The following is a 72,089-nucleotide window of genomic DNA, read 5'->3' on the forward strand; positions in this document are numbered from 1 at the left end:
CGGGCGGAGGAGGAGGAGTGCGCGAGGGCTCCTTCTATTCTTACTCACTTGGAAGGAGTAGAACAGCAGCCCTTATATACCACTCCAACTCTCTCCCAACTAGCAATGTGGGACTAAACTTTGTTCCCCAAGGCTGTCCCAAGCTGCCAACGTGATGGGGCTTGAGATTTCAGGAATTGTAGACTACATGGGCTGCCTTATTGGGCTGCAGTCCATCTACATTTAACAATCCCCCACCAGATCTCATATGCACATCAGATGACACATTAGTTTCATTCACTGTTTAATATACCCGCACTTCAGTGGAGACGGTAAAGTTGAACTTCCACCTAGGCAAGGTGCTACGCTTGACTACAACTGAACAATGGACTATGCCTTGAATTGTCAGTCTTTGTACAGCAAGTTTCGCTCAATGCCGGCATGGTACTAGGCTATCATAGCCTTCCCCTCGGGTGGAGCTTATAAGTCATACTCCTCGGCCCTTCATGAGCTTACTAGAGATTCACCCAAATCTCCCACACTATGTCCAGTAGTGTCACTCATATAGGTGTGTTCTTCAAAAGATCGCCCTGTAGGACGGCGTCTTCGCTCGTCAAGAGCCGCTCAGAACACATTAAGACATTGTCAACCTGCCTTACAGTAGCTATGAGAGAATTGCATCTGCAGCGGAGTGGGAGTATTAAATTTCTCTCAACTCAGTTGCTCCGGTTTGTTTTCCCAGGTCCTAGTTCACGGAATTTCCGATCACATAGGTTGGGTTACCCCCTCGGCAACTCAAGTGGGTCTCAAACCCATCTCCCTCGATGCAAGGTCTATCATGTTTCTTGATAGTCCTTTTGTGAAAGGATCTGCCAGATTTTTAGCACTTTGGACATAATCCAATGCTATCACTCCGGAGTTCTTCAGTTTTCTGACAGACTTCAGTCTCCTCTTGATATGTTTGGAACTTTTCATATTATCCTTAGAACTTTTCACTTTGATAATCACAGTTTGATTATCGCAGTTCATAAGGATGGCCGGTATTGGTTTTTCAACCATAGGCAAGTCCATCAAGAGCTCACGAAGCCATTCCGCTTCGACAGTTGCTGTATCTAATGTTGTGAGTTCTGCTTCCATTGTTGACCTCGTTAAGATGGTCTGCTTGCAAGACTTCCAGGAAACAGCGCCACCACCAAGAGTGAAAACATATCCACTTGTGGCCTTCATTTTAGCATCAGAAATCCAATTGGAATCACTATACCCTTCAAGTCCCTTTGGATACCCGGTATAATGTATTCCATAACTCATGGTTCCATTTAGATAGCGCATCACTCTCTCAAGAGCATGCCAATGATCATCTCCCGGGTTGGCCACAAACCGGCTAAGTTTGCACACAGCAAACGAGATATCAGGCCTCGTAGCGCAAGCTAAATACATGAGTGAACCAATGATTTGAGAGTATCTCAATTGGTCTCTAGTTGCCTTTTCATTCTTTCGAAGCAAGACACTAGGATCGTAAGGTGTGAGAGAAGATTTGCAATCAGCATAGCCAAATCTGTTCAACACCTTCTCGACATAATGAGATTGCACAAGTGTAATCCCATTATTCCCATCTCTCATTAGCTTGATGTTTAATATAACATCATCTTCCCCAAGATCTTTCATCTCAAAACACTGAGATAAGAAGGTTTTGACCTCCCCAATCACTTTGAGACTTGTCCCAAAAATTAGTATGTCATCCACTACAAGCATAGGACAACGCCCTCACCCCCACCATGGTGGTAGTACACACATTTGTCAGCTTCATTGACAACAAAGCCCACAGATGTCAAAGTTCTTTCAAAATTCTCATGCCATTGTTTGGGAGCTTGTTTAAGGCCATACAAAGATTTCTTTAATTTACACACCTTTCTTTCTTGACCTTGTAGTACAAAACCATCAGGCTGTTCCATGTAAATTTCCTCGTCCAACTCTCCATTTAGGAAAGCCGTCTTAACGTCCATTTGATGAACAAGAAGACCGTGTGAGGCAGCCAATGACAGTAGTACCCGAATGGTGGTCAATTTCGCCACAGGTGAGTAGGTATCGAAGAAATCTTCGCCTTCCTTTTGGGTATAGCCTTTGGCTACAGGCCGAGCTTTGTACTTCTCAATAGTACCATCAGCTCGAAGCTTCTTCTTAAATACCCATTTACATCCTACAGGTTTGCACCCATAAGGACGCTCAGTTAACTCCCATGTTCCATTAGCCAAGATGGAATCCATCTCGCTTTGAACCGCTTCCTTCCAGTAGTCTGCATCAGGAGATGCCAGAGCTTCTGAAATGGTAGTGGGAGTATCATCCACAAGATACACAATGAAATCATTACCAAAAGACTTTGCAGTCCTTTGTCTCTTACTCCTTGTGGGAGCTTCATTGTCATCTTCATCAGAATCTGAACTCTCATCATCAGATTCCTCATCAGACTCCATAGGAGTTTCATGTATTGGATAAGATTCCCAACTAGACATGCCATGCATATCTCTCATAGGAAATATATCCTCAAAGAATGTAACATCTCTTGATTCAAAGATGGTGCCAACATTCATGTCGTCCACTCCAGATTTCACCACAAGAAATCTATAAGCAATGCTATGGGCAGCATAGCCAAGAAAGACACAATCCACGGTTTTTGGTCCAAGCTTTCGCTTTTTGGTGATTAGCAAATTCACTTTAGCCAAACAACCCCAAGTTCGTAGGTAGGAGAGTGTTGGTCTTTTCTTTTCCCACTCCTCATAAGGGGTAATCTCTTTATTCTTGGTTGGAACACGGTTTAGGACATGACACCAAGTCAATATAGCCTCCCCCCACCATTCCTTGGATAAACCCGAAACATCTAACATGGCGTTAGCCAAATCTGTTAGAGTACGGTTTTTCCTTTCCGCAATCCCATTGGATTGTGGGGAATTGGGAGGCATCCTCTCATGGATTATACCATGTTCCGCACAGAATAAATTGAACTCATTAGAAAAGTACTCTCCACCACGATCGGACTGAACCCTTTTTATCTTTCTTTCAAGTTGATTCTCAACTTCAGCCTTATAGATTTTAAAGAAATCAAGAGCCTCATCTTTAGTTTTCAGTAAATACACATAACAGTACCTAGTGGAATCATCAATCAAAGTCATGAAATATTTCTTTCCACCTCTTGTCAACTCACCATTCATCTCACATAGATCTGAATGTATGAGCTCTAGTGGTGCCAAGTTTCTTTCCTTCGCAGGCTTGTGAGGCTGCTTTGCTTGCACACAAGCATGGCACTTAGAGCCTTTGACAAAGGTGAATTTCAGAATTAAACTCATATCAGCAAGCCGCGTCATACAACCGAAATTAACATGACAAAGTCGTGAATGCCAAACATTAGTTTCATTAGCACTAGTGCTTACATGGTTCACAACATTATCACAGAAGTCTTCTAGAGAGAAGCGAAACATTCCCTCACATTCATATCCCTTTCCAACAAAAGTTCCATACTTAGACAGTACAACTTTATTGGACTCAAACACCAACTTAAACCCATCTTTCATAAGACGGGAGCCACTAACGAGATTCTTCTTGATAGAAGGGACATGCAGCACGTTCCGCAGTTGCACGATCTTTCCCGAAGTAAACTTCAGATCTACCGTGCCAACACCACGAACAGTAGCATGTAACCCATTCCCCATCATTACTGAGGAACCTCGGGCCTGATAAGAGGTAAACATGGAGATGTCAGCACACACATGAACATTGGCACCCGTATCAACCCACCATTCCGTGGGCTGAAACACCGAAAGAACAGTAGGTAACATATTACCATACCCTGTAGTTCCTTCCTCTGTGTTGCCAATGACCATGCTGACAGAATTTGAGTTCTGTCCAGCCTGACATTTCTTTCCTTTGCGTTGTGGACAACGATTAGCCTAATGGCCTGTCTCGCTGATACGCGTTCAACACGCGTCCGTTGGGAACCCCAAGAGGAAGGTGTGATGCGTACAGCGGCAAGTTTCCCTCAGTATGAAACCAAGGTTATCGAACCAGTAGGAGCCAAGAAGCACGTTGAAGGTTGATGGCGGCGGGATGTAGTGCGGCGCAACACCAGGGATTCCGACGCCAACGTGGAACCTGCACAACACAACCAAAGTACTTTGCCCCAACGAAACAGTGAGGTTGTCAATCTCACCGGCTTGCTGTAACAAAGGATTAACCGTATTGTGTGGAAGATGATTGTTTGCAGAAAACAGTAGAACAATATTGCAGTAGATTGTATTTCAGTAAAGAGAATTGGACCGGGGTCCACAGTTCACTAGAGGTGTCTCTCCCATAAGATAAACAGCATGTTGGGTGAACAAATTACAGTTGGGCAATTGACAAATAAAAAGGGCATGACCATGCACATACATATCATGATGAGTATAGTGAGATTTAATTGGGCATTATGACAAAGTACATAGACCGCCATCCAACTGCATCTATGCCTAAAAAGTCCACCTTCAGGTTATCATCCGAACCCCCTCCAGTATTAAGTTGCAAAGCAACAGACAATTGCATTAAGTATGGTGCGTAATGTAATCAACAACTACATCCTTAGACATAGCATCAATGTTTTATCCCTAGTGGCAACAGCACAACACAACCTTAGAACTTTCTGTCACTGTCCCAGGTGTCAATGCAGGCATGAACCCACTATCGAGCATAAATACTCCCTCTTGGAGTTACAAGCATCTACTTGGCCAGAGCATCTACTAGTAACGGAGAGCATGCAAGATCATAAACAACACATAGATATAACTTTGATAATCAACATAACAAGTATTCTCTATTCATCGGATCCCAACAAACGCAACATATAGAATTACAGATAGATGATCTTGATCATGTTAGGTAGCTCACAAGATCCGACAATGATAGCACAATGGGGAGAAGACAACCATCTAGCTACTGCTATGGACCCATAGTCCAGGGGTAGACTACTCACACATCACACTGGAGGCGACCATGGCGGCGTAGAGTCCTCCGGGAGATGATTCCCCTCTCCGGCAGGGTGCCGGAGGTGATCTCCTGGATCCCCCGAGAAGGGATCGGCGGCGGCGGCGTCTCTGGAAGGTTTTCCGTATCGTGGCTCTCGGTACTGGGGTTTTCGCGACGGAGGCTATTTGTAGGCGGAAGGGCAGGTCAAGAGGCGGCACGGGGGCCCCACACCACAGGGCCGCGCGGCCAAGGGGGGGGGGGGCCGCGCCGCCCTATGGTTTGGGCTCCTCGTGGCCCCTCTTCGTCTCCTCTTCGGACTTCTGGAAGCTTCGTGGCAAAATAGGCCCCTGGGCGTTGATTTCGTCCAATTCCGAGAATATTTCGTTACTAGGATTTCTGAAACCAAAAACAGCAGAAAACAGCAACTGGCACTTCGGCATCTTGTTAATAGGTTAGTTCCAGAAAATGCACGAATATGACATAAAGTGTGCATAAAACATGTAGATAACATCAATAATGTGGCATGAAACATAAGAAATTATCGATACGTCGGAGACGTATCAGCATCCCCAAGCTTAGTTCTGCTCGTCCCGAGCAGGTAAAACGATAACACAGATAATTTCTGGAGTGACATGCCATCATAATCTTGATCATACTATTTGTAAAGCATATGTAGTGAATGCAGCGATCAAAACAATGTATATGACATGAGTAAACAAGTGAATCATATAGCAAAGACTTTTCATGAATAGCACTTCAAGACAAGCATCAATAAGTCTCGCATAAGAGTTAACTCATAAAGCAATAATTCATAGTAAAAGCATTGAAGCAACACAAAAGAAGATTAAGTTTCAGCGGTTGCTTTCAACTCATAACATGTATATCTCATGGATATTGTCAACATAGAGTAATATAATAAGTGCAATAAGCAAGTATGTAGGAATCAATGCACAGTTCACACAAGTGTTTGCTTCTTGAGGTGGAGAGAAATAGGTGAACTGACTCAACATTGAAAGTAAAAGAATGGTCCTCCATAGAGGAAAAGCATCGATTGCTATATTTGTGCTAGAGCTTTGATTTTGAAAACATGAAACAATTTTGTCAACGGTAGTAATAAAGCATATGTATCTTGTAAATTATATCTTATAAGTTGCAAGCCTCATGCATAGTATACTAATAGTGCCCGCACCTTGTCCTAATTAGCTTGGACTACCAGATCATCACAATGCACATGTTTTTACCAAGTGTCACAAAGGGGTACCTCTATGCCACCTGTACAAAGGTCTAAGGAGAAAGCTCGCATTGGATTTCTCGCTATTGATTATTCTTCAACTTAGACATCCATACCGGGACAACATAGACAACAGATAATGGACTCCTCTTTTATGCATAAGCATATAACAACAATTAATAATTTTCTCATTTGAGATTGAGGATATTTGTCCAAAACTGAAACTTCCACCATGGATCATGGCTTTAGTTAGCGGCCCAATGTTCTTCTCTAACAATATGCATGCTTAACCATAAGGTGGTAGATCTCTCTTATTTCAGACAAGACGGACATGCATAGCAACTCACATGAAATTCAACAAAGAGTAGTTGATGGCGTCCCCAGTGAACATGGTTATCGCACAACAAGCAACTTAATAAGAGATAAAGTGCATAATTACATATTCAATACCACAATAGTTTTTAAGCTATTTGTCCCATGAGCTATATATTGCAAAGGTGAATGATGGAATTTTAAAGGTAGCACTCAAGCAATTTACTTTGGAATGGCGGAAAATACCATGTAGTAGGTAGGTATGGTGGACACAAATGGCATAGTGGTTGGCTCAAGTATTTTGGATGCATGAGAAGTATTCCCTCTCGATACAAGGTTTAGGTTAGCAAGGCTATTTGAAACAAACACAAGGATGAACCGGTGCAGCAAGACTCACATAAAAGACATATTGAAAACATTATAAGACTCTACACCGTCTTCCTTGTTGTTCAAACTCAATACTAGAAATTATCTAGACCTTAGAGAAACCAAATGTGCAAACCAAATTTTAGCATGCTCTATGTATTTCTTCATTAATGGGTGCAAAGCATATGATGCAAGAGATTAAACATGAGCACAACAATTGCCAAGTATCACATTACCCAAGACATTAATAGCAATTACTACATGTATCATTTTCCAATTCCAACCATATAACAATTTAACGAAGAAGAAACTTCGCCATGAATACTATGAGTAGAAACCAAGGACATACTTGTCCTTATGCTACAGCGGAGCGTGTCTCTCTCCCATAAAGTGAATGCTAGGATCCATTTTATTCAAACAAAACAAAAAACAAAAACAAATCGACGCTCCAAGCAAAGCACATAAGATGTGATGGAATAAAAATATAGTTTCAGGGGAGGAACCTGATAATGTCGTCGATGAAGAAGGGGATGCCTTGGGCATCCCCAAGCTTAGACGCTTGAGTCTTCTTAATATATGCAGGGGTGAACCACCGGGGCATCCCCAAGCTTAGAGCTTTCACTCTCCTTGATCATGTTGCATCATACTCCTCTCATGATCCTTGAAAACTTCCTCCACACCAAACTCGAAACAACTCATTAGAGGGTTAGTGCACAATAAAAATTAACATATTCAGAGGTGACACAATCATTCTTAACACTTCTGGACATTGCATAAAGCTACTGGACATTAATGGATCAAAGAAATTCATCCAACATAGCAAAAGAGGCAATGCGAAATAAAAGGCAGAATCTGTCAAAACAGAACAGTTCGTATTGACGAATTTTAAAATGGCACCAGACTTTCTCAAATGAAAATGCCCAAATTGAATAAAAGTTGCGTACATATCTGAGGATCATGCACGTAAATTGGCTTAATTTTCTGAGCTACCTACAGGGAGGTAGACCCAGATTCGTGACAGCAAAGAAATCTGGAACTGCGCAGTAATCCAAATCTAGTACTTACTTTTCTATCAAAGACTTTACTTGGCACAACAAAACACAAAACTAAGATAAGGAGAGGTTGCTACAGTAGTAAACAACTTCCAAGACACAAAATAAAAACAAAGTACTGTAGGTAAAAACATGGGTTGTCTCCCATAAGCGCTTTTCTTTAACGCGTTTCAGCTAGGCGCAGAAAGTGTGTATCAAGTATTATCAAGAGACGAAGTGTCAACATCATAATTTGTTCTCATAATAGAATCAAAAGGTAACTTCATTCTCTTTCTAGGGAAGTGTTCCATACCTTTCTTGAGAGGAAATTGATATTTTATATTACCTTCCTTCATATCAATGATAGCACCAACAGTTCGAAGAAAAGGTCTTCCCAATATAATGGGACAAGATGCATTGCATTCAATATCCAAGACAACAAAATCAACGGGGACAAGGTTATTGTTAATGGTAATGCGAACATTATCAACTTTCCCCAAAGGTTTCTTTGTAGAATGATCAGCAAGATTAACATCCAAATAACAATTTTTCAGCGGTGGCAAGTCAAGCATATTATAAATTTTCTTAGGCATAACAGAAATACTTGCACCAAGATCACATAAAGCATTACAATCAAAATCTTTAACCTTCATCTTAATGATGGGCTCCCAACCATCCTCTAGCTTTTTAGGAATAGAGGCTTCGCGCTCTAGTTTCTCTTCTCTAGCTTTTATGAGAGCATTTGTAATATGTTGCGTGAAAGCCAAATTTATAGCACTAGCATTAGGACTTTTAGCAAGTTTTTGCAAGAACTTTATAACTTCAGAGATGTGGCAATCATCAAAATTCAAACCATTATAATCTAAAGCAATGGGATCATCATCCCCAATGTTGGAAAAAATTTCAGCAGTTTTATCACAGGCAGTTTCAGCGATTTTAGCGATTTCGAGCGGTTTCTCGCGCTTTGCATTAGAAGTGGAAACATTGCTAACACCAATTATTATATTATTAATAGTAGGAGGTGCAGCAACATGTGTAGCATTAGCATTATTAGTGGTGGTAATGGTCCAAACTTTAGCTACATTCTTCTCTTTAGCTAGTTTTTCATTTTCTTCTCTATCCCACCTAGCACGCTTGATTCAGCCATTAATCTTATATTCTCATTAATTCTAACTTGGATGGCATTTGCTGTAGTAGTAATTTTATTATTAAGATTCTCATGAGGCATAACTTTCGATTTCAAAAGATCAACATCAGCAGCAAGACTATCGACTTTAGAAGCAAGTATATCAATTTTCCCAAGCTTTTCTTCAACAGATTTGTTAAAAGCAGTTTGTGTACTAATAAATTCTTTAAGCATGGCTTCAAGTCCAGGGGTGAATTCCTATTATTGTTGTAAGGATTCCCATAAGAATTACCATAGCCGTTGCCATTATTATAAGGATATGGCCTATAGTTGTTACTAGAATTGTTCCGGTAAGCATTGTTGTTGAAATTATTATTTTTAATGAAGTTTACATCAACATGTTCTTCTTGTGCAACCAATGAAGCTAATGGAACATTATTAGGATCAATATTAGTCCTATCATTCACAAGCATAGACATAATAGCATCAATCTTATCACTCAAGGAAGAGGTTTCTTCGACAGAATTTACCTTCTTACCTTGTGGAGCTCTTTCCGTGTGCCATTCAGAGTAGTTGATCATCATATTATCAAGAAGCTTTGTTGCTTCACCAAGAGTGATGGACATAAAGGTACCTCCAGCAGCTGAATCCAATAAATTCCGTGAAGAAAAATTTAGTCCTGCATAGAAGGTTTGGATGATCATCCAAGTAGTCAGTCCATGGGTTGGGCAATTTTTTACCAAAGATTTCATTCTTTCCCAAGCTTGAGCAACATGTTCAGTATCTAATTGTTTAAAATTCATTATGCTACTCCTCAAAGATATAATTTTAGCAGGGGGATAATATCTACCAATAAAAGCATCCTTGCATTTAGTCCATGAATCAATACTATTCTTAGGCAGAGATAGCAACCAATCTTTAGCTCTTCCTCTTAATGAGAAAGGGAACAATTTTAATTTTATAATGTCACCATCTACATCTTTATACTTTTGCATTTCACATAATTCAACAAAATTATTGAGATGGGCAGCAGCATCATCAGAACTAACACCAGAAAATTGCTCTCGCATAACAAGATTCAGTAAGGCAGGTTTAATTTCAAAGAATTCTGCTGTAGTAGCAGGTGGAGCAATAGGTGTGCATAAGAAATCATTATTATTTGTGGTTGTGAAATCACACAACTTAGTATTTTCAGGGTTGGCCATTTTAGCAACAGTAAATAAAGCAAACTAGATAAAGTAAATGCAAGTAACTAATTTTTTTGTGTTTTTGATATAGCAAACAAGATAGCAAATAAAGTAAAACTAGCAACTAATTTTTTTGTATTTTGATTTAGTGCAGCAAACAAAGTAGTAAATAAAACTAAGCAAGACAAAAACAAAGTAAAGAGATTGAGAAGTGGAGACTCCCCTTGCAGCGTGTCTTGATCTCCCCGGCAACGGCGCCAGAAAAAGCTGCTTGATACGCGTTCAACACGCGTCCGTTGGGAACCCCAAGAGGAAGGTGTGATGCGTACAGCGGCAAGTTTCCCTCAGTATGAAACCAAGGTTATCGAACCAGTAGGAGCCAAGAAGCACGTTGAAGGTTGATGGCGGCGGGATGTAGTGCGGCGCAACACTAGGGATTCCGACGCCAACGTGGAACCTGCACAACACAACCAAAGTACTTTGCCCCAACGAAACAGTGAGGTTGTCAATCTCACCGGCTTGCTGTAACAAAGGATTAACCATATTGTGTGGAAGATGATTGTTTGCAGAAAACAGTAGAACAGTATTGCAGTAGATTGTATTTCAGTAAAGAGAATTGGACCGGGGTCCACAGTTCACTAGAGGTGTCTCTCCCATAAGATAAACAGCATGTTGGGTGAACAAATTACAGTTGGGCAATTGACAAATAAAGAGGGCATGACCATGCACATACATATCATGATGAGTATAGTGAGATTTAATTGGGCATTACGACAAAGTACATAGACCGCCATCCAATCGCATCTATGCCTAAAAAGTCCACCTTCAGGTTATCATCCGAACCCCCTCCAGTATTAAGTTGCAAAGCAATAGACAATTGCATTAAGTATGGTGCGTAATGTAATCAACAACTACATCCTTAGACATAGCATCAATGTTTTATCCCTAGTGGCAACAGCACAACACAACCTTAGAACTTTTCATCCTTGTCCCGAGTGTCAATGCGAGGCATGAACCCACTATCGAGCATAAATACTCCCTCATGGAGTTACAAGCATCTACTTGGCCAGAGCATCTACTAGTAACGGAGAGCATGCAAGATCATAAACAACACATAGATATAACTTTGATAATCAACATAACAAGTATTCTCTATTCATCGGATCCCAACAAACGCAACATATAGAATTACAGATAGATGATCTTGATCATGTTAGGCAGCTCACAAGATCCGACAATGATAGCACAATGGGGAGAAGACAACCATCTAGCTACTGATATGGACCCATAGTCCAGGGGTAGACTACTCACACATCACACCGGAGGCGACCATGGCGGCGTAGAGTCCTCCGGGAGATGATTCCCCTCTCCGGCAGGGTGCCGGAGGTGATCTCCTGGATCCCCCGAGATGGGATCGGCGGCGGCGGCGTCTCTGGAAGGTTTTCCGTATCGTGGCTCTCGGTACTGGGGTTTTCGCGACGGAGGCTATTTGTAGGCGGAAGGGCAGGTCAAGAGGCGGCACGGGGGCCCCACACCACAGGGCCGCGCGGCCAAGGGGGGGGGCCGCGCCGCCCTATGGTTTGGGCTCCTCGTGGCCCCTCTTCGTCTCCTCTTCGGACTTCTGGAAGCTTCGTGGCAAAATAGGCCCCTGGGCGTTGATTTCGTCCAATTCCGAGAATATTTCGTTACTAGGATTTCTGAAACCAAAAACAGCAGAAACTTGACAAGCGGCACTTCGGCATCTTGTTAATAGGTTAGTTCCAGAAAATGCACGAATATGACATAAAGTGTGCATAAAACATGTAGATAACATCAATAATGTGGCATGAAACATAAGAAATTATCGATACGTCGGAGACGTATCACTCGCCACACACCCAGCAAGGATCTTTCTTCTCCGTTTTCCCCTTCTTCTTGAAGTTGGTAGTCTGGGAGACTCCCTTGTTCTTTCCCTTGGACTTGTGGGCATTTTTCTGTACCATATTTGCAGCAGAACGTCCATCGGTTCCTCCAGTGTGTTTGTCTTTTGCCCTCGCCTTCTCCTCAACATCCAGAGAGCCCATGATATTCTCAATAGAGAACTCATGCCTCTGATGTTTCAAAGAAGTGGCAAAGTTCCTCCATGAAGGGGGAAGCTTAGCGACAATGCATCCCGCGACAAACTTGTCCGGTAGCACACACTTGAGGAGCTCAAGTTCCTTTGCCATGATCTGTATCTCATGAGCCTGTTCTACCACAGATCGGTTCTCAACCATTCTGTAGTCATTGAACTGTTCCATAGCATACAGTTCACCTCCGGCATCGGCAGCACCAAACTTAGCGTCCAGTGCATCCCACAGTTTCTTCCCATTTCGAATGTGCAGATAAGCATCAACCAACTTGTCTCCAAGCACAATTAGGACGGCACCCACAAAGATTACGGTGGCATCCCCGAACGCTTTATCCTCATCAGGAGTAAGCGGACCTCTGGGAGTACCTTCCGCAACTCGGTGCACGCTGATACGTCTCAAACGTATCTATAATTTCTTATGTTCCATGCTACTTTTATGATGATACTCACATGTTTTATACACTTTATATGTCATTATTATGCATTTTCCGGCACTAACCTATTAACGAGATGCCGAAGAGCCGATTCTTTGTTTTCTGCTGTTTTTGGTTTCAGAAATCCTAGTAAGGAAATATTCTCGGAATTGGACGAAATCAACGCCCAGGGGCCTATTTTCACACGAAGCTTCCAGAAGACCTAGGGGGAGATGAAGTGGGGCCACGGGGCGCCGCCACACTAGGGCGGCGCGGCCCTGGCGTGTGGGGCCCCCGTGACTCCCCCGACTCTGCCCTTCCGCCTACTTAAAGCCTCCGTCGCGAAACCCCCAGTACCGAGAGCCACGATACGGAAAACCTTACTGAGACGCCGCCGCCGCCAATCCCATCTCGGGGGATTCAGGAGATCGCCTCCGGCACCCTGCCGGAGAGGGGAATCATCTCCCGGAGGACTCTACACCGCCATGGTCGCCTCCGGATTGATGAGTGAGTAGTTCACCCCTGGACTATGGGTCCATAGCAGTAGCTAGATGGTTGTCTTCTCCTCATGTGCTTCATTGTCGGATCTTGTGAGCTGCCTAACATGATCAAGATCATCTATCTGTAATGCTATATGTTGTGTTTGTTGGGATCCGATGGATAGAGAATACTATGTTATGTTGATTATCAATCTATTACCTATGTGTTGTTTATGATCTTGCATGCTCTCCGTTGTTAGTAGAGGCTCTGGCCAAGTTTTTGCTAGTAACTCCAAGAGGGAGTATTTATGCTCGATAGTGGGTTCATGCCTCCATTAAATCTGGGACAGTGACAGAAAGTTCTAAGGTTGTGGATGTGCTGTTGCCACTAGGGATAAAACATTGATGCTATGTCCGAGGATATAGTTATTGATTACATTACGCACCATACTTAATGCAATTGTCTGTTGCTTGCAACTTAATACCGGAAGGGGTTCGGATGATAACCTGAAAGTGGACTTTTTAGGCATAGATGCATGCTGGATAGCGGTCTATGTACTTTGTCGTAATGCCCAATTGAATCTCACAATATTCATCATATCATGTATGTGCATTATCATGCCCTCTCTATTTGTCAATTGCCCAACTGTAATTTGTTCACCCAACATGCTATTTATCTTATGGGAGAGACACCTCTAGTGAACTGTGGACCCCGGTCCATTCTTTTAATCGAATACAATCTCTTTGCCAATACTTGTTCTACTGTTTTCTGCAAACAATCATCTTCCACACTATACATCTAATCCTTTGTTACAGCAAGCCGGTGAGATTGACAACCTCACTGTTTCGTTGGGGCAAAGTACTTTGGTTGTGTTGTGCAGGTTCCACGTTGGCGCCGGAATCCCTGGTGTTGCGCCGCACTACACTCCGTCACCATCAACCTTCAACGTGCTTCTTGGCTCCTACTGGTTCGATAAACCTTGGTTTCTTACTGAGAGAAAACTTGCTGCTGTACACATCATACGTTCCTCTTGGGGTTCCCAACGGACGAGTGCTTTACCGTCACAAGGAAGCTACTACGCCACATCAACTGTGCGCAAGCAGCTCTTTTTCTGGCGCCGTTGCCGGGGAGATTAAGACACGCTGCAAGGGGAGTCTCCACATCGCAATCTCTTTACTTTGTTTTTGTCTTGCTTTATTTTATTTACTATTTTGTTTGCTGCACTAAAACAAAACACAAAAAAATTAGTTGCTAGTTTACTTTATTTACTATCTTGTTTGCTATATCAAAAACACAAAAAAAAATTAGTTACTTGCATTTACTTTATCTAGTTTGCTTTATTTACTGTTGCTAAAATGAATACTGCTGAGAATACTAAGTTGTGTGACTTCACAACCACAAATAATAATGATTTCTTATGCACACCTATTGCTCCACCCGCTACTACGGTGAATTCTTTGAAATTAAACCTGCTTTCTTGAATCTTGTTATGCGAGAGCAATTTTACAGTGTTAGTTCTGATGATGCTGCTGCCCATCTCAATAATTTTGTTGAACTTTGTGAAATGCAAAAGTATAAGGATGTAGATGGTGACATAATAAAATTAAAATTGTTCCCTTTCTAATTAAGAGGAAGAGCTAAAGATTGGTTGCTATCTCTGCCTAAAAATAGTATTGATTCATGGACTAAATGCAAGGATGCTTTTATTGGTAGATATTATCCCCCTGCTAAAATTATATCTTTGAGGAGTAGCATAATGAATTTTAAACAATTAGATACTGAGCATGTTGCACAAGCATGGGAAAGAATGAAATCTTTGGTTAAAAATTGCCCAACCCATGGACTGACTACTTGGATGATCATCCAAACCTTTTATGCAGGACTGAATTTTTCTTCACGGAACCTATTGGATTCAGCTGCTGGAGGTACCTTTATGTCCATCACTCTTGGTGAAGCAACAAAGCTCCTTGATAATATGATGATAAATTACTCTGAATGGCACACGGAAAGAGCTCCACAAGGTAAGAAGGTAAATTCTGTCGAAGAAACCTCTTCCTTGAGTGATAAGATTGATGCTATTATGTCTATGCTTGTGAATGATAGGACAAATGTTGATCCTAATAATGTTCCATTAGCTTCATTGGTTGCACAAGAAGAACATGTTGATGTAAACTACATTAAAAATAATAATTTCAACAACAATGCTTACCGGAACAATTCTAGTAACAACTATAGGCCATATCCTTATAATAATGGCAACGGCTGTGGTAATTCTTATGGAAATTCTTACAACAATAATAGGAATACACCCCCTGGACTTGAAGCCATGCTTAAAGAATTTATTAGTACACAAACTGCTTTTAACAAATCTGTTGAAGAAAAGCTTGGGAAAATTGATATACTTGCTTCTAAAGTTGATAGTCTTGCTGCTGATGTTGATCTTTTGAAATTGAAAGTTATGCCTAATAGGGATAATGAAAATAAAATTGTTACTACATCAAATGCCATCCAAATTAGAATTAATGAGAATATAAGATTAATGGCTGAACTGCATGCTAGGTGGGAAAGAGAAGAAAATGAAAAACTAGCTAAAGAGAATAATGTAGCTAAAGTTTGGACTATTACTACCACTAGCAATGCTAATGCTACACATGTTGCTGCACCTCCTACTAATAATGGTAAAAGAATTGGTGTTAGCAATGTTTCCACTTCTAATGCAAAGCACGAAAAACTGCTTAAATCGCTAAAATCATTAAAATCGCCTGTGATAAAACTGCTGAAATTTTTTCCAACATTGGGAACAATGATCCCATTTCTTTAGATCATAATGGTTTAGATTTTGATGATTGCCACATCTCTGAAGTTATAAAGTTCTTACAAAAACTTGCTAAGAGTCCTAATGCTAGTGCTATAAATTTGGCTTTCACGAAACATATTACAAATGCTCTCATAAAAGCTAGAGAAGAGAAACTAAATCGCGAAGCTTCTATTCCTAGGAAGCTAGAAGATGGTTGGGAGCCCATCATTAAGATGAAGGTCAATGACTTCGGTTGTAATGCTTTATGTGATCTTGGTGCAAGTATTTCCGTTATGCCGAAGAGAATCTATAATATGCTTGACTTGCCACCATTGAAAAATTGTTATTTGGATGTTAATCTTGCTGATAACTCTACAAAGAAACCTTTGGGGAGAGTTGATAATGTTCGCATTACCGTTAACAATAACCTTGTCCCCGTTGATTTTGTTGTCTTGGATATTGAATGCAATGCATCTTGTCCCATTATATTGGGAAGACCTTTTCTTCGAACTGTTGGTGCTATCATCGATATGAAGGAAGGTAATATTAAATATCAATTTCCCCTCAAGAAAGGTATGGAAAACTTTCCTAGAAAGAGAATGAAGTTACCTTTTGATTCTATTATTAGAACAAATTATGATGTTGACACTTCGTCTCTTGATAATACTTGATACACACTTTCTGCGCCTAGCTGAAAGGCGTTAAAGAAAAGCGCTTATGGGAGATAACCCATGTTTTTACTACAGTACTTTTGTTTTATATTTGAGTCTTGGAAGTTGTTTACTACTGTAGCAACCTCTCCTTATCTTAGTTTTATTGCATTGTTGTGCCAAGTAAAGTCTCTAATAGAAGTAAGATACTAGATTTGGATTACTGCGCAGAAACTGTTTTCTTTGCTGTCACGAATCTGGGTAAAATTCTCTTTAGGTAACTCAGAAAATTATTCCAATTTACGTGAGTGATCCTCAGATATGTACGCAACTTTCATTAGTTTTAAGTTTTCTCATATGAGCAAGTCTGGTGCCTGTTAAAAATTCGTCTTTACGAACTGTTCTGTTTTGACAGATTCTGCCTTTTATTTTGCATTGCCTGTTTTGCTATGTTAGATGGATTTCTTTGTTCCATTGACTTTCAGTAGCTTTGTGCAATGTCCAGAAGTATAAAGAATGATTATGTCACCTCTGAATATGTGAATTTTGATTATGCACTAATCCTCTAATGAGTTTGTTTCGAGTTTGGTGTGGAGGAAGTTTTCAAGGATCAAGAGAGGAGGATGATATACACTATGATCAAGGAGAGTGAAAGCTCTAAGCTTGGGGATGCCCCGGTGGTTCACCCCTGCATATATCAAGAAGACTCAAGCGTCTAAGCTTGGGGATGCCCAAGGCATCCCCTTCTTCATCGACAACATTATCAGGTTCCTCCCCTGAAACTATATTTTTATTCCGTCACATCTTATGTACTTTGCTTGGAGCGTCGGTTTGTTTTTGTTTTTGTTTTGTTTGAATAAAGTTGGATCCTAGCATTCATTGTGTGGGAGAGAGACACGCTCCGCTGTTGCATATGGACAAATATGTCCTTAGGCTTTACTCATAGTATTCATGGCGAAAGTTTCTTCTTCGTTAAATTGTTATATGGTTGGAATCGGAAAATGATATATGTGGTAATTGGTATAATATCTTGAATAATGTGATACTTGGCAATTGTTGTGCTCATATTTAAGCTCTTGCATCATATACTTTGCACCTATTAATGAAGAAATACATAAAGCATGCTAAAATTTGGTTTGCATGTTTGGTTTCTCTAAGGTCTAGATAATTTCTAGTATTGAGTTTGAACAACAAGGAAGATGGTATAGAGTCTTATAATGTTTACAATATGTCTTTACGTGAGTTTTGCTGCACCGCTTCATCCTTGTGTTTGCTTCAAATAACCTTGCTAGCCTAAACCTTGTATCGAGAGGGAATACTTCTCATGCATCCAAAATCCTTGAGCCAACCACTATGCCATTTGTGTCCACCATACCTACCTACCACATGGTATTTCTCCGCCATTCCAAAGTAAATTGCTTGAGTGCTATCTTTAAAATTTCCATTCTTTACCTTTACAATATATAGCTCATGGGACAAATAGCTTAAAAACTATTGTGGTATTGAATATGTACTTATGCACTTTATCTCTTATTAAGTTGCTTGTTGTGCGATAACCATGTTCCTGGGGACGCCATCAACTATTTCTTTGTTGAATATCATGTGAGTTGCTATGCATGTTCGTCTTGTCTGAAGTAAGGGCGATTTACCACTTATTTAATGGTTAGAGCATGCATATTGTTAGAGAAGAACATTGGGCCGCTAACTAAAGCCATGAATCATGGTGGAAGTTTCAGTTTTGGACATATATCCTCAATCTCATATGAGAACATTAATTGTTGCTACATGCTTATGCATAAAAGAGGAGTCCATTATCTGTTGTCTATGTTGTCCCGGTATGGATGTCTAAGTTGAGAATAACCAAAAGCGAGAAATCCAATGCGAGCTTTCTCCTTAGACCTTTGTACAAGCGGCATAGAGGTACCCCTTTGTGACACTTGGTTAAAACACGTGTATTGCGATGATAATCCAGGTAATCCAAGCTAATTAGGACAAGGTGCGGGCACTATTAGTATACTATGCATGAGGCTTGCAACTTGTAGGATATAATTTACATGATACATATGCTTTATTACTACCGTTGACAAAATTGTTTCTTGTTTTCAAAACCAAAGCTCTAGCACAAATATAGCAATCAATGCTTCCCTCTGCGAAGGGCCATTCTTTTACTTTTATTGTTGAGTCAGTTCACCTATTTCTCTCCACCTCAAGAAGCAAACACTTGTGTGAACTGTGCATTGATTCCTACATACTTGCATATTGCACTTGTTATATTACTTTACATTGACAATATCCATGAGATATACATGTTACAAGTTGAAAGCAACCGCTGAAACTTTATCTTCCTTTGTGTTGCTTCAATACCTTTACTTTGAATTATTGCTTTATGAGTTAACTCTTATGCAAGACTTATTGATGCTTGTCTTTAAGTACTATTCATGAAAAGTCTTTGCTTTATGATTCAATTGTTTACTCATGTCATTTACCATTGTTTCAAATCGTTGCATTCATTACATGTGCTTACAATAGTATTGATCAAGATTATGTTGGTAGCATTGTCACTAAGAAATTATCTTTGTTATCGTTTACCTACTCGGGACGAGTAGGAACTAAGCTTGGGGATGCTTGATACGTCTCAAACGTATCTATAATTTCTTATGTTCCATGCTACTTTTATGATGATACTCACATGTTTTATACACTTTATATGTCATTATTATGCATTTTCCGGCACTAACCTATTAACGAGATGCCGAAGAGCCGATTCTTGTTTCTGCTGTTTTGGTTTCGAAATCCTAGTAAGGAAATATTCTCGGAATTGGACGAAATCAACGCCCAGGGGCCTATTTTCACACGAAGCTTCCAGAAGACCTAGGGGGAGACGAAGTGGGGCCACGGGGCGCCGCCACACTAGGGCGGCGCGGCCCTAGCGTGTGGGGCCCCCGTGACTCCCCCGACTCTGCCCTTCCGCCTACTTAAAGCCTCCGTCGCGAAACCCCTAGTACCGAGAGCCACGATACGGAAAACCTTACTGAGACGCCGCCGCCGCCAATCCCATCTCGGGGGATTCAGGAGATCGCCTCCGGCACCCTGCCGGAGAGGGGAATCATCTCCCGGAGGACTCTACACCGCCATGGTCGCCTCCGGATTGATGAGTGAGTAGTTCACCCCTGGACTATGGGTCCATAGCAGTAGCTAGATGGTTGTCTTCTCCTCATGTGCTTCATTGTCGGATCTTGTGAGCTGCCTAACATGATCAAGATCATCTATCTGTAATGCTATATGTTGTGTTTGTTGGGATCCGATGGATAGAGAATACTATGTTATGTTGATTATCAATCTATTACCTATGTGTTGTTTATGATCTTGCATGCTCTCCGTTGTTAGTAGAGGCTCTGGCCAAGTTTTTGCTAGTAACTCCAAGAGGGAGTATTTATGCTCGATAGTGGGTTCATGCCTCCATTAAATCTGGGACAGTGACAGAAAGTTCTAAGGTTGTGGATGTGTTGTTGCCACTAGGGATAAAACATTGATGCTATGTCCGAGGATATAGTTATTGATTACATTACGCACCATACTTAATGCAATTGTCTGTTGCTTGCAACTTAATACCGGAAGGGGTTCGGATGATAACCTGAAAGTGGACTTTTTAGGCATAGATGCATGCTGGATAGCGGTCTATGTACTTTGTCGTAATGCCCAATTGAATCTCACAATATTCATCATATCATGTATGTGCATTGTCATGCCCTCTCTATTTGTCAATTGCCCAACTGTAATTTGTTCACCCAACATGCTATTTATCTTATGGGAGAGACACCTCTAGTGAACTGTGGACCCTGGTCCATTCTTTTAATCGAATACAATCTACTGCAATACTTGTTCTACTGTTTTCTGCAAACAATCATCTTCCACACTATACATCTAATCCTTTGTTACAGCAATTCGGTGAGATTGACAACCTCACTGTTTCGTTGGGGCAAAGTACTTTGGTTGTGTTGTGCAGGTTCCACGTTGGCGCCGGAATCCCTGGTGTTCCGCCGCACTACACTCCGTCACCATCAACCTTCAACGTGCTTCTTGGCTCCTACTGGTTCGATAAACCTTGGTTTCTTACTGAGGGAAAACTTGCTGCTGTACACATCATACCTTCCTCTTGGGGTTCCCAACGGACGAGTGCTTTACCGTCACAAGGAAGCTACTACGCCACATCAACTGTGCGCAAGCACACGCCCATAGAAGTGAGCCATAAGAGGGTTTTATTCTGCCATCTCTTGAAATGAGAACCCGTAAAAGGGCTCGGTTTGAGCGCAGAAGCAAAACCAGACGGTGAAAATTGCCTATGCATATAAGGTTTTTGGATTGTTGGAATATTAGGCAATTTCCGTGAGACTTTAATTACCGAAAGCAACATTACATATGCATAAGCATACTTAACCATACACATTAGACTAAGCACATGCATCAGATCTGAACATGGAACAAGTAACAGTGCAAGGTAGGAGAGGGAAAGCACGTACATCGCGACCGGAAAGGTCGCACTAGCAGCAGCACCACCACCATGGGAGTTGTTGATGTCGCCCATGGTGTCGTCGGATCTATCGATGAAGCAGCCGAACCGACGAAAATGAAGACGAACAGCAGCGAGCAGTCGCGCCGAGACGCTCCCCAAAAACCTTATCGCCCGTCTCCCGGTGCAGGATCTCAACGGACGAAGTTTCGGAGGCCTGCTCTCCCGGACGGCTGTGCACGCAGTCGCCAGGATGTGGAAGACTAGAGAGTAGCACAGCAAAAGGAACTTCACGAGAGAGATCTAAGAGTACTATTTTCCAGATCTGATCGGCTCCTTGTATAGCCTGGGAGGAAGCCGACCCGACCGTGTTGACACGCGTAGGAAGCCAGGGACACGCGGCGAGCATGCACATGCAGGCCGACACGTACCCAACACAGTTGGTGCACCAAGCAAAAATTTAGGCTTCCTTGAGTGTGTCTCGAACTCGAACTCGAACTCGAGTCACGCGACGCGACGCGACGTGCCGAGGCGGGCGGAGGAGGAGGAGTGCGCGAGGGCTCCTTCTATTCTTACTCACTTGGAAGGAGTAGAACAACAGCCCTTATATACCACTCCAACTCTCTCCCAACTAGCAATGTGGGACTAAACTTTGTCCCCCAAGGCTGTCCCAAGCTACCAACGTGATGGGTTTTGAGATTTCAGAAATTGTAGAGTACATGGGCTGCCTTATTGGGCTGCAGCCCATCTACATTTAACAGGAAATTGGGTGGCTGTCGGGGTGGCCCGATGGAGCCTACCGCCGGCGTTAGGCGAGGAAGGAGGAGGCTCCGTGCCTGTGACATGTGCAATGGAAGGCCCCTGCAGCTTGCGGCAATGTTTTCGTTCTCCAGCCTGTACAAGAACACCATGAACGTGAGGAAGACCTCCAGACATCTACAGTTGTGATGCATCAGGTAAAACATAGTGTTCCTATTAATGTGCTCAGCGACCTATTCTCTGTATATGGAGTGGTGGAAACAATATTTCCAGCATGGTCGTAAAGTCTTAATCCAGAAAAAGCATGGTTACATGGCTGATATTGCTTTGAGACCTACACTTGGTGTTTACCTATACCGTACTTACTGACAACTCAGATCATACATAATTGCAAGCTCTCGCTGATTATTCATCTGTGTTGTTCTCTGATTAATCTCCGACCAAAAAAATATGATTGACAATCTCCGACCAAAAATCTCCGACCAAAAATTTTACCTGACAATCTTCAGATGTTTGTGAACCATGATTAGTTAAGCCAATTACTCCTACAATATTTTAACACGCTAAAATGTTAAGTCAGTGTCTAATAACATCTTCATACTTCATTGTTATGCCAATTACTCCTACAATATCTGTTATGGTCTTTGTTGTTTGAGATTTAGAAAGAACCATTCAATTCACTTGTAGTTCTGACCATAGTTCAATAAACTGAAGCTGAATTGCTTGAGATTGATGAACTGAAGCTTCACACACTGTCGCTTTGATTCAAAATGTTCTTGTATGAGTACACAGTACAACGATGTAACCAGTCTAAACATTTTATGAGAAATGTTCCCAAGGATAGTTTGTTCAGATTGAGAGTCAGTTATTCTTATTTTAAATATTTTTAGCTCCTCGTTAATTCTTATTTTAAAGCAGGAAGCATGATAGTCATTAATTCTTATTTTACAGTAGGAAACATGATAGTTATTGTTGCATAAGTTTGTATTATTCCATTGCCCAGGTTTACTGGTTTATCAAGTGTTGTATTGCCTTTCCAGGCAGATACTTCTCCACGAGGATCCAGAATTTGTGCCACTATCACTTGTGATGTCTGTCTATTCTCCTAAACAGAACGCGGTGATTGAGTCGCTCTTGAACGTGGAGAAGCATTTAACTGCTTGAGGTTATTTTCTCGTGATCTCCATTTAACTGCTTGAGGTTATTTGATCTCTCCTCTTGGTGGTATCAAAGTTAGTGTTGGAACTGTGTAGTATTACATACACGTTTGCATAGCCAAGGACTACACAACTCTGAGTGGAATGGAGTTTGCTTACACCTAATTTCCTACATACACAATGGTAAAAAATATGTGTGTAAAAAGCATTTGTATATTTGCAAGAAAATGCCACTATTATTGGACTTGTCTACACCTTGGTTTATTTCCTGCGTACCTAATTTGTGAAATATTTCCTGTGTACCTAATTTCTGAAATATTTGAATGTATGCACCTTTTCTTTCATCAGATTCTTGAAGGGCTTGGAACATAACATTGGCGGGACATTAGTGAGATGTACTTTTTTATGCTTGTCATGGCTTACGGAAAATAGGGACATTTGAGCAAGGCGGAAAGTGTACTGGTGTACATGAACAAGAAAGGTTACCAGCCAACCGTCCCGCCGGGCTCTGATGGCATCCTTCCAGCGCTCCGTGGCCGGTGTCGGTGGCGGCGGGATGCCTATGCCGTTCACGGCCATCTTCCAGCCGCTGCTGCTTGGCAGGCGCATGTCCGGCGGGACGGGATATCCCGCGTGGTACAACGCCCACGCCTCCTTCACTGTGAGGCTGCCGCGGTCGAAGCCGTTCGCCGCGGTGATCTTGCGGGAGGACGACGATATTGCTTGGAACGGTGAGGGGAAGATTTGGGGGCAGCGAGGAGAAGATTTGGGAGCGGCGAGAGATTGTGATGAACCGCGGGACCTCTTAATGTACAGCGGCGGCAGGCGAAGAGGCAACGGGTCGTTGGACGCAATAACGCAGGTGCGGACGGCCACGCGGCCATGCACGACGAGACGCGTCCCTGCGTCGCCTGGAAAAACTGGGACGCCATTAACGTCGCTTGACCAAAGGTAGGCGACGGGATTTTAGGCTTCCAAGCCGCTGATGCATCGGTCCCGTCACACCTCGCCTCGCTTTTCATTGTGTCTGGCGTGCCCGGAGCGTCCCCTATGGGGCAACGAGCTCGGGGCGTCGGACACCGTATCGGATCGCGCTGGACAAAAAAACGGGTTAGGAGGACGCGATTGTGAACGTTGTTTTATCCAGCGCCCTAAATCCCTTTAGGGGACGGTTTGGGAGACGCAATTAGGGATGCTCTTAGTGCTCGTGCCGAACGGAGTATTCTAAAAATCACACTGATCAATACCAGTGTCACTTGTGCGGCTCCTAGCCTGCTGGCTGCTAGTTTGGAACGAAAGGTGCATAGAGGACCAAAAGTAAGAAATGATCTGAGAGCCCTAGTGTTGTTCTGAGAGTAGAAATAGTAAGACATGACAGTTATTGGCAAAGCAATGAACTGCAAGCTTAACATGACAAGTTGATGTGCTTATGTAGTAATTTTACAAGGCACAATTAATAACTAGGAAATTCAACCATTTACCATGACAACCATATATAAATTCAACGGAGGTAGAGAGTCACATTATACTCAATTCTCCCTTGGACGGGTTCAAGGAGTTGAGACAATCAGCGCATACCGCCCTGATCACACCTGGGCAAAGTTCGGGTCGGGCCGGGCTTTAAAAAGCCCACGGGTAAATAATCAGGCCTAAGTCCGGCCCGGCCCGACCATCGGGCCTGTAATTTAAGCCCGAACCCGGCCCAAACGAGCAAAAAAACCGGCATGGCCCGAGAAGCCCGGCCCGACCAGGCTAAAATGCACGAAAATGAAGGCCCAAGCCCAGCCCAAAGTGCAAGCCCGGCCCGGGATTTTCGGACCGGGCCATCCGGGTCAGGCTGCCCATGGCCAGATGTAGCCCTGATCAAGCCTAGCCTTGGGCCACTCGGAACGCAGCACGACCACCACAAGGAGGTCCCTGCTTGGCTTACAGAATTGGTTTCTTGAGAACATCACGCAATGAGCAGCCCTTGAATGGACCATTCGTCATCTCACAATCGACAGTTTCCAAGATCGTGTACCCATCTTTTCCTATTTCAATGTACATGTCTTGTGCATTGCCAACCACCTTAGATGTACTCGCAGGTCCCTCAGTGAGCGCGTAGATAGAGCTGAAGGGAACTAAGCCACGAGCCTGGGTTGTGGCATTGGTATTTTGTGCGACGAGGACCGAGGGTGGATCATTATTTTGGGTGTTGTGGAGGTAGAAGCGGAGCTTCTTCACCTCCCTGTTTCCACCAACCGGGCAAGCATTGCATTGGCGAGAAATAAGGAGGATTGTGAGAAGCAAGAATGGAATTCCCATCTTTTGTTCTTGACTTCTATGTGGCTTTCTATTTGTGAATTAGATGTGATTAGTGAGATGTTTCAGTATGTGTATTTATAGATGGGAGGTGGATATATTTCGGTATTCTACACATGGAAGTAATTAACGGTATAGAGAGGGTAGAGGGGCGAAGTCCTTTTTTTTGTTACCAAATTCTAAGGCAGCAACATGACTAATTGAGTGCAAATAATATGTACCCCATCCGTCCTCAAATAAGTGGACATCTAGCTGTAAACTTTCTCCATAAAAGAGTATACTCCTATCTTCCCAATGCACTTTAATTGCTTCTCTCTCGTCGCATGGAAATCAAATCCAATAATATTAAACATATATTCTTCTTGTTTTCTACATGCACTTCGCTTATTGGAGGTGAAAAAATTAAAGAGGAGAGATGCATGTTCCCAATGTATTTTTCGCTCCACTTCATAAGCACACTTTGTAGGAACATACTATTTTTGATTCCTCACTGATCAGATTTCCCTTATACACATGAAATTTTGTGACACTGAACTTATTGTATTTTTGTCTTACTAAAATCAATTTTAGTTTTGTTGACCCCTTTTCATGTTTTTGAACATGTAAATTCTACTTTAAGGTTGTAGAATAGGGTACATTATCTTATTTGTATAACAACCATGAATGCCAGATATATAGTTATTTCATTTTGTTTTCAAATACAGTATGAACTATGCCTAAAATGTGACTTGAGTTGTAAAGTGAAAAAAGTGAACTTTGATGGCAAAGTGGGCACACTCACAATTTTTTTTTTCTTTTGCAAAGCGGGCGCAATAAACAGCTTGTACTGCAATGTACGAAACAAAATAAAACTGAATCTACAGGTCCCACTAGACTTGGTGCTATGATGCAAAGTTCACATTTCAGTAGTATTTATATTTGGGATGGAAGTTGTTTAGACGTAGCTCAGCGCAATTTGATAAGACATAGAGGGGCGTGTGTGCGCTGTACGAGTCGGTTCTTCCTTCGTGGTGGTGTAAAGTAAGATCCGTGAGAAGAATGATAGTAAGAACATGATCCGATATGACTGGTGTTTTGAGAAGAATTATCATGTGGAAAATCAAGGTAGGAGTGGTAGAAAGATAACATTAAACCGAAAGGCACTGACTGGGTCCTATTGCAAAACGGACAAGCCGCCTTAGGACATTTCTATTGCCGGTGAGTGGCACACTCCCCCAAAATCTCCACTACCCACCGCCAGGAAGATCCCCTCCACCACCACCACCCCGCCGTCCCCAAATGTCCCAACCAAGCCGGCACCACCAGCAGCACCACCACTCCCACCTCCCGCCGCTCGCCGTCGCCGTGGCCGTCGCGGCCGCGCTGGCCCTGCTCCCTCCGCCGTCCGCCGCCGACCCGTACGACGAGGTGTGCCTGACGAGCCTGCAGCAGTCCCTCTCCCTGCGCAACTGGACGAAATCCTCCTTCGCGGCGCCCTGCGACGGCTTCATCTCCAAGCTCCAGGGCGTGACCTGCAACAACGGGCGCGTCTACAAGCTCGCCCTGCCGGGCCTCTCCCTGGCGGGCGCCATCCCGCCGGAGCTCTCCAACTGCACCAACCTCCAGTCCCTCGACCTCTCCTCCAACGCGCTGTCGGGCGCCATCCCGCCGGAGCTCTCCAAGCTGCTCAACCTGGCCGTGCTCAACCTCTCCGCCAACGCGCTGTCGGGCGCCATCCCGCGGGAGCTGGCCGGCTGCGCCTACCTCAACGTCATAGATCTCCACGCCAACCAGCTCTCCGGCCCCATCCCGGACGAGCTGGGCCTCCTGGTGCGGCTATCCGCCTTCGACGTCTCCTACAACCGCCTCTCCGGCCCCGTCCCGGTCCTCCTCGCCAACCGCAGCGCCGGTGCTGGGGCGGCGGCCGCGGGCGGGACGGCGGCGAGGTTCAACGCCAGCTCGTTCGCCGGGAACAAGGACCTGTACGGGTTCCCGCTGCCGCCTCAGCGCGGCCACGGGCTATCCGTGCTCACCATCGTCGGCATCGGCCTCGGCAGCGGCCTGCTCAGCCTCGTGCTCAGCTTCTCCGCCGTCTGCATCTGGCTCCGCTCCACCGACCGCACCGCCACCGCGCCCGGCGAGGAGGGAAAGATCTCGCACACCATGCCCGCCTACTGAAATCGTCATGCTGAATTGCTGATGCCTGTGGGTGGCGCTGTCGCAGATGCAACTGACGACTCATCAACTGTTTATTTAATTTAACCGCAGACGATAGATTTTGGGGTGGTAATCTGGTAAGGTTAGATTCTCTGAGCCAAGATTGGACCCTGGCGCTGGAATGCATGCTGGATCGACCAGAGTCTAGCAGCGCAGCCATCTCGTGTGTGCTGCGATCTCAGTGTCAGAAGTTAATCTAATTGGAGTTAATTTTCCATTCTTATCTTTATTTTAGTACGACTCACTGGAGTGAGTGATGAGAGGGACAGAGTTAGGCTTGATGACGTCCACCCGTGTGTGTAGAAAATTTGTTTTCTCCTCCATGGCAGCGAATTCTGACGCAGGTCTTGTTAACGATAATGCCATTCTAATCATCAGACGGTGTGCTCCTAGTTTATTCCAGTCACTCAGTCAGTCTTTGTGTGTGCTCGTGAGCTGTTCTCCAACCCCTTTTGATAAGGATGATGCCCAACTTAAACGGATGCAAAGTGATTATTTGCGTTCGGGCATTTAAAATTTGGGTCTGTCCACGGCCTAGTAGCCTGATGCAAATTGGTAGGGTTGTTCGCAGAGGTGCATTATCTACATAAATTTGGGGTCGAAATGCTCGCGCGTCCCCCCGTTGCTCCTACATGACTTGCCCGCCAGTGGCATAGAAGACACATCCACTCCCGCCACCCCAAATATCGTATTTGGGCGGCGACAAAACTCTTACCTAAGATGGACGTCGTCGCCGCCATGGAAGCTGATGAAGCCACCGTAATTACCACCCCAGCCAACCGAGAGACTGCACATATGGTGGCCTCAAAGCGTGTCGCCTTCGCTGGCGACGATACAAAGCTCAAGGTGCCGGAGAAGGTGCTGGGTAAATAGGAGAAGCTCGTCGAGACCAAGATGCAACGGGAGCGGCACCCACCCTATTGCACGGTTGAGGGAAGCCCAGCAAGCTGCTGATGCCACCGCGAGGGTGGCCACCTCGATGGCCCTGGATATGCAGGCCAAAGTCAACACCCATGTGAGGCTAGCGTCTATCATCACGGAGAACATGCTCCTCATCAAGCAAGAGGGAATCGTCGGCCATGCTCCCTAGGCCTCGTCGATGAGCTCTTTAAGTTCCTATCAGCTGGCACGACCACCTATGCAACACGACCATCAATTTAAGTGAAGTCTTGCTCAGAGGACAACAGATCATGGTCGCCGATTTAAGCAGCATGGATGTGGACTAAAGATTTTGATTCAAGAAGAAGCGAGTCTTTCTACCTTTGCTAGTCATGGCCCTCTTGTGCCCTTTTTTCTGCTTCATTTGGTTTTCTACTAAGTAAACTTTGTTATGGATTAAATTAGGCGTAATTTGAGCCAGTAATGCCGCGGTTTAAATGTCCTCAGTGTTTTTGAATTGCCTTTTTGTGATGCATTTATTTAATTCAAACATAACTGGGCCAGGTATAAAAAAGCGCAGCGAATTTCGTATACGCAGCCTGATCCAATCGAATACAGATAGCCATTTTTAATGACCGAAATACTGAAATAGCCTCAGCTCAAAAAAAAAAAAAAGCTTCTTTGTTGCGATCAGAAGAAAGCGGTGGCTGAAGTTGTAAAGAATTGCGTGAGTGGCAGGCGCACTGACTGGCAGTGGCGCTTTGCTTTACTGTTCCGGCAGCAGCGTCATCATGTCGAGTGTTGAAGAAGCTTCAGCGACGGACGGCTTTCGGCTGACACACATGTCAAGACGCAGCCCACGTAAAATGAGTTAAATCCATCATTAGTAACTAAACTTGTCACGCAAAGTCAATTCAGTCATCGTACTCAGCGAATACTATTTTGTGGTCATCGAATACGTGCTGAAGTGCCACAGACGGTCACTGCTCAAAATGTAGCATGGTATTTGCTGACATGGCTGTACGTGGGTCCTAGTGTCAGGTAACCTAACGTTTAGTTGGAGAAACAAATGGAGGTTGTAGGGGGTTATGTGCAAAAGCATCGTTGGCTGCTCGATCAGGGCCGAGCGACCAAATCGTTGACTGAGATTTCCCCTCCCATCCAATCCCCTGCTCGACCCTAGTTCGGCTACCGTAGCGCCGGAGCTCCACCGCAGGTCGCGAGCTGCTAAACGGAGCGGCGCCGTTTCACCACCATGTCCAGAGCAAGCTACTCCGTTCATCACTCCGCCGGCGGCCCCGTCCGTTTCCGCGTATTCGCTGCCCAGATTGCGTGCAGTCAACATGATGGTCTGAGTCGTTCAGATGGCGGAAGTGTTGTGCTGTGTGTGAAGAAGTGAACTGAAGTTGATGGATTTAACTCTTTCTTCAAAGCGGTGTGTGGTGTTAGTGGTTGAATGAATGTAGTGGTTGAATGAATGTAGTGGTTGAATGAATGTAGTGGTTGAATGAATGTAAAGATTAAGCTTGTTTGGCTATTTGATCAAACCAGCGTCGTTTGTGAAATGGATGTGTGTATTTAATTTGAAAAAATTAAGCTTGTTTGGCTAGCTGAATAGATGTAAAACTGAGCTTATTTGGCATGACATGAACAAGTCACAGTCGGTTGAATCACATGACAAAACTCAGTCAGGCCAATCACATGAACAACTCACAGTCAGGTCAAACAGTAAACTGAACCATTGCCTGAAATCATTGCTTCACATGAACAACTCACTGTGGCTGTAAATACCAACAATACTAATGTAATGAGAAATATGTTTTTCAGAAAGAACAACGGGAAGCACTAAACACTAATTTTGCAAACGTTTCAGAACTGAAATAGGTAAATGAAAAGGAGCTAGGACATCTGCAACAAGTAGTATACATTGTTTCTTGATAGTTCATCAAAATCCAACTTGGGTACTGATAAAATCAGAATTTTGACAGAAAAATGATCATCAGCTGAAAATGAAAGTATAGCATTCAAGCTTTCAAATGGGCACGCCAAAATAGGCTTTCAAATACAGACAACTCAAACTAAATTCCACTGATAAATAAGAATCAATTATGTCAAACTAAAGTCCACTCTTTTCACACAAGATCCAGAACAAAGTTCTCCACGAAACCGTGCACTGCTTAGCATGTTAGATATAAAAACGAAAAAAATTGTGAGATATACCACATTATATAGTCTGCCATAAAGCTTAACACTACACATTTTTCGTGGGAGCTCTGAACTCATCGAACATATTGACCTTTTTGGCTTGCCGAGGGACCAATGCAACCTGATCATCTGGGACATGAGTAGCTCTCTGTGCATCTATTTGAGCAGCTCTTTGTGCTTGTCTCTGGGCCTCCTTTTGTTGAGCTGCAAGCTTCTTTGCTTCTATTTTTTTCTCCGTGGCTTCTTTCTTTTTTTTCTCAGCTAGTTCTTTCCTTACTTCTGCTATAAACTTCCTAGTCTCTTCTCTAGCCTTCTTGGTCAGTTCAGCATCTTGCCTTCTCTTCTCCCTTTTCTCTGCAGCCTCTCTAGCTTTGACCTGAGCATGTTCTGCCTTCCTTTTTTCCTGCTCAAGTTTCTTCTTGGCAGCCTCCTCTGCTTTCTTTACCTCTGCTGCATACTTTGCTTCAAGTATAGCTATTTTTCTGTCTTCATTTTCCTTGGTCTTTTGTTGTTGCATTTGTAGAAGCCTTTGAGCCAGTTCTCCTTGCCTAATTGTGGTACTAGTAGGCTGTGTAGGTGCTCTTTGGTTGAGCAAGTTTTGTGCGGCTGAGATGAAAGATGAATTAGGAGTAGGCCTCACTTCAATGTTCCGATGCACTGGCCTCTGCAATTGCAGTGTACAAATTAGCAGTTCTGACTCACAGCAAATGCAGTGAGTAATTCATTGAATTAGAACTGTACCATAGATTATGATTGACAGAAAAATGATCTTTTACTAACCTGGTCAATCAACTGGTTGACAAGTAGGTCTGGTTGGCTGTCAGTACTAATGTTAACAATAGGGATTTGGTCCTACAAGTGATATTACTGTTATTTACAGATTTGGTTCATAAATATAGACATGTACGGTAGTTCCACCATAGAGAAGTAAAAATGGACTGATCATCTAACCTGTGGTATGACAGGTTCTTCCGTAGAATTTTCTCCAGCACTGACATTCTCTTGAGGTTTATTAGGTGGTGGAAGACCCTCTTTAAACCATTTGCAACCTGCTCTGTTGTGATCTGGGAAACCACAGTAGCTGCAATGCATGATTACACCATGCCTTGACATTTTTTTACCTCCACCTCTCGCATCAACCTCTCCAGGAGCCTTCCTTCTACTCTTTGTTGGTCGGCCAACATGTTTTGTATACAGTGGTGGAGATATAGGAGGACCATGCATCTTCTGCCACTCTGTCCTGTCTAAGCATGGGAACACTATGTTTCCATAAGCCTTTTTGTGCATCTCCACTGAATAGCAGTTGTCAACTAGTGTTATGGGATCAATGTCATCATGCCTTAAGCATGATATGGCATGTGCACAAGGGATCCCTGTCTTCTGCCACCTCATGCAAGAACAGGTTTTTTGCTCCAAATCAACTACATAGTCCACTGGTTGAGATGAAACTAGTTCTCCCACGGCAAACAGACCATCTCCAGCTGCATCAGCATACACATTATTTGATAGCTCAATGTTCTTCTCCACCTTTTTTCGTATCTTCGGACAAATAGGACCAGGCCAACTTTCTGCATCTTTTAGTTTGGTGTAGTTTCTGGTCATTATCTGTGATTTAACCCTTTCAAACATTGAGAGCAAAGGTAGTTCTCTTGCTTCTAGGATGTATCTGCCCAACATAAATCATAGTTCATACTTAACATCATAATACTTTCATCATGCTAATTGTAGAAAATACAAAATGTACTAGATTTAAGGACTTACTTATTAAAAACCTCGCAGTTGTTGTTGAGGAGGATGTCACACTTTGGCAGGTCACTCTGAAAAGCTTTGACCCAAGTTTTGGGATCCAAATTGTCCAACCACGCATGAGCATCAACATTTAGTACTCTCATTTCCTCCATGTGTGTGTCAAATAGTGCAACTGTGTTGCTTCTAGCAATCTTCCATAGTTGATTCTTCAAGACATCTCCTTTGAACAATTGTTGGAAATTCTGCCACATATGCCTCACACAGAACCTGTGTTCCGAATCTGGAAATACATCTTTCACGGCATTAATGAGGCCCTGCAATATAAGAACAATAGGTTAATTACTGAGAAATGAAGAATTTTTCATCATTTACAATCGAGTATCATCATTTATACCTTCTGCTTGTCTGACATAATAGTCCAAGGGGCCGTGTTGATAATTCCTAGATCACCCTTCAGGGTCTCTAGAAACCATTTCCAAGAATTTGTGTCTTCTACTTCTACTGCAGCTATAGCAATTGGGAAGATACAATCATTTGGATCCATCCCAACAGCTGTAAGCAACTGCCCTCTATATCTTGTCTTGATGTGGCATCCATCAATGAAGATAACAGGCCTGCAACCTTCTAGAAAACCTCTTTTGGATCCCTCAAGACACATGTAGCATTGCTTAAATCTGGCATTTTCATCAAGAGAAATATAGAATGAACTGCCTGGATTACTCCTCCTAATCTCATTTGCATAGTCCCAAAGGATCTTGTACTGTTGTTCTTCGTCTCCATAAATAACTTTCATGGCCACTCGCCTAGCCCTCTGCAATTTGCTCCTTCCTGGTGTCATGTTCCAACCTTTCTGAACAACCCTTGAGAAGTTCTTTAGATTCATGTCTTGATCGGCCCTAAAGCTCTCTAAGTACTTCTCTGCTATGAAGTTAGCTGTGAAAGAATATACTTTCCACTTTCCACTACAAGTATGCTTCGGCTCATATCTCTTGATCATGTACCCCTTTGTCCTGATATCATATGAAGCCCAAAGATACCAACTACATTGCTTACCACACTTTGCATTTACCCTTTTTTTGTCATTTACTGGAAATTTAATATCCTTTCTGTGAATGCAGCTATAAGTCCTGACTGCTTTCCTAAGCAACTCAACTGAAGAGAAAACTTGGCCAACATAAAACTTGGGATTAGTTAGATCAGCCTCTGTGAAAAATTTGAATCTCAAATGCACTGTTTCATCATCAGATTCGGGTGCCCATAGGTCCTCTTCATCTGACTCATCATCTTCTATTTGATTCTTGGCTTGCTCTTTATCTTTTGAAACACAACTCTGAACTTGAACTTTGACAACAGAACTCTGAACTTTGCCCTTCGCAGAAGCAAACTTGCGCTTCAAGACCGAACTCTGAACTTGGTCATCATCAGACTCCTCATCTACATTGTCTGCATACAAATCATCATCACCTTTACTAACCTCATAATCTGAGTCAACACAGTCAAAGTCGGAGTCATTTTCAGCATCACTCTCTTTATCTTCTGTAGATACTTTGCTAACAGGTTCAGAGATTGTTCTCTTTCTACTACTCTGCCTTGTTCTACCAGGAACACACTTTGCATCTTGTACATCAATTTGGCTAGTTGGCGTCTCAGGTTGGGTGCTGGTGCATGATTTCGAAGGGCTGATTACAGGGGGCAATGGAGCAACTGGAAAATGCACAACATCATCACAATTCTTGAAGCTCATACTCTGATCATGATCCAAATAAATCTTGAAGTAGTGCTGTCCAATGCCAACTAGAGTATTCATAAAATTGGTGCCCACTTCATCTCTTATCTCCCTCAACCCATTGTTCTCTATAGTCAGCATTGGAATGCAATAGAAAACCTTCATTCTCCCTGCTAGCTCATACCCTATTTCTTCGACAATGTTCTCAAGCAATAAAGGAGACCACATCAGAGTGTCTATTTGATCATAGTAGATAATGTGGCCATCAACATAAGACCTGTTGCAACCATTGCCCACAAAAAATCCACCATGATTGATTTCGATTGTGAAATATGAACTACATCGACCTGCCAATTCAAAATTTCATAATATAAGTACTGAATCCATGAACAAATACAGTTGAGTCAATCCTTTTTACCTACTGTAACCTTGATTAAATGAAAGCCAATTGCAAACATCTGTACACTTCATCACTATCTGATCCATGTGAACAATTTCGCTTCATAAGATCCTTTCTTTAGCGAAAACCTACAGGTAAACCGCTTCCAAACCCCACCCAAATCCCTACTCAAACCATACGCCACAGATTCCTCTAACAGCTAGCAGGACCACATACATTACCCGAAATCAACCACATGAACCCTATACAGTGGCGGAGGACGAAAAAATATTAAGGTAGGGCGAAATCTTAACATAAAAGATTGATGCAAAAAATCGAGTTTTACTATGGCTTATTTGTGATATGATTGAAACCTTATTTATAAATAAGTATTGAGATGAAACCACTTAACTAATTAAAATTAATGTATCCATATATTTTGGAAATAGTTAACTAATTACAAAATAATCGATAGTCTACACTCTACATGCCCAGAACATGGTGCTCATCGTGCATATGTTTGTTCTCCAACTCATGCCCAACAGGCCCGATTACAGCCCACTTCCTCACTTCCCCTTTCTTCTCCAAACGCCCTGGAACTAAGGAACGAACTAACTAACTCACGAACAGAGGACCGTACAGATGAACTGATCGATCGGATACATACATATACTTGAGTTTTCGTCAAAAATCAAGGTACGGCGGCCGCATTACCTCGCCCTACTGGGTCCTCCGCCCCTGACCCTATATCTACAGAAAAGCCATGGATTGGAGGAGAGATTGATAGCTATCGGGCACAGGAGATTAAAATCGGGCGCGAGATCGATAGCTACTAGAAAAGCCATGGACAGAAAACCCGTGGGCTTACCATACACGGGCGCGGGAGCTCCTTCCGGACGCCGACGAGGAGACATCGCTGCCTCGGAGCACGACGACAGCACGCGCGCCTGACTCCCTCACCTTGCCGCCGACGAAATCCGCTGGCGATCCACGGCAGCAACGATCCCAATGGTGCTGCGGCGGTTACTGCATCCTCCCCTTCACCTAGGAACGATCGATAGGGTCAAGTTATACTGGTGAACACCTGAGCACTTAATGATGGAATGTCTAAGGGCCTAAACGCTAATAATCGATCGCTACTTATCGCCCATGCGCTAATGCGACACTGACGGCGGGTCTCACAAATCCTCAAGTGATCCCATACAAAGGCTTGCCTGAGCTAGTGACCGTCTGTAACACTCCTTCACGTATTCAATTACCGTATATAGGTATTCCGTAAGTACAGTGACTGAATTGACTTTGCATGACAAGTTCAGTTACCGCTGATGGATTTAACTCACGTAAAATCATCGTACGTCCGCGCGGCGGGCGATTCCGTGCTGGTGTGGATATATGAATGCACAAGTGGGATGCCGCGATTGGGTTGCTCCGCTTCGTGCGTGTGCCTGCCCACTAGCGATGTCAATTTCCTATCAGCTTTTCTGCCTTCCACTTCCACTCGGACACCGATGACACCGGATTAGTCTCGAGGTCCAGATTAAATTTGGACTAGGATTGGGGTCCTTGCCATCGTCTTAGAGCATCTTCACCGCCGCCTTTCAAATAGGCGATGGTAGGTTCGCTGGTAGAGCTTTATTGAGGGCGCTGGCTGGGTTTCTCCATTTGGGGAACGGTTCCCACACCGGCATCCCTTAAATGGGTGCTCCTAAAATCTTTTGTTTTTTTACAATATTTTAGAAGAATATTTTAATCACATAAAATTATTCATATAATATTTTTTCATAGTTTACATAAATAGAAAAAATATCCGTACAATAATTTAAATTAAATCATGCGTTGTTAGTGGCTCCTCTCCTCGTCCACAAATGCGTAGCCAGATCTGCCTGAAGTTAAGCATGAACACCTGCATCTCAGATTTCTTGGTGCATGTGAAGGAAATCGGCAAATTGTTGGAGTACATGCTCTACTTCAGCAAGAGGCCACTGATAATCAAATGGTTGATCATCATGCACAGGTTCGCCGCGCTCGCTCTCAATGATCATATTGCGCATGATCACACATGTGTGCACCCCAAAAGCACGCTCAACGTCCTTGAGAGCTGCTTCCTGTCATGTTGCAAAATAAGTGTCTCCCTCAGCACATATGTAGCTTATGTTGTATAGATACCATCAGCTAGATAGTACCCCTTGTTGTATGCGTGGCCATTTACCTCAAAGTTCACGGCAAGAGCTTCTCCCTCAGCTAGCCTGGAAAATAGCGGAGAGCACCGCATCATGTTTGTTCCTACCATGCCAAAGAAAGCATGCCAAATCTAGAGATCATAGTCTACCACCGCCTCGAGAATGACACTGCACTCACCAATATGCCCCGTGTCCCTTGCCAAGCAAAAGGGAATTCTTCCAACCCCAATGCATACAGTCGTTGCTTCTGAGCATCCCAGGAAACCATCGGGATCCATTTTATTCCAGGATTTGAGCTATATCATCTACCCTTGGTGCTCTCAAATAATCCCCACCAAACACCGCTATGACGGCTCGGCAAAACCTGTAGATAGTCTTTGAACATGTCGAATCCGCCATGCGCATGTAGTCCTTGGTTGTATCTGGAGGAGCTCTGTATGCAAGATAGCGCATTGCAGCAGTGCATTTTTTGAATTAAGGAGAAGCCCCACAAACCTATGCAATCTTGCTTGCTCATGAAATAGTCCTCGTACTCCCTGACGCTTAAGAAAATCTTCGTGAACAGATCCTTGTTCATCCTAAACCGGCGCCAAAATTCCTTTGGCGTATGAGTGGCATCTTCGGCGAAGTAGTCACACTCAAGCAACATGGCGCCGGCTTGACGATGGTGGTTGACGTTCTTCCTCTTGCATGGCCTTGAACCGCCGAGTCGAGGCACAACCAGCAAGGGCTGGCGAATACGGAGGAGGCTCGCCAGAATCAGCTGCTGCTGCTGCCGCCGAACAGCGGCAATATTCTCCTACTCTATGACTAACTGCACCAACATGTCGTCGTCGTTGTCCATCACGGCAATCCAACAAACACCTTGCATGCGGGAGGTTGGGCGTTTGGGCAGCGGTGGCGACGACCTCTATTTCGGCTGAAAGAGCGGTGGCTGGTTGAGGGAATGGCGATGGTGTCGATGGCCGGCGGTTTTTGGACAGGCGGGGTGGAAGGCAATAGGGGACGTGACTGCGATGGCGGTGATGGGTGGGAGTTGGCTCGGGCAGGGCTGGGAGGAGGGGGGAAACCTGGCTGGCAGAAGGGCCCCGCGGGTGCTCTCCTACGTGGACGAGGGTGTTGGCGCCCCCGATTCGCACCATTTGCGAAGGGGCCGGTACGGGGTTGCTGACGCTTCTATTGGGCTGGACACGGTGTCGGTGCTTTATTAGGCGCGTCGGTGTGAGTCCAAAAACAGTGTCGCCCCCAAATCACTATTGGGGCCGCTATCGGGGCCGCCGGTGGATCTAAGTTCATTTTTGTCTGACCGATTGAGCAACTTTTTTCTGTTCTCGTTTCACGTGGACGAAAATGAACACATGTGTTTCATTTGTATCGGTTTGTTGGAGATACCCCTAGAATATCTCAGTTTTGTATCTCAAAGGGCTATTGAGCGCGTCGGACAAAAAGTCGCGCCTAGTTATGGCCCCAAACAGAAATCTTGTCTGGCGCAATCTAGTAGCTTGTCCGGTATACCTAGGCCATTCCCGATCCATAAGGGACGTGTTGGGCTTGCCGGATCTAAGTTGAGCCATTGGCAACTTCCCATAATATCAGCGACTACTCCCGAGGTGGAGGCATGCAAGACATCTCGTCGGTGATACGCCTTCCACACGAGTTGCCGCTGCGCCTTCCCCATGTGGTACCGACTTTAATGCACACCGCCCTTTCTCCTCCTCTCCCCTCCTCGTCTCCGGCTACAAAAGCCCAACCATCGCGCGTTGAACCTCGCACTCGCCTCCCTCACTCACCTTCGCCTCCTAGCCACAACCTCCTAGCCACAATGTTGTTGAAGGGCTAGGGTCGCACGAAAGTTCCACCCTTATCGGTGGCAATCGAGCAGCGGGAGATGCGCAAATTAAGCAAGATGCATGTGTCTGCAGACAGTGCGGAGAGGCTAGTGCATGCATAGCGGGCCAATGGGAAGAACGACGACGAGGTTGGCCCGTGTGCTCCTGCCCGCTTTTAATTTAAATTAAGTCTTTCTTCCATTCAACTTTATAATATATAAGAAAGTTTTTATTTATGTCAAATTTAGTGCTTTTCTTCTATCCATTTGAGGGCCGCCGCTGAGCAGAGAGCCCTGCCCCCAAAGCGGCAACACGCATCGGCGCCCCCCATTCGATATGTTTGGCGCTAGTGTCAGATGCCGGTTTGAGGGGCGCCGCTAGGATGCTCTTAGGACTACTTTGCATAAGAATCTTGGGATTGCGGTTAAAAGGATAGAATGGGATACATTTATATGGCATCCGTTACATATGAATCTCAATATAATCTTAACCCTCATTTTATTTCCTTTGAGAAGTCTAGCGCACCTGTCCTTAGTCGAGGGAAATTCCTCTATTTGCTTCCTATGCACCATCCAAAGATAAATGTTATGAAATTTCTAGGCACCATCCAATGACACAAGATACATAATTCATGAGTTTTCAAATTCCGTAGGAATTCACCTCACATGGTGTTTCAATCATGTGATTTTTGGTATTCATATGTTTTAATCCTACGGTCCAATTAGCCTTTAGGTGGGAATGCCATTTCTTCCACGTATCTACATTTTATAATCGTGCGAAGCAAAAGGGCTTGGTCCAATGAATCAATCCATCAATCAAATCTTTTTCATTTGACTTAGTAATTTTTTTTTTTTTGCATGCTAGAGATAAGAAGGAAAAAAACTCACTTATTAGTGTCACTACAGATACGAACTAATTATTTGCATGATAAGCTGGTTAAGTACTTTCATATATATGAGTGTGTGAGACTAATTAATTAAGAGTGGAACCACCTTAACACGTGGGAAGAAAATATGCAAAACCAGTGGGGAGTCCAGTTCTCCTTTAATTGTTTTTTCTTTTCTTGTTTTTCCCTTGGCTTTTATTTATTTATATTTTGTTCCCTTTTCCTTTTTGTTTTTTATTTTTTTATTAAAAATCAAATGAATATTTTTATTTTATAATAATAGAGTTACTTGTGAATCTCATAACTAATTATTTTCAGTTTTGTGAATATGTTTCTCTTATACGAATACTTTTTCGACTCACAAATAATTATCTTAATCTATACTAATAATTTTATAAACCTCGTGAACATTTACTTTTGAACTCTATGAACATTTTGCATCTACACCTCTGGATCGAGGAAGAAACGAGAGAGAACGAGATCGAGTTGTTTCCAAAACGAAAAGGTTCCAGCTTTTGTTCTGTTTCACGGTCCGGACTTTCGACGAAGATCCTCGCCGGCACAGACCATCCCAGAAGGCAGTTCTTGTTCCAGTATATGCAAAACTTCACCCTCTTTCTACTGGTCTTTGAATCATCCCAAACGGTGCAGTATCGGCGTCGCCATCTTCAATCGAATTTCAGTCCAGAAACTGTTTTCAGATTTCAGTTCAGTGTCGCTGTTTCGACGTCCCGTTTTCCGGCGAGCTTCTCCGTCGTGTTCGTGCACCGTTTCCACTATTTTCTGTACCTCTCGAATCACGGCACAATCCTCTTGCACAAACCCTTTTGTTTCGCTCAAAACGGTTCCCAGATTCGTCGTGGCCGAAGCTTTAAAATCTGTGCAGTTTCGCGTCTACAGGAATCGCTGCTGCAGCTCGTCGGTTCGTGCTGTACAGTTTCAGTTTTCAGATGCAGTTCGCTGTATCGTCGTTCCGTTTTCCGGCGAGCTTCCCAGTCGACACCGTGCACGTTTTTGACCCAAACCAACTCCACTCGACTCAGGGCACATCCAGTTTTCTCATCTAGTCAAGATCCCTGCAGTAGGCCCTCCAGTTTGCTCGTCATCTTCAATCGAAGTCGCGTCTAGGAGCTGTTCAGTTCGGTCTGCAACTGTCAAAAGTTTCAGTCAAAGCCGTTGGCTTCCTTTACCTAGGATGCATACAACGTAGTTTCAAATCTGATACAGCAGCCCACTGGCTACCGCCCCTGTTCTTGACCGTGGAGAAATGTGTTCGAATCCCCTGGGCTCTCGCAATAAAGTCTAATCTTTTTATTTTTCACCCTGGATGGTGTCAGTGGCAGCAGCCCCACCTGTTTGAGTCTGTGGCTAGTATCAGATCGGTGCAAATAGTTTTTCCCGCTCAAATTTCAAATCCTTTTTCAGCAAATTCACAATCAGATGGGTTTTCATTTGTTTCATAATTCCACTTTTACAAATCCAAATGAAACAAACTTTATGTCCATTTTGATCGGAAAAACATGAGGAACATGAATATGTCATCCATACATCTGTTTGCATCTTGCATCATGTCGTGACGTGATAGTTTGTGCATTTCACCTCACATAACATGCGGAGTATTTCGGATATCCACCTAAGGTTTCCCCCGCTCCGTTTAAATTGGAAGTAGCTCACCCCTACCATGTTATACCATCCTATTCAACCCTTAAATTTGCCGGTAGAAATGCAACTTCAACCTAATTTGTTTGTCCGGGGTTCCGACTCCGATTAAACTGGATAAGTTGCATTGCACCATATCTGCCATGTCATGCATGTCATCTTGATCATGCTGGATCTTCTTTATCCGTAGTATAGTAAGCTTGCATACGTTGTGTGTTCCAGCATTTGCTTCTTCCCGGATAGGATCGCGAAGTGGTGTGATGAGATACGACAAGTTCTCCGGATGTTCCTCGGCAACCTTCAACAGGCAAGCATTTTCCCTATACTCCTATCCCTACAGGAGTCACTCACCTATTTTATTTTGCCTTCTCCCTCATGCTATCCTTACGTTGCGTTCTTGTCACGTGTCCCTTCCACTTGTTACCTCAAGCAGCCCATATTGCCACCACCAACCACCAACCTCCTACAGCTGTTATCGGGTCTGCCTTGCGAGTCGTAGTGCATGCTAGTGCTGTTTATATCTCGTTACCGTTACCGCTATCTTATCGGGTTATCAGTTGGGGAACATGACACATGGTTTATGGTTATATCTGTTGGAAGTATCATGGTTACTTGTTAATAATTGTTAGCGGAGACATCGGTGGGTCAGTTGCTCGTTTTATGGTGGCTCACTTGTGTTTCTTTAAAGCTTAGGACCCGAGTTCCTGTTATCTGTTCCGAGACTGAGCGCTCTAACCACACGTGGGTATGCCTATGGGTCTCCCCTCGACCACTGCCGGAATCTACAGCTTTGTCCAGTGGCCACAACTAGTTTATATGTTTTCCTTTGGTTATTTGCGTGCATGCCAGCTTGTTACTTATTTATTTTGGGAAGCCCCTGGGTGCCTTGTATCCCTTGTTTCTGGTATGCACGTATAGGTGCGGCACGAGCGTTTATCGCGTGCTGAAGCGGGTCATTGCCCCAGTGTGTGTTTTGACCCTCAGAAGTCGTGGTCGCAAATAGCTAGGTCCGCTTTGGAGATTCGGCCAGACTTCGATACGGGTTTAACTTAGTTAGGTGGCTTCCTGGACATTGTTGTCGTGAAGGAGAGTGCGTGTCGTGATACCCTTCCCTTGCTCGGTTGGGTTGATTGTGCGTGTGGGTATATTTGGGCACCCCTGCAGGGTTACATCTTATCGATAAGCCGCATCCGCGGTTATGGACGACTTGGAGCTGTATGACTCGACCATAGACAACTTACACCTGTTGTTTATCAAAAATAACTTGCGTAGTAAGTTAGCACAACTTCAATAATAAATGGTTAAAACTTGACAACCGTGTGAGTGCCTTTGTAAGTACTTCTTGGCGAAGGGGGAACACATCAGCTGTGTTATGTTTGCAGAGTATAGAACTGTTAGTTTATCAGCTCTTTCACCTTCTTTGGTTAGACGAATGTAGTAGAGTGTCTCTATAGGTTTGTAGTGCCTGCGCGCTGCCGCTTAACCCCACCATATTTCCTATGACGTTCCTCTTGCGTCCTCTAAGTCCCCTGCGTGCCTCAAGTACAAAGGACGACTGGTTGACGAATGCTTATACGTCTTGAAGTCTTGTTAAGTACGAACCCGTACTTATTGCTGCTTCTACGGGACATAATCGGGCAGGTATGAAGATATATTCGATGAAGACGACGCTAGCAAGGTTACCCTTCCGGCTTGGCCTGGGCAGGGTTATGGATGCCATCGTTTTATCTTCAGGACTCTTAGTCCAATTTGTATCTTGTCCGTACTCGGACATATTTGATCTTCTGTATGATTTGAATCTTGTGTTGTATATTTGTATCTTGACTCGTTGGAGTCGTTGTTGTAATATATGTTTCTTGTGGGCTCTATTGTAATCTTATTGTAATGTTACCGCTCGTGATTGATTCCACCCGCATCGCGTGCATGCTTCGGCGTGTACGAGGCGCTTGGTGGTGCGTCTCCTAAAATCGATATCGTGCGGATTTCGGCGGATTCGCTGGGATCCTCATGGTACCGGTTCTACGCAGCCGCGGCCGCCCCTGTAGCCGCCCCGCAGCCGACGCCGCCGCCCCTCCCCCCATCGTGAGTCACCGCCGGTCGGTCCGTCGGCCCGTCGTGGGGACTCAGCACGAGGGCACGCGCCTCGGAGCTGCACGCGCCCGCCGCCGCGGCGTCTGGCGTCGCGACCCACAAGGTCACCATCCACGACCGGGAGCGCGGGGTCGTCCACGAGTTCGTCATGCCCCAGGTATGGGTGTGTACCTCTGGTGCGCGTGTCCGTTACTCTCGCTTGAGGTGGTGCTGGTCTGATTGGGGTCAATGGTGTGCCCATGGCCGCGTACAGGACCAGTACATTTGGCATACCACGGACAGAACAACTGAATTAAGCAAGATGATGCATGCTGGTATTCCGTTTTGCTGTTGTTGAATTGACACGAGTAGTTGCTGCATTTCAGAATTCAGTTGGTACGCACTCCGCCGCGAGGCGCCGCCCGTCGGCCCGTCGCGGGGACTCACGGCCCCGACCTCTCCGTCGCCGCCGCGAGTCGCCGCTCGTCACCACCCGTCACCGCCGCGAGTCGCCGCCCGTCGACCCAGCTGCCTTCAGGTAAAACAATGTGGTTTCATAGATATGGGTTATCATGGGCCTGCCTATACTTGGTGTAACAAGCGTTACTCTTCCGTTCCTACTTATGAGCGCCTCGATCGTTGCTTAGCCAATGTTGAATGGTGCAGTGTTTACCCTAATACATCTGTATACAATCTGCCTATTGTTACTGGCGATCACGCTCCTATTCTCACTATATCACAACCAACTTCTGTTAAAATTAAGAAATCCTTTAAGTTCGAAAATTGGTGGTTGATGGAAAATGATTTTCAGGAGACAGCTTATAATGTCTGGATTTATTCTATACATCGTCCTTTCCATGCCCGAACTGCTAACCTGGCAGGTTCCCTGAAGAGGTGGTGCAAAAAGAAAAAGCCTTTACAACAGCAGCTAGATGATATCCATGCTGAAATTGAGGCGATTCAAACCAAGCCTGTTCATATGCAGGATCATTCCAAGGAAGCGAGCCTTACTGAACAATTTGAGCAGACTCTTACCAAACTCACTGATTTTTATAGGCAGCGAGCAAAAAAACATTGGGCGCAACATGGTGACAGGAACACTACTTTTTTTCACAATGCAGTAATGAAAAGAAGAAGGAAAAACAGAATCTCTGCTGTTAAGGATTCTTATAATAATATTCTTACTAATCCTGGAGATGTGGCTAACTGTTTTATTAATTACTTTTCCAATATCTTCACCTCTCAAAATCCAGATTTGCAGAACGAAGGCTCTGCCGTTGTGAACGAAGAGCATGATCCCTTCATTAATTCAATACCCGATAAAAATGAGATTTTTCAGGTTCTAAAGGAAATGAAAAGGAATGCTTCTCCTGGACCGGACGGGTTAAATGTGGCTTTTTACATTGCTGCTTGGAAATGGATTGGAGATGACGTTACTCAGGTGATACAAAGTTTCTTCACACATGGTAAGCTTCCACCCAAGCTAAATGAAACTTTCATTACTCTTGTTCCCAAAAAGCACAATGCCGTGATTCCACAAGATTTTAGGCCCATTAGCCTATGTAATGTAATCTACAAAATTATCGCTAAAACTTTGTCCAACAGGCTTAAGAATATTTTGCCCACTCATATTCATGAAACACAACAAGCTTTTATCCAGGGGCGTAGAATTTCAAATAACATCACCATCGCTCAAGAAATTACTCATTCCTTCCAGTTGTCCTCTTGGAAAGAACATGCTTTTATGCTAAAAGTTGATCTTGCTAAGGCTTTTGACAGAATTGAATGGAACTTCATAGTCAGGGCTCTTAAGCGTAAAGGGTTGCCCAACCATTTTATAAATTTGATTTATGAATGCATCTCCACTGCCACCTTTTCTGTTAACATTAATGGCCAACCGTTCGGTTGCTTTCGTGCTAGTCGAGGTATTAGACAAGGTTGCCCTTTATCGCCGTACCTCTTTGTCCTTGCTGTTAACGAATTGTCTCTCTCTCTTCAAGATGCTTTGTCGGCTAATAATTTAAGGGGGATACATTTGGGGCCTGCTTGTCCTCCTATCCATTCCTTGATGTTTGCAGATGATTTAATTGTTTGTGGATCGGCCTCCAACAACGATGCTCCTACAATTGCCCAGGTAATTAATCAATTCTGTGATCTTTCAGGTCAAACTCCTAATTGGAATAAATCTGCAATCTTATTTAGTAAGAACACCGATAGTGCGGAAAAAAGTTTGATTCACAACTTGTTTCCTGCTCCTGATATGGATCTACACACTACTCATTTAGGACATCCTCTTATTCTCCCTGGAAAAAATAGATCTGCTGCCTATGAATTTATTGTGGACAGGTTTAAATCAAAGTTAACTGGATACAAGGCGAACAGGTTATCACATGCTGCAAGGCTAACTCTGATTAAATCGGTCTTTGCATCCATACCTGTTTATTACATGTCATCCATTTTGCTTAACAAAAAGTTGATAGCTAAGCTTACTTCGATTGTTCAAAAATTTTGGTGGACTGGAATTCAGAGTGATAAAAATTCTAAACCCCTTTGTCTTCGCTCATGGGATGAGATATGCAAACCTATTAAAGAGGGAGGGCTGGGTGTTAGAAATCTTTACTCCATGAATTTGGCTCTTGTTGCTTCTTCGGTTTGGCGTGTTATCAAAGAACCTAATTCTCTTATTGCGGCAGTGTTGAAATCTAAATATTTTCCACACACTTCCATTTGGAGAACAGACACCAATTTACCAAAATCTGCCTTTTGGTCCTCTGTTTTAAAAGTTCTTCCTCTTATGCAAAGTTCTATTCATCTTCAACTTGCCAAAGGTAATTCAAGCATTTGGTCCTCGCCTTGGTGCTCAGATTGGAAGAATATTTATGATCATCTTTTAACCCAACCGGGTTCCACTTGTCCTACTATTGTTAAAGATCTTTGGTGTCATGACATAAAACAATGGGATGAACAAAAGATTGCTTCTCATTTTGATGATGACTTCAAAAACAAAGTTTTACAAATTCCCATTATAAAGGCTGACTTTGATGATGAAGTTTGCTGGATACACACACCTAATGCTCAGTGCACAACAAAGAGTGCATATAAGTGTTTTTTGCAGGTTACTGGAAGCAACTCCAGGGAATCCATTTCTAGTGAGGAGAAGAAAATCTGGTGGGACGTGTGGAGAAACAAAAAGCTAGCTCCTAGGGTCAAAACCTTTGCTTGGAGATTAATCAGAAGGGCACTTGCGACGGGAGCCAGAGCTTCAAAATACTCAAAACACATTGCCAAGGAATGTAAAAGGTGTGGTATGCTTGAAACAGACTCGCACTTATTTTTTCACTGCTCCTTTGCCAAAGCAGTTTGGTTTTCTTCTTCAATAGGATTCAAAACCGATGCCTTTGATACTACACTCTATCCTTCAAATATTATCCAATCTATATTACAGACTGCTCAATCTAGAATATCTATTGATAAAATCTTTACCATGCTCTGGTGTATTTGGAAAGCACGCAATGATTATCTGTTCAACAGGAAGATTTGGTCAGTATTGCAGGTTCATCATGCAGTTGCTGCCCTTCTTTCATATGGCATAGAAGACCAGCATATGCAGCAGGAAGCACCTCACCTAGCTGCTAATACGACTGCACATGCATCTATTACTGCACCTCCTGTTGCTCTTTTGCCTGCAGGTCCAAAAGCAAGTTTGCATGTGCAACCTATTCCTCGGCAACAGATGGCATCTACTCCAGGAACTACAGTCAAGGACACATCCATCATTCCAAGGCCGATCGTCTTCACAGATGCCGCATGGTTGCAAGGGTGTGATGGCCAACCGGTGTCGGCTGGATTAGGTCTGCTCAAAGGTTTATATCTCAGCTGTCTCTCCACCTGTTTCTTCAGCAATTCAAGCTGAAGCTTTTGGTTTGCTGCTTGCAACAAAAGCAGCAGAAGTACTTCAACTCCAGGGCGCTACCTTTCTAACGGACAATGCCGTGTTGGCAATGGCGGCAGCCTCCCAGGATCTTCTCAAAGCCCCAGGTCACTGGATGATTAGGCCACAGCTTGCAGAAATAGCCCTCAGCTCTTCTTTCAATGCAACCAGGATCTTCCACATATCCAGAAGCCTCAATTTTAAAGCTCACCATCAGGCCAAGCTTGCGCTTAAGCTTCAGGGTAGATCTTCATATTTCAGATGTCTAAACTCTCCTACTGGAGCTTGTCTAAACAGTGATATTACATCTCTGTTCTCCATGCCTGAGTGCATGCTTCTCTATGTAAAATGCTGCTAATTTTAATAAAATCTGCATGTTAAAAAAAAAAAAAACTAAAGAAAGCAAATCCCATCAAGAAAACTACACGACTGCATCCTCATACTACTTTACATGGTTAAAATTTTCAAGCACATGTCACTTCACTCAGAATTGCTGAACTTTTGTGTGTTCAGCACTGCATGAGCTCACTCTCAATAGGCGCCGCATGGCCATGCAAAAGTGAAGAGCTTATGCTATATTATCACAATTCAATATGATCTGGTAGTCAATATATAGTTGGGACCTAAGCATGAATCATTGATCTACAATCCCATATTATGCTTCTGGTGTTGGTTAAAACTACTTCTATAATTATCCAGAACCTAACTTATTGTGTGATACACAGGTGGCAGATCAATGTCAACTAGCTTGGTGAGCTCTGCATCAGCGTCAATGTTCTCAACAGTGGCTACTTTCTTCGCTGTGCGTTCACAACGATCCATCGTAGCAGCCTTTTATGGGCGAAGTGGTGCAAGCGCTGAAGCTGATTTACAACGATGCAGAGGAGGCCGGCGGTGGTTCACGGCCACAGGAAATCATCGTGTGACCTAGACGATGACTGACAAGGGGGCTTCGTCTTTGACAGTGACAATGGTAGCTAGTGGCATAGCGGGGCTTCCGGGCGTCTAGACTACCAGAACAATTCACCATTTATAAACATGGAGTACAGCTCTGGCAGAATAGAAATAAGGCAGGAGCGTGATGACCCTTATTCGACAGAGTCCCAGTGACCCTCTAGTTAGGCTGATGTTGTCATCTGCCTTGAGCTGCATGCTGTCCGAGAATAGTCAGGACACTGAAATTTGGATGAACTCTGAATCTTTCAGGTGTAGACTTGAGTGGACTGCTTTGGTGTTGTAACAGATATATGAATGTCATTCTGTTTTAGCCCAGTGTCTTGCAGTTGTACAGGTTGCTCTGCATATTCTGCCATTGCTTCTCATAAAATGGAAATGATGAGTTGCTTCTCCCATTGCCATTAAGTTAAGACTTTGCAAGTCAGCTCCTACGAAACTTGGAACATGTAAAACTCATCGTAAGCTTTGTCAGAGTTACAAATATAGTATTTGTGTTCAACTGCTTATATTATTGGTATCGTTCCATATTCACACTGAATTTTTATAAAACTTAAACTATAGCTTGCGGTTGATCTCTCAAACTTGCTAGTTGTTAAATCACCGTCAGCTCATGCTATAACTTGTAATGAACTTACAAAAAATGGCATGGTATCTTGTATTGGAAAAACTTCCAAGGTCAGACACCCTCTGTTTTCTATGGAACAAACAGACTGAGCAGAAATCTGACCGTGTAAGTTGTAATTCTGCAGCTGCCACTCCATACAGTTGTCGAAGTCGAGGCTGCTCGCGCAGTTGAGCAGCGCTGCTCATACCGGCATATGTAGTTCAGGCCGACGAGCAGCTCGCAGATCACAAGCATCCATCTTCTCCCGATTGGCAAAGTACAACGTCTGCAACAACAACACATTCCCGTGGGAGCAGCACATTACCGGTATATGTTGGCGTAATGTAGCGCAAGCACCGAGCCGCCGATCGTCGATGGCAAGGCCGAAATGCAGCCGTTTCTTCTTGGTCGCTGGCGGTGGCGTGGACTTGCCGCTGAATGGCACGAGCATCCCTGGCCTGATGGTTCTGATGAAGCTAGCGTCTGCCGAAAAGTCGTCCTCAAACCCGTTGTCCTTCCACGACGGCGAGCTGCTCAGGCTCAGGTACTCCACGAGCATGTTCCCTCGGCAATTCGAAGGCCGGAGGTTCGCCGAAGGCGGCGCGTCGACAAGATTGACCTTCCTCGCCTAGCACTGGTGGCCGACAGCCACCCACTGCCGCCTCCTCTCCTCCCCTCGCCGGGCTCGACCAGCGTCCCCTCCGTCGTCACAGAGCAGCTACAGCTTGTGGTCGGCGGCGTCGCCCTCCCCCGGCCGGGATGGGCCACGAGCGCAAAGGCAGCAAACATACAAAATCGTCCCAGAAAAGGCACTCTTCTTCTTCAGGAAAGCAATTCGAAGGCCTGAGGCTCGCTGGAGGCGGCGCGTCGACAAGATTGACCTTCCTTGCCTAGCACCGGTGGCCGACAGCCACCCACGGCCGCCTCCGCTCCTCCCCTCCGTCGCCCCCAGGAGAGATATGCACAATTGATGGTAGCTTTAAGATGTGTGCACGTATGCCTAATTAATTGTTGCTTTAAGATTTGTGTAGTCTCATTGACCACTGAAAAGGTCGTTCGTATAATGTTCGCAAAATATATTTGAGATTTCGGTCCCACAAATTTTGGTTCCGGTCCTACATTTTTGATTCCATTAGTTTGGTTCCGTCTATTTACCATCGTCGGATCGGGGTGGATGGAGGGTTATTAAAAAATGCGAACCACTCTAAAACTTGTAATATTTAACTGCATCTCAAAAATGATGTTAAATAGCTTTCATTTTTTTATTTTTATCTGAATGCTAATATATACTACTGTCGATGGGCCACATTTGGGAGTTTCTTTTGAACCAAACAAGCCCTTAGAAAGCTCATGTTTGAACCAACTTGTTTTTGTTGCTCTCTCCATTTCTCCGTGTTATCCGTTCTCCAGACGAGCTGTAGCTCCGGGCGGCACCTGCACACGTTTTCCATCAGCTAATTAATGGAAGTCAGAATTCAGCAGGATCTTTCATAAAGAAAGAAGATAAACTCAATGCTATAGTCGAAAGCAACAGAAGCCTGATTCCAGTTGAAACCGCTACGGTAGTCCCACATGAATTCAATTCCCACGGTGTCCACACTACACCAGCAACGACCAACAGCGAGCTGGACGAACTATAGGTGACGGAAACGCGACAATATGCAGCAGCCCGACAGTTGGACGGGCCTTTCGGTTCGGCTCGCTCGAGTTTAAATGCCTCAAAATCGGATCAGCGGAGCACAGAAGCTCAGCTCTCACTCTCAAGAGCGTTGCCTATTCGTGTCAAGCAGCTAATCAGTCGACGCAACAACAACAACAAAAAATAGGACACACTGTGCATCAACTAAGACAAAACAGTTGCAGTCCTTTCTCTCTAGCGTTCATGAGCTAATGTTGACGCTAACAGATCTCTCCCTCTCATACTCTAAATTAATTAAGGAACTGCCAAGCTATAGTCTCTCTCTTATCCTGGTACTGGTACGGCCCGATCATGCGTTGAATCGTTTGGACCTAGTAATACACGAAATGGTACTAGAAACGTGCGTATATATGTGATTTTCATGAAAGTTTGACTTTGGAGGCAGTTGTCACTTTAAGCGGCACTGGGGAGAGAAAGATAGGGGTAGCAATAATTAATGGAATTTTAGTGAAAACTCTCCATTTGCCTCGTGCAAATGCTTGTTTTACTCCCAAAACAAGAATGGTGAAACTCTCCCTATGCTCAAATATACAAATGGTGGAACTCTTCGTTACGTGTTTGTGTTTCGACCTTATCTCAGACTGCGGATATCTACTCGAAGGTTCTAAGTAAAGCTCTTTGAGTACATATCCACAAATTGAGATAACGTCGATACGTGAAGCTTCCTAACTTTTTTGAGACGGGCCGGTGTGAAGGTGGTTGGTGCTTAACTGGATTGTTGGAGAGGTACCGGTTAGCGTTGGCAGTGGAATGCACCGAGGGCCCGGTTATGATGGTCAGTAGCGGACGCAGGAAAAAAATAGAGGGTGGGCACACTCCTATACTTTTTCTTGCATTAGCCTTTGTGTGATCAAAATTTGCCAAAGGTGACCTTTCCGATGTATCTCTTTGAACATTATTTTGATTATTTTCATTATTTGTTGAAATAGGTATCTTTCCCCTAGATTATATTGAAGAGAGTGAGCAGTATTGGTGTTGAATCAATTGTACTAGTATCTAGAAAGACTAGAAATTCGTCAAAGTTAACACATCTTCAGAATTCCCACTCGTATGTAGCGTATCTGAAGCATTTTCCGATTAGTATTACTCTACTAATTCTACCATGACAAATTTATGTGCTAAAATATACCATTTGACTATTAGCTCATACTACGTATGTACTAGTGATTTCTGCCGTTAATCAAAATATTTGCCTTTTCTCATGCTGTTCTATGCATGCAACAGTGTTCAGCGGCATCTGCCTTATGTTTTGATGTGCTAAATTTCTATTGTTTAGAGCAATAGACACCTGACTTGACACTCACAAACAATGGGAACAAAACGTCCTGCTGGAGTTGGAATGTTGCTCAGCCTCTGCTTAACACTGAGAAGCATACCTTGGGTAAAGTCCTGCTGGAGTTGGAACGTTGCTGCACTGTAACTGGATGCTCCGCTGGACTGTTGTTGCCACGTGAAGCGAGCGTTGGCCGGCCAAACTGGCGGCGAGCGGCCGAGCGCCGTCGGCCATGGCCGGAAAAAACTCGAGGATGTGCCAATGCGGGCAGCAGAGGAGAGGAGGCTGAGGCCAAAAAGAGGCCGGAGGCCAGCGGGAGGAGCCGGGGAGCTCCGGATTAGGCAGGGGGCGATGGAGATTCGAGCTGGTTGGAATGGAGTCCGGTGGGTGGAGGGGTCAGCCGCCGGAGCTAGGTCTCCCTTTCCCCATTATATCTAGAACTATACAGAGCAGCCGAAGCCGTTCGGGAGAAAAGAAGTTGCGCGCTACAAGCTAATCGGCTGTCAACTAAGCTGTAGATTAGAGGTGCTTAACAAAATTCCCAGAATTTAGGGTGGGCCACAGCCCATCCGGCCCACCCTGTGCGTCCGCCCATTGGTGCTAATCATGCTCTAGTGATCCCATTATAGTAGCAAAGTTCCAACACATGGTCCTATGGATGCCCGATGTACATGAGCGTGTATGTTTGCATCAGGTTGCTAGATGGAATAAGAGGTTTCCGACAAAACACACTACAGGAATGGCGCGCTGCGCCGACGGCCGTGGCGTACACCGACGGCCAAATGTTGGGGCCGTCGGCGTACGTCCGGTCCAGGGCAGCGGCCCAAAGTGACGCTCGGCGTACATATACCCTTGGCGTAGTGAGTGATACGCCGACGGCCACCCTCGGTGTACAAAAGGCCATCGGCGTAGTGCCTGCGTGTCCTCCACTCCCGCTCCGACCGTGACGGCCCGGTTACGGCGTCAGCGAGGCGCCGAGGGTGCCCCTCGGCATAGGGCATCACCCACCTATGCCGACGGCCACCGTCGGCATACATTTTTTCTCTATTTTTCTCTCTCCTTTGCTTTATATTATGTTTGTATTATTTATGTAGTAGTATGAGTTATGTAAAAAATGGTTCTTTTTTAAAAGAAAAAATGGTAGATGTCATATGTAGCTAGGTCTCACGAGTGACGCTCTTCGCAGACGGGTCGACCGGAGCCAGTAGGCTCAACATCTACTATCGATGTACATATGTCCTAAAAGAAAGGAAAAGTCCATTGCTAACAATAATCCTAATCCTAGGGGTAGATTTGCGGGGTCCCCGCCTGTCGTTGCCTATTTGACGGTACCTCGGAGGAGGGATCCTCACGAAGGGGAGAAGAAGTGGGGACCATAGGGCGGAGTGCGCTCGGGACGGTGGTACGCGATTTACCCAGCTTCGGAACACCTGCACGAGGACAGGGCCTACTGCTGCTTGTCTGGAATTATCTGGGCGCTTTCACGTTGTTACAATGAGTTGTGGTTGTGCCTCTAGGGCTCCCGGGATCCGGCTTATAAAGGCGCACGGATCTAGGGTTTACATGGAGAGTCCTAGCCGGAATACAAGTTGCCTAACTACGGTACAATGTCTTGCCGTGTACGTCAAGGATCCGCCTTCCTCTAAGAACGTGCTGGATCCGGATACTTCATGGGCCGTCACGGATCCGGACTCCTTCGTAGGTCGGTTAAGGATCCGGCTTCCTGCTCCTAGGCTGGACTTCATCCTTCAGGATCTACAGCAACTGGGCCGCCCGATGGGCCACATGCCTCATCACCAACTATGGGCCACCCGGGCTTGCCGGATCTAGGCCATGCCGTTGATATACCCATAAAGTATACCCACAACAGTAGCCCAAGAAGTTCTCCGAGATTCATCATTCTTCCGACTTCATCAGTTCGGATCCGAAGAGAACCTTGAAGAGCTTCAAAACTTTTACTTGTTTCCGGGTTCGTCTGCTAGGAAATCCTTTTGTCTTCAGAATTGGTAACGCAACGGAGATCCCGCTTTTCCCGTGCACAACTTCCTCATTTCCCGCGCTAAATTTTCGGAGATGCGAATCTTTAGCCCGAAGTTTCGGGTGCGCACAGTTAAGTTACCTCTACGTCATTTTACCGCATTTGACCTAAGACACGTGTCAATCATCTAACGGTGTGACCGTTCTGTTTCCACCGTTGGATCCGAATCACGAATCTCCGCGCGGGGTCTATAAATACCCCTCAGCTCGGTAACTTTTCATTCTTTCACCGCATCCTCACCACTTCGTCTTCCTCCTCGCGCCGCGCCGCCCGACAGATCTTGATTCCGGTGAACTTTCCTCACGGGAGCATCGCGCGCCGCCGTTCCAAGCCTCTCTCCGAACTGAAACTGTCACGGTTGATCGGGAAATCGACTCCGCCACCGATTCATGGTCATCGGAGGCTCGAAACTGCAAGTTCAGCGACCTTCACTTCGCCGGAATCTCGCCGGACCGCCGCGCCATTAACGGTACGTGCACCGGCCTCGTAGAAGAAGAAGTAGATTAATGTAGATTTCCGGCTACTCAACTTAGTTCGCATGGGTGCAGCCGGAAGCATGTCGTATGGTTCACCACATTGCATTGGTAGTTCTCCGAGTAGCCCGGATCCCAGTGCCGTGAAACCAATCTGCCCGGATCCCATTGCTTACCTTCCACCATACATTTACGACATTAGGCTCGCTCAACCATTCTCTGCATATTCCAGTACCGCATTAGGCCGGATCCCAACCGCTCAAGAACTTCAGGAAAAAATCCAAGGCCAAGCTAGAATGGCAGCCAAGGTCCAGGAGACGGAAAACAAGAAGGCTTCCAAGGCCCGGATCCGCGAAGGCGTGAGGGGTCAGTGGTGGCCCTGCGAGACCACTGACGCGGAGCTTAGAGAGCTTCAGAACGAGGGCATGATCTCCGAGCACTGGAGATTCATGCGCGACTCCGACGTCCCCAAACCCGACGCGGACGAACGAGTCATGACAAAGGCATGGGTTGAGCGCGGTCTATCGCTCCCCTGCTCGGAGTTTTTCCTCTTCGTCCTCGACACGTATGGGCTCCAGCCCCACAACATCTGCCCCAACTCCTACCTTCTCCTCTCCAACTTCGCGACTCTCTGCGAAGGGCATCTTGGGATCCGACCGGATGTCAAATTGTGGCAGTTTTTCTTTCGATTGAAGAAGGAAACCAAGGACAGGGTTATGCTTAACTGCGGGAGCGTGACGTTCATGCTCCGACCTGGACGTATATATCCGCCTCACGATTCCCACGAATCCGTCCGGTACTGGAACGCCGGATGGTTTTACGTGAAGAACGTTCCAGTTCCGAGTGTCCATGATGGACTCCCATCCTTCAGCAACAAGCCCCCAGAAGAGCTGGCTAGCTGGAGCTTCATCCCGTCGCTCGCTCAAACTCCAATCCTGGAGAAGGCGGCTCGAAGGATTTCCTGGTTGGTCCACGATGGACTAACCGGACCTCAGCTAACCCTCAGCTGGTTCTCCCGGAGAATCCAGCCTCTGCGCTACAACGCACGCAAGATGTGCGCGTATACTGGGGCGGATGATTCTCTCCGGGCTACTCGCCACGATCTTCCGGCTGACTCCCTCAAGAGGAGATTCAAGAAGCTGGTGAAGGTTGGCCGGGGCCAGGAAGTCCCGGAACTTATTAAAGACATCAAGACAAACGACCAATGTCCTCCGGTAAGCATTTGCCTCTTCGTTGAACTTATCAATTTTTCATAAGTGTTTTAACTTGTTCTTCTAATCCTCCTCGCAGCTCGATTCTTTGACGGAGGAAGATCTGCGCACCATTATCCGAGTCCCAGTCAGCGGCGATGCGGCGGAGGAGGATCCGGAGGACCTTGAGGAGGAAGAGGAGCGAGCGCCCCGAAAGGCTGCTCCTCGTCCTACGAAGCGTTCCCGCGCCAAAGTTCCCGACCCCAAAGTCGGAACCAGCGGCGAGGCCTCCGCCAAGAAACCCAGGATGACCAAGCCACCTCCGCTCAATTCCAAAAAGGCGGAACGTGAGCGCCTCAAGCTGCTGTCGACAGCAGGAAAGCACTCGCGTCCCAACATCCCGGGCGCGACGTAAGTTTCTGAGTACCGTGCATCTTTTATTTTGGTAAGCTGTGTTACTTATACTTTTCCTTTGCTCGCTTGTAGGAATCCGAGCCCAACCACCGCGCGGACCAACGTTCAAGAGCACATTACAAAGTATATGCATAAGAAATCCCCTGCCGTTGGTCCCGCTACGCCAGCTCCGCCAAGCGCTCCCCAAGCTACCCCACAGCCATCTCCTTCTCCCGCGGATCATTCTCCTGCTCCTGCTGCATCCACTCCACCGGAAATAATTCCGGTTAGTAGCGACAGAGCGGGCGAAGAAAGTTCCGGCGGCAAGGACCCCGTCCGTGACGAAACTGAAGGACAAGGCCGTGAGGAAGCAGAAGTCAATTCCTCCGGCAAAACTGAAACTACAACTGGTGATATGGTCGTTTTCCCCAAGAACTTTGGAGATCCGGCTGACCTTACTTCCACCCCTAAAGCCTATGCCACGAAGTTTTTTAACAAACTATCAGAGGCGGAAAAATGGGAGCTGGAGCAAGATTTGCTCAACGCTATGCTGAACAATTCCTGGGGTAAACCAGACGTCGAGACGTCGGAGATCCAGGAATTCAAGAAAGACGTTGGCCAGTTCTTCGACAAGCTTGTTTGCAAGCAGAAGGTAACTCCCCAGTAGCCCCCAAGTATTTAGGCAGAAACTAGTGTAGTTAGCGTGTGAATACTTAGAGAAAACTCAAAGTGAAGGAAGTTTTAAATGTCGTGGTAGCCCCCAAGCATTATGGCGGAAAGATTTCCAGCAACAATGCTTTAGAAAGACTTAACCATAAATTACTTGTGGAACTTACTCCGGCACTGACTGGATTTTCAGGAACAGAAGGCTCTGCATTACGAGCTGCACAAGAACATTGCGCTTCAGCGCCGTGTTACCATCAGCCAGGCGGAGAAGATCCAACGTTTCAAACGGAGAATGCGGATTTGAAGAAGCAGCTGTCAGAAGCCCAAGGTTGGTTTCCGACTTTCTGGTGCCTGTAGGTTATGCTTCCGCATTTTCAAACTTGATGTTTTACATATCGTTGAGTAGGTGCATCCTCGTCCCTCGCTGCAGCCTCCTCCGAACTAGAAACCCTGCGCGCCTCCCAGAAGGATCTTGAGGCGAAACTCGCAGAGGCGGAGAAGAAACTTGCTGAGAAGAACTCGGAGCTCATCCAAAAGGAGGGTGTGTTTGTGAAGGAGATATGCCCTAGAGGCAATAATAAAGTGGTTATTATTTATATCTTTATGTTTATGATAAATGTTTATATATCATGCTATAATTGTATTAACCGAAACATTAGTACATGTGTGATATGTAGACAACAAGAAGTCCCTAGTATGCCTCTTAAACTAGCTTGTTGATTAATGGATGATTAGTTTCATAATCATGAACATTGGATGTTATTAATAACAAGGTTATATCATTATATGAATGATGTAATGGACACACCCAATTAAGCGTAGCATAAGATCTCGTCATTAAGTTATTTGCTATAAGCTTTCGATACATAGTTACCTAGTCCTTATGACCATGAGATCATGTAAATCACTTATACCGGAAAGGTACTTTGATTACATCAAACGCCACTGCGTAAATGGGTGGTTATAAAGGTGGGATTAAGTATCCGGAAAGTATGAGTTGAGGCATATGGATCAACAGTGGGATTTGTCCATCCCGATGACGGATAGATATACTCTGGGCCCTCTCGGTGGAATGTCGTCTAATGTCTTGCAAGCATATGAATAAGTTCATAAGAGACCACATACCACGGTACGAGTAAAGAGTACTTGTCAGGAGACGAGGTTGAACAAGGTATAGAGTGATACCGAAGATCAAACCTCGGACAAGTAAAATATCGCGTGACAAAGGGAATTGGTATCGTATGTGAATGGTTCATTCGATCACTAAAGTCATCGTTGAATATGTGGGAGCCATTATGGATCTCCAGATCCCGCTATTGGTTATTGGTCGGAGTGAGTACTCAACCATGTCCGCATAGTTCACGAACCGTAGGGTGACACACTTAAAGTTGGATGTTGAAATGGTAGAACTTGAATATGGAATGGAGTTCGAATATTTGTTCGGAGTCCCGGATGAGATCCCGGACATCACGAGGAGTTCCGGACTGGTCCGGAGAATAAGATTCATATATAGGATGTCATTTTATGTGAAATAAAATGTCGCGGAAGGTTCTATGGAAGGTTCTAGAAGGTTCTAGAAAAGTCCGGAAGAAACCACCAAGGAAGGTGGAGTCCACATGGGACTCCACCTCCATGGCCGGCCAGCCCTAGTGGGGGAGGAGTCCCAAGTGGACTCCCCCTTAGGGGGCCGGCCACCCCCCCATATGGGAGGTGGAAACCCCACCTTTGGTGGGAGTCCTAGTTGGGCTAGGTTTCCCCCTCTTATGGAAGGTTTTTGGTTCGGGTCTTATTCGAAGACTTGGACACCAACCCTTGGGGATCCACCAATATAATGAGGGGCCAAGGGAGGGGGCCGGCCAACCCCAAGCACCACAAGGTGGCCGCACCACTAGATGGCCGGCGCCCCCCTCCCAAACCCTAGCCGCCCCCTCTCTCCTCTATAGTTCCCGCACGCTTAGCGAAGCTCTGCCGGACTTCTCCACCACCACCGACACCACGCCGTCGTGCTGTCGGATTCAAGAGGAGCTACTACTTCCGCTGCCCGCTGGAACGGGGAGGTGGACGTCGTCTTCATCAACAACCGAACGTGTGACCGAGTACGGAGGTGCTGCCCGTTCGTGGCGCCGGAAGCGATCGTGATCAAGATCTTCTACGCGCTTTTGCAAGCGGCAAGTGAACGTCTACCGCAAGTACAAGAGCCTCATCTTGTAGGCTTTGGAATCTCTTCAAGGGTGAGACTCGATAACCCCTCGTTGCTACCGTCTTCTAGATTGCATCTTGGCTTGGATTGCGTGTTTGCGGTAGGAAATTTTTTGTTTTCTATGCAACGTCATCCTACAGTGGTATCAGAGCCGTGTCTATGCATAGATGGTTGCACGAGTAGAACACAATGGTTTTGTGGGCGTTGATGCTCTTGTTATCTTTAGTTTGAGTATTTTGCATCTTTGTGGCATAGTGGGATGAAGCGGCTCGGACTAACTTTACATGACCGCGTTCATGAGACTTGTTCCTCGTTCGACATGCAACTTGTATTGCATAAGAGGCTTTGCGGGTGTCTGTCTCTCCTACTATAGTGAAGATTCAACTTATTCTTCTATTGACAACACTAGTATCACCGTTGTGGTTCATGTTCGTAGGTAGATTAGATCTTACTCGAAAACCCTAAACCACGTAAAATATGCAAACCAAATTAGAGACGTCTAACTTGTTTTTGTAGGGTTTTGGTGATGTGATATGGTCATAATGTGATGATGAATATGTATGAGATGATCATTATTGTATTGTGGCAACCGGCAGGAGCCTTATGGTTGTCTTTAAATTTCATGTTGAGTAGTATTTCAAAGTAGTTGTAATAGTTGCTACATGAGGTGAACAACCATGAAGAAGGCGCCATGAACCTTGACGCTACGCCGACGATGATGGAGATCATGCCCGAAGATGATGGAGATCATGTCCGTGCTTTGGAGATGAAGATCAAAGGCGCAAAGACAAAAGGGCCATATCATATCACATATGAACTGCATGTGATGTTAATCTTTTTATGCATCTTATTTTGCTTAGATCGCGACGGTAGCATTATAAGATGATCCCTCACATTAATATCAAGATAATAAAGTGTTCTCCCCTCGTATGCACCGTTGTAATAGTTCGTCGTTTCGAAGCATCTCGTGATGATCGGATGTGATAGATTCAACGATTCACATACAACGGGTGTAAGCCATGTTGCACACGCGGAATACTTGGGTTTGCTTGACGAGCCTAGCATGTACAGACATGGCCTCGGGACAACGGAAACCAAAAGGTTGAACACGAGTCATATGGATGATATGATCAACATGTTGATGTTCACCATTGAAGCTACATCATCTCACGTGATGATCGGTTTTGGTGTAGTGGATTTGGATCGTGTACCACTTAACAACTATGAGGGATGTTGTATTAAGTGGGAGTTCATTAGTAATTAGATTAAAACATGAACTAATTATCATAAACATAGTCTGAATAGTATTTTGAATTAATTTTGTAGAATTGGCATCCGTTTTCTACTATGCACTAGTCTTGTTATTGAAATAGAAATACTGTTAAAATCTGACAAGAAACTTTACGGATTGGTACCGTATTGTTAAAGAATCAAGAATTGATTAAGTCCTATTGCAAACTTTTAGTAAACCTCACATTGTTGATTCAAAGAGCTAAGGTTTCAATTAGTACCTAAAGTTATCTTGTCTCCGTCAAACTTGAAGTTCAAATTTGTTTGAAAAGTAAGGAGCTGAAAAATTTAGTTTTCAGAAATAATCAAGGTATGAGATATATGTGATATCTAAGACCTTATTGCAAGATGATAGAATATAAATTTGGTGAGACTACATAAACTCATAAGTTTTATGAGAATGTATGAAGGTTGAAGACGCCAGGCGTCACAATCCTCCAACTATTGGGGCACTAATAATATTCGCATATCCATGAAGTTATCATCCTTAGTATGCACCGTTGCTAAGACTCGTCGTATCGAAGCATCACGTGATGATCGGGTGTTATAGATTCTACGTGTGCTTACAACGGGTGCAAACCAGATTTGCACATGCGAATACTAAGGTTAAACTTTATGAGCCTAGCATGTACAGACATGGTCTCAAAAAGTTGTCATGAATTGATGGATAAAAATATGAGTGAAATTGTTCATCATATTACAAAGTTACTAATAAGTGAAATCTAGAACACTTGTCATATGATGATCAACTTCAAAGTAAGAACCTCAAGGTTATTGGTATTTGACCAACAAACCTAGAAGTTATTGATGTTAAAGTGTTTTTCTGAATAATGAGGAAAGCTAAAAGAGAAACTGCAAAAGATATTTTGGCAAAAAGAAAGAAAAGACTAGAAAGTCTAGCTCAGGTGTATATAAATGATATACATGTTATGGTTGTATTCCTAGTTAGGTCACACAATGAAATTCTTGGGTATTTGTACCATATTGGTTGGTATGAAGTGTCATACAAAACAACGCAATACAAGAATACAATGGCCTAAGTGACTGATAAGGAATATGATAAGAATGCACGTCTGGAACAAAAATAAAGTATTATTATGTTCGTCGTTGGCATTCTATCTAGCCCTTAGAATTTATAATAAAGAACTTAATAATTGTTATTTTGCTCTGGTCAAATGAAAACAATGAGTTGTTCAAATTATGACATTACTCCATGTACGATGGATAAGTTATTATAAATCTTAATGGTGAAACACACATACATAACACTGACGCTAAAATGCCATAAGGCAAATGATTTGAATTCCACTTATTTGTGGAACCGCCATTTAGGTCATGTTAGAAAGGAATGCATAAAGGAACTCCATGCAAATGGATTTTTGGAGTCATTTGATTTTTGAATCGTTTGGCGCTTGCAAATCTTTTCTAAAGAGAATGATTAAAATACCGTTCATAGGCCAAAAGTTGAACGGGCAACAAACTTAGTGGAAAAATACATGATGATGTATGTGGTTCACTGGGCATAGTTGTGTGTGGGAGATTCTTCTACTTCATGAAAACTTTCAACAATGAATTGAGTATATATATGTGGATATATTCAATAAGAAAGAAGTTTGAAACATTTGAATGGTTTCAAATAAATTTCAGCATGAAGTGGAAATCATCGTAATAGAAAAGTCAAATATCTATGATTGGATCATGGTGAAAATATTTGAATTACGAGTTTTAGCGAACATCTAAGAGAGTTATGAAATTGTTCTACAACTTATGTTTCTTGGAGTATCATAGTGATGATGAAGTATCCAAGAGATATATCCAAACTTTGTTGGATCAATGATGAGATAAAATATTGATGCCATTATATTTTTGTGGATTATGCTTTAGTGACTACCGCTTTTACACTGAATAGAGCATCATCATGATCCGTTGAAATGACACCATACGAGTTATGGCATGGGTATGAAACCTGATAGTCTTTTCTTAAATTTTGGTATGCATAGCATAAGTAAATAAGTTTACAACCAAAATCGGATGAATGTCTTTGTTGGTTATCCCAGAGAATTGATTGGGAATTCTTCCCACTATGGAGACAAAGACAAAAGTGTTTGTCAATGTTTCTTATTTCCAAGAAATAGTTTCTAGTGAAGTTTTTGAGTGGAAGGACAATATAATTTGATAAGGTTTATGAACCTGAGCATAATGATCAGAGTAGCGCAGCATCAGAATTTGTTTCGGAAGCGGCCACGACGATCATGGCTCCCATGACTACAAAGTGTTTTAGCCATGGAGATCGAAGTACATATTGAACCTTGTAGGTATGGTTTATTTTGTGATCAAATAAATGATTTGTGAACAAAGGATTGATTTTGAACAATTATAAACCAACTACAAACAAAGAAGTTATGATGGGCCCTGACTCCGTTAAAATGGCTATATGCCATGAAATCCAAGATAGATGAATACTTTATGAAAGTAAATGGATCTATGAAATTGATAGACTTGGATGAAATATCCTTGAAGAAAGCTTGACTTGTCGAAAAATTGTTTACGACAAAGTTCAAAGAGTTGACTACGACAAGATTAAGATCTTCCGTAGCAATGCTTAAAGTCTATATGGATTATTCTAGTAAACACTACATATTTCCTTTATGAGATATGTTAGTAGGATGGCAAAATACATTACTTATCAGAAGTGTGTATTAAAGGTGTATACAAGATACAACCAAGAGTTTTGCTGGTCCCTGGAATACTAGATAGGTATACGACTTCAAATTGGATGAAGTAAGTATCACGGAGTTGGAATCTTCACCAGATGAAATAGTCAAAGAGTTTTTGATTTCATCAGAGACGATGAAGAGGCTTGCATTTGCAAGAAATTAAGTGGGAGCGCTAAGACACATTTATTACACTTTATGTAGGTGACATATAGTTGGTTATAAATGATGTAATTATATACTTGATTAAAAGGTTTCATTGAGAAATTAATTTCAATGAAAGGATATGGACTGAAACATATCTAGTGTCAAGATCTATGAAGATAGATTGAAACACAAAATAAGTTTAAGTCAAAGTACATAGAATGGATATTGAAATAGTTCAATATAGAAATATTAAGAAAATGTTCTTGTCATGTTAAAGTTTTAACAAGACTTGAGTGTATCTGACACTCAATGAGTAAAAACACATGAGTGATTATAGATCACGAATAATATGTACACAATCAGATATCATATGCTATAAAGTGTTATGAGCATATACCAGAATGATTCATATGATGATCATTGGACGACAGTAAGAATATCCTTGAATACTTTAGAAGAACTAAGGATATATATTTTTTTTTGTATGAAGAAATGACAAACAAATCACTGTAAGGTGTTACACCGATATTGGTTTTGTCACATATAAAATATAATTTCAATCTCAAATTAGACTAAATGTTGTTTAAAAAAGTAGCACAATGAGCTAGAAGTTGTCCATGCTAGATTTAGAAGAGTTCTAAATATTGTGACGGATTCTACAAAAGAAGGCAGAGTATGTCATTGTTTTGACAATGACAAAGGATGTTAAGTCAAGAGGTTCTTTAACTTGGTGTAGTTCCGACAGAGTCAGAACTTTGAAGCTATATTGTGTGTGACAATATTAGTAACATATTTCAGACCACGGAATTAAGGTTCCACCAGAAGACCAAACATATTTAATGCCGACTCATTTGGAAATGAGTGATGCGTTAAGACGCAAATGAATTACAAAATACATACGTTTCTGAGCGTGTCAGATCTGTTGACTAAAAACCTCTCCCGTGAGCAATACATGATAAAACACCGGAAGGCCAAGGTGTTATATCTTTACAAATGTAAACTAGATTATTGACTCTAGTGCAAGTGGGAGACTGAAGGAGATATGCCCTAGAGGCAATAATAAAGTGGTTATTATTTATATCTTTATGTTTATGATAAATGTTTATATATCATGCTATAATTGTATTAACCGAAACATTAGTACATGTGTGATATGTAGACAACAAGAAGTCCCTAGTATGCCTCTTAAACTAGCTTGTTGATTAATGGATGATTAGTTTCATAATCATGAACATTGGATGTTATTAATAACAAGGTTATATCATTATATGAATGATGTAATGGACACACCCAATTAAGCGTAGCATAAGATCTCGTCATTAAGTTATTTGCTATAAGCTTTCGATACATAGTTACCTAGTCCTTATGACCATGAGATCATGTAAATCACTTATACCGGAAAGGTACTTTGATTACATCAAACGCCACTGCGTAAATGGGTGGTTATAAAGGTGGGATTAAGTATCCGGAAAGTATGAGTTGAGGCATATGGATCAACAGTGGGATTTGTCCATCCCGATGACGGATAGATATACTCTGGGCCCTCTCGGTGGAATGTCATCTAATGTCTTGCAAGCATATGAATAAGTTCATAAGAGACCACATACCACGGTACGAGTAAAGAGTACTTGTCAGGAGACGAGGTTGAACAAGGTATAGAGTGATACCGAAGATCAAACCTCGGACAAGTAAAATATCGCGTGACAAAGGGAATTGGTATCGTATGTGAATGGTTCATTCGATCACTAAAGTCATCGTTGAATATGTGGGAGCCATTATGGATCTCCAGATCCCGCTATTGGTTATTGGTCGGAGTGAGTACTCAACCATGTCCGCATAGTTCACGAACCGTAGGGTGACACACTTAAAGTTGGATGTTGAAATGGTAGAACTTGAATATGGAATGGAGTTCGAATATTTGTTCGGAGTCCCGGATGAGATCCCGGACATCACGAGGAGTTCCGGAATGGTCCGGAGAATAAGATTCATATATAGGATGTCATTTTATGTGAAATAAAATGTCGCGGAAGGTTCTATGGAAGGTTCTAGAAGGTTCTAGAAAAGTCCGGAAGAAACCACCAAGGAAGGTGGAGTCCACATGGGACTCCACCTCCATGGCCGGCCAGCCCTAGTGGGGGAGGAGTCCCAAGTGGACTCCCCCTTAGGGGGCCGGCCACCCCCCCATATGGGAGGTGGAAACCCCACCTTTGGTGGGAGTCCTAGTTGGGCTAGGTTTCCCCCTCTTATGGAAGGTTTTTGGTTCGGGTCTTATTCGAAGACTTGGACACCAACCCTTGGGGATCCACCTATATAATGAGGGGCCAAGGGAGGGGGCCGGCCAACCCCAAGCACCACAAGGTGGCCGCACCACTAGATGGCCGGCGCCCCCCTCCCAAACCCTAGCCGCCGCCTCTCTCCTCTATAGTTCCCGCACGCTTAGCGAAGCTCTGCCAGACTTCTCCACCACCACCGACACCACGCCGTCGTGCTGTCGGATTCAAGAGGAGCTACTACTTCCGCTGCCCGCTGGAACGGGGAGGTGGACGTCGTCTTCATCAACAACCGAACGTGTGACCGAGTACGGAGGTGCTGCCCGTTCGTGGCGCCGGAAGCGATCGTGATCAAGATCTTCTACGCGCTTTTGCAAGCGGCAAGTGAACGTCTACCGCAGCAACAAGAGCCTCATCTTGTAGGCTTTGGAATCTCTTCAAGGGTGAGACTCGATAACCCCTCGTTGCTACCGTCTTCTAGATTGCATCTTGGCTTGGATTGCGTGTTTGCGGTAGGAAAATTTTTGTTTTCTATGCAACGTCATCCTACAGTTTGGAGAACTGATAGCGACACCATCCAAAAGCAGGAAAAAGAGCTTGGTGGACTCCGGAAGTATATGAAGACAGCGGAGGAATGCTGGGATCTGCTGAACTCCGACTTCATGGGTATGTCGTCAAAATTCACAGAGTAATGCATGTGTTGCGCTTAACTTTGTTATACTTAATCAAAAGTTGCGTCTTCCAGATCCACTTGGATATGATGAGGAACGTCGGAGCCAGTTCCCGCGCGATGACCTGCTGCAGCTGGCCAGAGAAGATTGCAAGGACCTCATCTCCGCCTCCAGGAAAATCTGCCACAACCTCAACATCAAGAAGAGCCGAACTTGCGATGTGCGCAAGCTCATCAAGAGGATGGATGTGCTTCCAGAGTTGGTGGTGGATCTGCAAGCTTCTTCAGCACGAGGCGCAGCTGCCATGTCTTTGGCAATGTGCTTGGCGCACAACCTGGAGCTAAACCTTGACCAAGCCACTGCTGGCGTTCCTCCGGACGCGGATGTCAATGCACTTCTAGATGCAGTTAGTGGCTACGATACGCGCATTGCCCGGAGAATTCGCCATGATGAATTTTATGACAAGGCGGTTCTTCCTGCTGACGAGCCCCTCGAAGCTGAGCTTCTCAGGGAGCACGAGGCGGAATCCAGGCCCGCCCAATCCGGAAGCCAGTATACCTGGACAAGCTCAAAGGACCAAGGTGGCGCTGCATCTCCGACCGCAGCTGAAGAAGAAGAAAACGAAGATGTCTCCTCTCCTGCCAAGGACGCACAGAAGGAAACTCCGACTGACGCGGAGAAGGCTGATGCCAATGTGGAAACTTCTCCGGCTAAGGAGAAGTAAAAACTTGTTCCTGCGGGGAAGACGAAAAACAATGCATCATATTGGCCCCAGGAGGGTTTGTAATATAACTTTAAATTCTTAAGTAGCTAGGAACGAAACACTTATGCATGGGCGGAAAATACTTATCCTGCTATCCGTTAATATTATTTGCATGTTTCATTTATTGAAAGCAAGTGCTGATTTTATATTTTCCGGCTTGCCCATTTGACCTTCCACGAGCCGGAAAACCTGTAGCCGGAGACGCTCGCCAGCGGTGACGAAGCCCAATGGCAATCCGTCAATAACCGCGGAAACAAGCCCCCAGCCCAAGTGCCGGAAGTCGCTACCAGGAATCCATGAGTTTGCAACAGAAAATATTTCCATCAGAAAACTTAAGCTTACGTCCTAAAGGACGATTTTGAGAATCACAACTTTCATACACGCCTAGGCGGAAATATCCAGCTCTGCGGTTTTAGTCGGAAAACATACATGATCTAAAAATGAACAAGTAAAGGAGGTAAAAGACTCAAAGAGTGAACCAAAAGCTTTATTTCATTGATCATGTATAACTGTTACAAAGTATGTAATTCTATGCTAAGTGTGGAAAGGACGTATCTGTGCAATGTTCCAAGGACGTTCTGTTTCATCGTAAATGTCATCTGGATCCTCCCGCTTGCGTTTCCGGTACCAATTAGCAGGTCTATCCTTTAGCTCTCAGAAATCGACAAGGTAGTACAATCGGTTGTGGTGCATGATGTCTACGGGTGCTTCTATTCTTGTAGACAGTGTTGGGCCTCCAAGAGCAGAGGTTTGTAGAACAACAGCAAGTTTCCCTTAAGTGGATCACCCAAGGTTTATCGAACTCATGGAGGAAGAGGTCAAAGATATCCCTCTCAAGCAACCCTGCAATCACGATACAAGAAGTCTCTTGTGTCCCCAACACACCTAATACACTTGTTAGATGTATAGGTGCACATGTTCGGCGAAGAGATAGTGAAATACAAGTGGTATGAATGAATATGAGCAATAGTAACGGCGCCAGAAAAGTGCTTGCTGGCGTGCAGTTGATGGTAGTAATATTGCAGGAAGTAAAGATGCAGTAAAACAGTAAACAAGCGATGATTGCAGTATTTGGAAACAAGGCCTAGGGATCATACTTTCACTAGTGGACACTCTCAACATTGATCACGTAAATAAATAAGTTCTCTTCCTTTGTGCTACATATACTCTTGTTTGATGATGAACACCATTCGTTGTGTAGGGCTACAAGAGCTCCCTCAAGCCGGAGTTAACAAGCGCCACAACATTCGGCATTCATATTTAAGTAACCTTTAGAGCATAATAGATCTTTGCAATTTAGACCGAGAACTAACATAGCATACACACCGTCACCTTTACACTATGAAGGGGGAATAAATCACATCAATACTATCATAGTAATAATTAACTCCATAACCTACAAGAGATTATGATCATAACCTACGCCAAGTACTACACGATGCACACACTGTCACCATTACACCGTGAAGGAGGAATAGAATACTTTAATAACATCACAAGAGTAGCACATAGACTAATAGTGATACAATGCTCATCATATGGATCTCAATTATGCAAGGCAATTCATGAGATCATTGTATTGGGGTACATGAGAGAGAGATTAACCACATAGCTACCGGTTGAGCCCTCAGCCTCGAGGGAGAACTACTCCCTCCTCATGGGAGACAGCAGCGGTGATGAAGATGGTGGTGGTGTCGATGGAGGAGCCTTCCGGGGCACTTCCCCGTCCCGGCGGCGTGCCGGAACAGAGACTCCTGTCCCCCAGATCTTGGCTTCGCGATGGCGGCGGCTCTGGAAGGTTTCTCGTACCGTGGCTTTTCCGTATCGAAGATTTAGGTCAGGGAGCTTTAAATGGGCGAAGAGGCGGAGTCAGAAGGCTGACGAGGCAGCCACACAATAGGGCGGCGCGGCCAGGGCCTGGGCCGCGCCGGCCACATGTGTGGGCCCCCCAGGGCTCCCCTCTGGCGGCTCTTGGTTGTTCTGGAAGCTTCGTGGAATTCTAAGATGCTGGGCGTTGATTTCGTCCAATTCCGAGAATATTTCCTTACTAGGATTTCTGAAACCAAAAACAGCAGAAAACAGGAACTGGCACTTCGGCATCTCGTCAATAGGTTAGTTCCGGAAAACGCATCAAAACGATATAAAGTGTGAACAAAACATGTAGGTATTGTCATAAAACTAGCATGGAACATAAGAAATTATAGATACGTTTGAGACGTATCAGTGCACTTTGCTAACGACGAAGGGTCCTTCCCATGGAGATTGCAACTTATGATCTTTCACCTGGCGAAGGCGGAGGACCAAGTCTCCAGCCATGAACGAGCGATTCCGAACTCGACGACTATGGTAGCGTCGGAGCTTGTGCTGGTAAATGGTGGAACGTTGGTCTGCTAAGTTCCGAGCTTCTTCGATCAGGTCCACAGATAGTTGTCTGGCCTCGTCAGCAGTTTCTTCATTATAGGCGGAGACTCGCGGTGAATCATGGATGATGTCGGAGGGGAGCACAGCTTCGGATCCGTATACCAGGAAGAACGGAGTGAATCCTGTTGTCCTGTTGGGGGTAGTTCGTAAACTCCACAGGACGGAGTCTAACTCCTCAGCCCAAGCTCCGGCTGCGCGGCGTAGCGGTTCTTCAAGGCGTGGTTTTATTCTGGATAAGAGGAGTCCGTTGGCTCTTTCGACCTGACCATTGGACTGTGGATGAGCCACTGATGCCAGGTCAAGCCGGATCCCAACGTCATGGCAATAATCCTTCAATTCTCCTTGGGCGAAGTTTGTGCCATTATCCGTGATTATGTTGTGCGGGATGCTAAATCTCGTCACGAGGCTGCAGACAAACTTGAGTGCGGTAGCACCATCGGCTTTTCTCACTGGCTTTGCCTCGATCCATTTACTGAACTTATCAATAGCGACCAGGAGGTACTCAAAACCGCCAGGAGATGATTGCTTTAACTTACCAACCATATCAAGCCCCCAGACCGCAAATGGCCAGGTGATAGGGATGGTCTTCAGCTCTTGGGCTGGAGCGTTTGGTTGAGTAGCGTAGTATTGGCAACCTCGGCAAGTTTTCACCAACTTATCAGCATCTTCTTTAGCTGTGAGCCAGTAAAATCCAAGCCGGAAAGCTTTGGCAACGAGGGACCTGGGAGCGGTGTGATGCCCGCAATCCCCTGCGTGGATCTCTCTGAGGATTTCGATGCCATCTTGATTGGAGACGCATTTGAGGAATACTCCAGTTGCACTTCGTTTGTAGAGCTGTCCGTCAACTATTGTATAGGATCTTGCTCGTCTGATGATCTGCCGCGCGAGGACCTCGTCCTCTGGCAACTTCTGATCAATGAGCTAGTCCAGGAAAGGCTACGTCCAGGCCGGAATGATGACCATCACTTCCTTTGCCGGAGATACTGCTACCTCTGGATTTTCCGGGTTAGCGCCCTTGACTGAGGGTATCCGTAGATGCTCCAGGAAAATACCGGGCAGAATTTGTTTTCTGCCGGATCCGAGCTTGGATAGCATATATGCTGCTGCGTTATCGTCTCGTCTGACGTACTTGACTTCGTATCCGAGGAAACACTCGGCGATCTCGTCAACTTCGTCTCTGTAAGCCGCCATGATGGAGTTTCTGGCGTTCCAGGTTCCGGCTACCTGCTGTGCCACCAGGTCGGAGTCTCCGCAGCATATAATGTGCTTGATCCCAATTTCCTTAGCGATGCGCAGACCGTGTAGTAGAGCCTCGTATTCCGCCATGTTGTTTGTAGCTTCGAAGTGAATCTGCAAAACGTACTGCGGTTCTTCTCCGGTAGGGGACTTTAGGGTGACTCCGGCTCCTGAGCCTTGATGCTGCTTGGATCCATCGAAGTGCATGACCCATGTTTCTGGTTCCGGTTCTAGATTTGCATCCGGAGCCTCTGTCCAATCTGCGACTAAATCTGCCAAGCTTGGGATTTAACCGCAGTCCTGGCTTTATAAGCGATGTCGAAGGCGGATAACTCGATGCCCCATTTTGCTGTGCGTCCTGTTGCGTCAGCGTTGTTGAGAATCGTCGACAGCGGAGCTTTGCTCACAACTGTTACTGGGTGCTCTTGGAAGTAGTGTCTCATCTTCCTGCTACCTAGGAACATGCCGTAGGCTAGCTTCTGAAAGTGAGGATATCTTTGCTTGGATTCCGTCAGTACCTCGCTAATATAATAGACATGCCTTTGGACTCCGTATTCGTGACCTTCTTCCTTTCGCTCTACCACGATGACGAGACTGATGACTCTGTTGGTAGCTGCCAGGTATAGGAGCATGGGCTCTGACTCTTCTGGAGCTGCTAGGATAGGTGGAGAGGTGAGTATTTCCTTCAATCCCTAAAGTGCTGCATCTGCTGCGTCGTCCCAGATGAATTTGTCTGTTTTCTTCAGCAGCTTGTATAAAGGTAGCGCCTTCTCGCCAAGACGGCTAACAAACCTACTGATTTCTGCGACACAACCAGTTAGTCGTTGTACATCTTTGAGACAAGTTGGCCTTTTGATACACAGGATTGCCTTGATTTTTTCCGGGTTAACCTCAATGCCTGAAGCCAAGGAGTTTTCCGACTGGCACGCCAAAGACGCACTTCAGCGGATTCAACATCATCTTGTACTGACGGAGATTCTCGAAGGTTTCTGTGAGGTCGCTGATCAGGTCGGATCCTTTCCGGGTCATGACCGCGATGTCGTCGACGTAAGTGTGCACGTTCCGGCCAATTTGGTCCTTCAGGCACCGCTGCATCGTACGTTGGTAGGTGGCACCTGCATTTTTCTAACCAAAGGGCATGGTGACATAGCAGTAAGTGCCAAAGGGGGTGATGAACGAGGTCGCATTTTGGTCGGACTTCTTCATCCGGATCTGATGATACCCGGAATATGCGTCAAGAAAACACAGAAGTTCTGCCCCTGCCGTCGAATCAATGACTTGGTCAATATGCGGCAAGGGGAACGGATCCTTCGGACAATGCTTGTTCAAGCCGGAGTAATCGATGCACATTCTTAGTATTTCAGTGTTCTTTTTGGGTACAAGGACGGGATTTGCGACCCAATCAGTATGGATAACTTCTACTACAAAACCTGCCTCTAGTAACTTAGCTAGTTCCATTCCTATGGCGTGGCGCTTCTTATCTCCAAAGCGTCGCATAGCTTGCTTCACCGGTTTAGCCCCCGGATTTATGTTGAGGTAGTGCTCGGCGAGTTCCCTAGGTACTCCGGACATGTCAGAAGGTTGCCATGCGAAGATATCCATGTTAGCGCGGAGGAACTCGATGAGCGCGTCTTCCTATTTGGGGTCCATGTTGGCTCCGACTGAAACCTGCTTGGAGCCATCTCCTACGATGAGGTCGTGCTTCTTGGTTTCTATCGTGGCCTTGAACGAGGTCTTCTGTTCGGAGATCTGCTTCTTTGTGGTTGATGTCTACGCACGCTTCTATTCTTGTAGACAGTGTTGGGCCTCCAAGAGCAGAGGTTTGTAGAACAGCAGCAAGTTTCCCTTAAGTGGATCGCCCAAGGTTTATCGAACTCAGGGAGGAAGAGGTCAAAGATATCCCTCTCAAGAAACCCTGCAATCACGATACAAGAAGTCTCTTGTGTCCCCAACACACCTAATACACTTGTCAGATGTATAGGTGCACTAGTTCGGCG

At 44.4% G+C, this 72,089-nt stretch overlaps 3 protein-coding genes across 3 annotated transcripts; 1 reads left to right on the top strand and 2 right to left on the bottom strand.

The window, feature by feature from the left end:
* Nucleotides 1–25,023: 25,023 nt before the first annotated feature.
* Nucleotides 25,024–25,401, bottom strand: LOC127303687 (dirigent protein 15-like). Its single transcript, XM_051334396.1, has one exon. The coding sequence runs from the start codon at nt 25,399–25,401 to the stop codon at nt 25,024–25,026; it is 378 nt and encodes a 125-aa protein (XP_051190356.1).
* Nucleotides 25,402–26,587: 1,186 nt separating this feature from the next.
* LOC127300336 (receptor-like protein 44) lies at nt 26,588–27,968 on the top strand. The gene has a single exon (XM_051330435.2). It carries the CDS (start codon nt 26,677–26,679, stop codon nt 27,553–27,555), a length of 879 nt encoding a protein of 292 aa, XP_051186395.1. The 5' UTR covers nt 26,588–26,676; the 3' UTR covers nt 27,556–27,968.
* Nucleotides 27,969–30,724: 2,756 nt separating this feature from the next.
* On the bottom strand, nt 30,725–34,318 carry LOC139831636 (uncharacterized). The gene is made up of 5 exons (XM_071820946.1): nt 32,822–34,318; nt 32,440–32,741; nt 31,630–32,344; nt 31,459–31,530; nt 30,725–31,342 (listed from the first exon to the last, which is right to left on the bottom strand). The coding sequence occupies exons 1-5, from the start codon at nt 34,316–34,318 to the stop codon at nt 30,725–30,727; spliced, it is 3,204 nt and encodes a 1,067-aa protein (XP_071677047.1).
* Nucleotides 34,319–72,089: the final 37,771 nt, after the last annotated feature.

This window comes from Lolium perenne, chromosome 5 (genome assembly GCF_019359855.2).
Source record: "Lolium perenne isolate Kyuss_39 chromosome 5, Kyuss_2.0, whole genome shotgun sequence".
Lineage (NCBI taxonomy): Eukaryota > Viridiplantae > Streptophyta > Magnoliopsida > Poales > Poaceae > Lolium > Lolium perenne.

Bases quoted from the DNA above. Each gene is read 5' to 3' on its own strand.
- LOC127303687 (XM_051334396.1), bottom strand. From the start codon at position 25,401: ATGGGAATTCCATTCTTGCTTCTCACAATCCTCCTTATTTCTCGCCAA.
- LOC127300336 (XM_051330435.2), top strand. From the start codon at position 26,677: ATGTCCCAACCAAGCCGGCACCACCAGCAGCACCACCACTCCCACCTC.
- LOC139831636 (XM_071820946.1), bottom strand. From the start codon at position 34,318: ATGAAGGTTTTCTATTGCATTCCAATGCTGACTATAGAGAACAATGGG. The intron at 32,345-32,439 runs GTAAGTCCTTAA...TATGTTGGGCAG, and splicing joins AACTGCGAGGTTTTTAATAA to ATACATCCTAGAAGCAAGAG. The intron at 31,343-31,458 runs GTTAGTAAAAGA...CTGCAATTGCAG, and splicing joins TCAACCAGTTGATTGACCAG to AGGCCAGTGCATCGGAACAT.